The 59143-nt window shown below is 39.5% G+C and overlaps 3 protein-coding genes across 3 annotated transcripts; all 3 read left to right on the top strand.

The window, feature by feature from the left end:
• Positions 1 to 833: 833 nt before the first annotated feature.
• On the top strand, positions 834 to 10694 carry arl6 (ADP-ribosylation factor-like 6). The gene is made up of 8 exons (XM_063474320.1): positions 834 to 995; positions 1902 to 2055; positions 2704 to 2765; positions 2921 to 2989; positions 3068 to 3162; positions 3574 to 3703; positions 5268 to 5323; positions 9537 to 10694. Exons 2-8 carry the CDS (start codon positions 1936 to 1938, stop codon positions 9560 to 9562), a joined length of 558 nt encoding a protein of 185 aa, XP_063330390.1. The 5' UTR covers positions 834 to 995; positions 1902 to 1935; the 3' UTR covers positions 9563 to 10694.
• A 2549-nt stretch (positions 10695 to 13243) lies between these two features.
• Positions 13244 to 20172, top strand: slc5a7a (solute carrier family 5 member 7a). Its single transcript, XM_063491373.1, has 9 exons — positions 13244 to 13798; positions 14572 to 14797; positions 15025 to 15138; positions 15446 to 15601; positions 15736 to 15884; positions 16072 to 16215; positions 16868 to 17021; positions 17897 to 18114; positions 18228 to 20172. Exons 2-9 carry the CDS (start codon positions 14614 to 14616, stop codon positions 18900 to 18902), a joined length of 1794 nt encoding a protein of 597 aa, XP_063347443.1. The 5' UTR covers positions 13244 to 13798; positions 14572 to 14613; the 3' UTR covers positions 18903 to 20172.
• Positions 20173 to 29535: 9363 nt separating this feature from the next.
• On the top strand, positions 29536 to 30595 carry LOC134623841 (SUN domain-containing protein 3-like). The gene is made up of 5 exons (XM_063468881.1): positions 29536 to 29606; positions 29696 to 29820; positions 29934 to 30107; positions 30207 to 30296; positions 30485 to 30595. Exons 1-5 carry the CDS (start codon positions 29579 to 29581, stop codon positions 30593 to 30595), a joined length of 528 nt encoding a protein of 175 aa, XP_063324951.1. The 5' UTR covers positions 29536 to 29578.
• Positions 30596 to 59143: the final 28548 nt, after the last annotated feature.

Below are 59143 nucleotides of genomic sequence, written 5' to 3'. Positions count from 1 at the left end.
ACATAAAAGTAGTTTGGTTCTCAGTATGTTAGCGATGTCTTGCCTATAAGACATCAGTAGATTAATTAAGACAATCAAACAGACTATTGCTTCACTTTTAAAAAAATGTTTCTTGTTTATGATAATTTCAGATTAATTATGATAATTTCAGATTAATTGTTTCATGGTTGTATTTTCTTTAATTGTGTTTTTGGTGTGATTCCTTGCATTCCCTTATTCTAGATAATAGAATAACTTATTTTGGAAAGTGGATACTTTCAGTAAAGATCAGTATGAACATGCCATTGCTTGTGCCATAATGTCACCTAGAGCAGGGGTGACATGTAAAGACAGTCAACTAAACATTTAATCCCTGAAATATTTAAACAGAAGAAAAAGAAGTACATTTCCAGCAGTATTAATTTTCTTTACATGATAAATGTGTAAAAATACAGAAAATGTTCTGGCAGCTCATTCCCCAGACGGTTCTGTATTTACAATAGCCATAATGTATAATATAGTTATAAATAAAGGTATTTTTAAGCATTTGATATTTATTTATTTTTTTGTCTTTTCGGAATTTTATCGATTACTTCACTACTTTAGTGTAGTGTGAATGGCAGTGGGGGAGGTCCATATCAATAGAAAAAGCTGTAAAACATATATACAGTAAAATACAGTTCAAAAATCTTCACATTTTCCAAAGCTTTCCAGTGGGCCTGATTTCAGTCTTTGCCGGGGTGAATCTGCCTTCTAGGCCTTATGTTTGACACACCTTGCGTGTCTAAAACCTGGCTGCTAAAGGTATCAGATTGGAAGTAAGTTTTCTTCTGCCCTGTAGGGGTCAGCCTAGAGTCAATTCGGTGGTCTCCCAGCAACACAGTGTAAATAACTCAGTGGGTTTTTCAGCAGGTCATGGAGCTTAAGTGAATGCAAAAACGATTTAATATTAAGTGAAGTGAAGTAAAGGGAAGGGAAGTGCGACTCGAACGTAGGCACTCAAGCGAAAATTACAGGTAAAGTACATCTTCAGTATACACTTTAGCACAGGATAATACAAGCTAACCATAGCTAAAGCATCACTAGCTGTCGTGGTAACGCTACGATGAATTATATTGCCTTGATGGCTGAGACTGTTCATTTAAATATCGAGTACCGCACAAGGCTTTAAAAGCCTACCGTGTTAAGAAGGCTCGCTGATGTAAAGCTTGTGGAAAGAGGTTGGCTAAGGCTAACTAGCTTCAGTAATAACAAGAGATTAACGAAGTAGCAGTAGCGACTGTTAATTATATTCTAGAGCCCACTAAGCACGTTAGCTGAGGCTAACGATAACAAGGTTAAATGTTGTTGGGTTTGGCGAGACATAAACACGAACGCTATTTCTTGGCGTTATACCGCCCAGCTGTTATTGCAGCTACTTGAGTGTGAATGCTAATTATGCAGCAGAAATGTGAACTTGTTCAGTTTTCGCTGTCCCTTTGGTGATCTCAGAGCTAACGATGAGTACTGTAACTATGCTAGCAATGAAATATAAAACGGTTCCCACACAGGACACGTTCCCATTCCCATAAAGTGTAGATTACCTCATTATTTTTGTAGAAGTGGCTTAATTATATCGAACAACAACAGATAACATTATGTCGCACAGCCCAGTCACCGTGTGATTACATTCGGGGTCACCAGGCTAAAGTATAACATTTAAAAATGTAGTTCCTAGGACTGACTTGTTTGTTTCTGATATCCATTGCATGTGATTAGCAACAGGTGGGTGATCAGTGGGTGACCACAACTTCTTTAGAGTTACAGGTCCTCATGCTGTGAATTTTCCAGGACACGTGAAATACCCTGTATAATCTCCAGCACTTGCTGTAAAGTATTGCTGTATTCTAAATGTTTCTGTGTTTATGTTATGTTACTTGAAGGTCATAAAGACAGCTGATGGTTGCTGAGTAGCCAATGGGGTTGTTTGACAAGTTGGCGGGATGGCTGGGCTTAAAGAAGGAGGTGAACGTGCTGTGTCTCGGTTTGGACAACAGTGGAAAAACCACCATCATCAACAGACTGAAGCCCTCGAATGTAAGTCTTTCTAATACAAGAGATGTTGCATCACTCATCTTTATGTTGATAACGTTGATGAGAAAGGTGAAGGTGGGGTGTAAGGGGTGGAGATGGGTGTAAGAGGTGATTTATGACAGAAGGATACCAGCAATAGTAAAAGGAAAGGTTTAGAAGATGGTAGTCAGACTTGCTATGATGTATGGTTTGGAGACGGGGGCACTGACAAAAAGACAGGAGGCACAGCTAAAGATGGCAGAGTTGAAAATGCTCAGATTTTGTTTGCACTCACCAGAATGGACAAGAATAGAAATGAGTACATCAGAGGGACAGTTCAGGTCAAGCAGTTCGGAGACAAAGTTAGAAAGGCAAGTCTGAGATGCTTTGGACTTGTGCAGAAGAGGGATAGTGGATATACTGGAAAGAGGATGTTGAACGTGGAGTTGCCAGGCAGGAGGAAAAGTGAAAAACCACAGAGAAGATTTGTAGATGTAGTGAAGGGGGGCATGCAGGGGGTTGGTATGACAGAGGAGGATGTCGAGGATAGGGTGAGATGTAGCCAATACAATGAGAAAAAGACACTACTGTAGAGGGAATATTGCTACTACTAAATACTGTGTTTTCCCCACCTGAAGCTGCTAATGAGAACATGGTGCCCTTCTTTTTCAGGCTCAGGTACAAGATATTGTCCCAACAATTGGCTTCAGCATAGAGAAGTTCAAGACATCCAGGTAGCTGCTGTGGTTTAATATTGAATTGAAACCCAGTAATAAAGTATTGTCATCCTTTACATTATTGAACATCTGTTACAGATTAATATATTTTGTTGCTTGTCTCGTTATTTACATAAACTTCATACACATGTGATTTTCTTCTCTTCTTCTAGTCTTTCTTTCACAGTGTTTGACATGTCAGGTCAAGGCAGATACAGAAACCTTTGGGAACATTACTACAAGTGAGTGTGATCCCAAAACAGCCTTTGCAAGATTTTTGTTTTGATATACGTTAATTAATATCTCTCATCTCTTCCCAGGGAAGGCCAGGCTATCATATTTGTCATTGATAGCGCAGACAAACTGAGGATGGTAGTGGCCAAAGAAGAGCTGGACACATTACTAAATCATCCTGGTAAGGGTTTTTTTTTTTAGCCACTTGTTCACATATTTATTTTGTGTAAAATTAAATCAAGTTTAAAGGCTTCTTTTTTAATTGCCTTTTTAAATTTGAGTGTGATCAGTGTGATTGTTTTTAATGTACTCTTAATTTGATCTGTTATTGTATATTTTACACATGTTGGTATGGGATATTGTATTTGTTTTAAATGTTATATACTTATGTGGTATGTGTATTTTTACTTTTGTTGCCATGATGCCAGGTCTCTCTTGAAAATTAGATTTTTAATCTCAATGAGATTTTTTACCTGGATAAATAAAGGACTAATAAAATTTAGTTTCAAAATATTGTTCATTTATTTGAAGCTAATAACATTTCTAATTAACAGCGCAACTCTGAAACTTTAATCTCTCTCTCTCCTTGCAGATATTAAACACCGGAGGATCCCCATTCTGTTCTTTGCTAATAAGATGGATATGAGGGATGCTCTGACTTCAGTTAAGGTCTCACAGCTGCTGTGTTTGGAGAACATCAAAGACAAACCCTGGCACATCTGGTACGAGCTTGTACTTTTATGTCATTGCCATTGAAGCAGTGTAGTTATTATAGACACAACAGCTACACTGCAGTCTGATGTGAGCATACCAGCACCATTCACGGTTTTCCTGATGCATCACATTATACGAAAGTCCATTTCAAGAGCAGAACAAGTTTTATTACACAGCATGCAAGTTTTTGTTTTTTTTTATTGTCTGGTGTACGATCATATTGGACTAAGATGCCCAAACTGTACTGATCACTTCCTCTTGGCAGAAGTCCAGGATATTAATACTGGCACATTGATATTGTATGACTGGAAATAGTTCTGATGAACATCTATTTTTCAGTTCAGTTTTATTTATACAGCACTAAATCACAACAACACTCGCCTCAAGGCGCTTTGTATTGTAAGGTAAAACCTACAATAATACATACAGAGAAAAACCCAACAATCAGATGACCCCCTGTCAGCAAGCACTTTAGCGACAGTGGGAAGGAAAAACTCTCCTTTAACAGGAAGCAACCAGTTGGGATGATGGGAGGAAGACAGGATAATCTGCCATCTGCCACAAGATGTCATATTAACCCAGCAAAAATATTTCTCTCAGGTCACTGTTACACTAGAACATTTACTTCAGTGACCTGAGACTAAATTACCCTATTGATTGACACAAGCTCGTTAACACTTGACAATGAAAATGAATATTTTTTTATCTTTCACCAGAACAAAAAATACACAGAACCTTCTGCGATTTTATTTCTTTTTTTATCCTGGTTGCAGATAAGTTATATATCTTATTATATGTCTTATCTTCATATATTATGAATTATACACTATCACTTGGTGCACATTGTTAAATCTAAACATGGAAGAAAGAAATTAATTCCATGTTCTGTGCATGATTTTTGTGGAAAGGTCATTATATCTTTATTTGGGCAAGTGACACCACACACAACTAAGCGTACTAAGCTCCGGGTGGTTTGCTACGGCGTTGATTAGCCTTCCCTCCATATTGAATGAAGTATGAAGGGCTTTGGCTGGATCTGCCCCTTTGACCTGGTTACAGCCACGTCACCAGGCTCCTGATTGGTTGACGCGGCGCGATTTGACGCTGGAGTTCAAATTTTTCCAACTCGAGCGGTAGAGGCGAAACACGCGTATGCACAAAATGCAACACAAAAACTCACGCGCGTGGTTTTTTTTCGCGAGTCAAACGCGCCAGACGCGGTACACTGACGCGCGTTTCACGAGTTTTGGCGTTTTCGCGACGCAAATATGCTTCCGAATTTTCGCCGGACGCGCAATCGCGTGTCATCGCGCTCTTTCCATTGACTTTACATGTAAACCTGACGCTCTGGCCGCCTCTATCGCGTTCGGTGTGAACACACCGTAAGAGTATCCCATGTTAAATCACAAGACTGACAAAAAATACTAATTAGAGATTTGTTACACGGTGGTTAATGGATTTCTTTCGATTTGCCTTTGCACCCTCAGTGTTAAGGATGTGGATTTGGCAAAGCGGTCACTGGAAGGTTTTTTGCTTTGTGCTTTTATCAGTGTGTATTTTGATATCTTTCAGTGCCACCAATGCTCTGACAGGAGACGGTTTACAGGAGGGAGTCGACTGGTTACAAGGTATAGTAGGAATGAATATACATGAAAATGGGGAATGGGTGTTCATATGACTGTATGCTGTACTGTGAAACTAACAACCGTATTTTTCTGTCTATAAGGCGCACTTAAAATCCTTTAATTTTCTCAAAAATCAACAGTACAGTACAGTACCGAAGTCGGGAGCCTCGCGGAGTAATCTGGGTCCGAACTCCGCTTCAGGTCCCCAAAGTCAAATGATCACTGCGGCATTAAAAACTGTCTAAATTCTTTCATCTTTAATAAAATGATCAGTGTTACTACTTTACCAGGTGTAACAATTAAGTTTAACATCTAGGCATCCATGAAAACAGAATTTATTACATTTTAACGGAGTTGGAAGTTAACAGGAAGTTAGCTTGCTAGTTTCCACCTAAACATGATATAGCATGTTCTGACTGAGAGATTTCTGAAAAAAATTAAAATGTACAGCTCTGTTATCACTTCCAACATAAATGAAGACAGAAAACTAAACAGCAGTGACTTCTGTAGTTGTTACTAAAGTTGAACTAGCTGGTATGTGATGATGTGCTACGTGATCGCTAGCGACACAGCTAGGTTTGCATAACATAAACACAGTGAAGCTGGAGGATGAATGCTAACTTTTTTCCACTCGATAAAAGTTAACAAGAGCGTTCCTGATGGTTAGAGACAAATGCAATTGCATGGCAGGATGCTGTAAACGGACCAAACTTCAGTCAGGAGAACAACTGAGATAATCCATCCACAATATAAAGTTGGTCATTAATATACTGCAACAACATGGGAATAGAGCAGCTGCAAGAGAATTAATTCAACATTAATAAATTACTGGTACGGAAGTGGAAGAAGCAAGAAGAATGAGTTGAGTAAAGTTTGACTTATCAGACTGTTTTGTTTCACTTAATGCACCTTATAATCCGGTGCACCTTATGGTCTGAAAAATATGGTAACCCTATAATTCAGCCACGTGTAGAACTACGCTTAGCAGGAGTAACTTGAAGTAAACCTTTTCTTTATGACTTTATCAGCCTTTCACATGAAGGAGGAAATTCCAGTCCACTTTTAGTTCACTCTTCTTTACAGTGTTGTTTTAGTTCATTGAGGTTTGCTTGCATTTGTTTATGCACAGCTCTCTTAAGGTCCCAATAGATTATTTTCTTTTTTAGCCATTCTGTTGTAGATTTGCTGCTGTGCTTGGGATTATTGTCTTGCTGCATGACGCAATTTCAGCCAAGCTTTAGTTTTTGTACAGATGGTTTCCTCTGTAAACTTTGATATAGAGAGGAGTTCATGGTCAACTCAGTGACTGCCAGGTGCCAAGGTATCGTGGCTGCAAAACCAGCCTAAATCATCATCACCCCACCACAAGTTGGTATGAGGTTTTTGTGCTAATATGCTGTGTTTTGGTTTTCAGCAAACATTGCACTGTGCATTATTGCCAAACACCTCCATTCTGGACTGATATGTCCAATGGACATTGTTCCTGAAGTCTGCAATTTTCTATTTAGACAGAATAGGCTTTTTCCTGGGAACCCTTTTAAGGAATCCATACTTGTTCAGTCTTTTTCAAATTTTACTGTTGAACTTTAACATTTAATATACTAAGGCCTGTAGCATCTGAGATGTAACTCTGACCTTTGTGTGAATTTACTGGGAGATCCACTGCTGTTAACACACAACAACTGGCAAAAACATCTGTGTTTATAGTGGTGCTCGCACTTGCTGATCATCAATTAATCAAGTATATTTGATTAGCAGCACCAGGCTGCCTCTTATCCTCTTAATTCTAACGGAAGCAGTAAGGGTGCACTTAGGCTATGTTCACACTGCAGGGGAAAGCGCATCAAATCTGACTTTTTTGACCCTATGCGACCCATATCCGATCATGGTATGACAGTGTGAACAGCACAAATCCGATATTTTCAAATCCGACCTGGGTCACTTTTGTATGTGGTACTGAATCCGATACATATCTGATGTTTTAGAAAGCGACTGCGTCTTTTATGTCACTGACACAAGACAGACACCCATTATCAGCTCCGGAGAAGCGCCCGAGAAGACATCGTGAATGCTTCCTGGCCATCCAGTGTAGATGTTAGTGAAACTGTTGGGAAGACAACGTTGGAGAAACGTAAACATTTTATTTGTACTGTATAATCTGCAGATTCTTACAGAAATCTGCAACTATCCTTTGAAGCACCGCTCCTCTAAAACAGCAATAAGGATAATTATTAGGCCATATGTAAATAACAAAATAACCTTATAATTTACAGCAAAATTGGGAAACGTAAATTCCGAAACAGTCAAACAATACGGTTTGGTCTGGATCTAAACAGAGCGCGTTTTGTGTGACGTCTTCTTTAGCACATGCGGGCCGCTTTGAGGGTTCACACTAGAGCGCGTTTGCTGTCACATTATATTTGTAGTGTGAACAAGCAGACAAAAAAAAATCTGATTTGATCAAAAAATCGGAATGGAACATTAAGACCTGCAGTGTGAACGTAGCCTTAGTTCTTCACATGACTGCATACAGTCCTACGAAAACTGTCTTTTTCACACGACTAGTTGATAATCTTATTTTTTCATGCCTTTTTTTGGAAAATTTTCAAATATCTTTTTGTTCAGCATATCAGAATGGTCATGTGTTTTATGTCATTGAGCAAAGCACAGTGTGTTCTGCATCGTCATATTATTTTTCTTTTTATAACATTTAATGCTCTCACTAAAATCCTGCCATAGATCAAATTATGCAGTGAGTACTAAATGCTGTGTTGTCTTATTGTTTTCCTGATTAGTAGATTTTATTCAAAATTAGTTCTACCTTACTGGTTTACTGTCAGTGTGCCTTGGTTAGTGGAGAATAGGATTATTCGGGTGTAACAGTGAACCATGCCTAGATGTGTACCCTTTCCTATATCCTTATTAATGATGTCAGATTCATAAAGGAATGCTCTGCTCTGACGGTTATCGCTTAATTATCGAATCGTCAGTTTAACGTGGAGTCAGAACGTTCATAGAATCAATGTGTTATTGCAGCATATGCCAATTTCTCCACAGATGACTTGGTCAGTATTCTGGTTTCCTGCATCATAAGTGATAGCAGTAGGGATGGGTACCGGTGTCAGGTGCGATCATGGCACCGGTTCTGACATAAACGGTAGTAACCAGACCGAAAAGCAGCGCACATTTCGGTGCTTTATTTCGGTGCTTTTTTCTTTTTTTTTTCCTGAGCCAATTCTAGCCAATCATTTTACGTTTCCGAGGATAGTAGGCGGGCCCAGGTACGTACGTTCTTTTAGAGCAGAGCTACAGATTAAAAATGCCCAAGGCCAAGCGGTCAAAAGTCTGGCTGTACTTCGCACCAAAAGATGCAAACTCAGCAGCCTGCAACAAGTGCTTTAAGGTGATACTGTGATACTGTCAAAGAAGGGAACACCTCGAATCTGATGAAACACCTGGCGACGCATAGCGTTTTTTTTAAAGCCGAGAAATGCACCGTATTTGATAGCTTGCTGCGAGACCTCACACCGAGCACATCTACTGCGGGTGTGGTGCCTGTTATCGGACCTGGAGTTAGCAGCATCCCCCAAAAACTCGAAGAGTAGAGTCCTGGCCCCTAGCCCTGTCAGTGTAGCAGAAATGATGACAGATGATGATGGCAGCAGCAGCCGTTCTTCTCTGCGTGAGTAGCTTAATGTTGTTCGTGTGTAATTTACGTTGAGTAGGCTAACCACGTTATTAAATTAATGCATGTAAGGTGAACTAGCAAACACCGTCGTAGTTACATGCGGCTGTCTTCTTGTTTGATGGCAGATACTCCCTTCACCCTGGCCAAAAAGGCTAAAATGACCAAAGAAAAAGTGGAAAACAGTTAAACATGAGAGGTTTTTGGACCAATTTTGTGTTTTTTCCATTGTTTAAGCACTGCTTCCAGCCAAGAGTGATACCATATATGCCCTATAGCTGAAGAAAAGGCTTACATTGTTATCTTTTTACAAAAATACAGCTGAACATGAGAGGTTTTTGGCCCAATTTTGTGTTCTCCATTCTTTAAGCACCGGTTTGAGCACCGTTTAAGCACCGGCACCGTTTCAAAAGTACCGGTTTGGCACCGGTATCGGATAAAACCTAAACGATACCCATCCCTAGATAGCAGTGCATAAATGAAACCTGTGCTGTATATTCTTTCTTAACCATACTTCTCACTTTTTTCCAGATCAAATCAAAACAATGCGAACATGAGGGCGTGAAGGGGCATCGGCCAGAAGTCGCAGTCTAGTCTTTTATTAGTACCAAAATTCAATGTTCATAATGGGTTTTTGTTTTTGTTTTTTTCATTAATGTATTTTTGTCAGTCGAAAAAACTTGGTATCAGTAAAAAAATGTAAAGAATGAATTGACTGTGAGGAAAAGGTCAGTGAGAAATCTGTGACTGAAGACATGACAAAGTGCTCATGTTTAAAATTCCTAATGGACGTTTTGAAAGGAAAAATAATATTTAAAACATTCTCTCACTGAAGAAGTCTGTTTCCATTTATATCATCCCTTATTGTGTCCTTTTCCCCACTGACTCACGATTCATTTCCACTGCGCCATTACAGCAGGAGATAAATGCTGTGCTCTGAAATTTTATGGACGCTTTTTGAGAGCCTCCATATATCACACAAATTTCTAAAAGACAAACAATTTTGGGAAATTAGTGAAAGATTTTTTTCCCACCTCTGACATATGCCAAATGCTCTCTTATTTTCATTTTTTTGTGTTTCTCAGGGCCACTGCGGATACATTTCAATCTATTGCTCTCATATATATCTTCAGCGTAGGCAAATCTTCTGCTGTTTGTGTCGTTAATACCAAATATTTTCACGTATTCCAGTGCGTCGCCTTTTTTCAAGTTTGCATAGAGGGCCATTTCACTGCCGCATTAAAAGAAAACAGCAACAGTTGTTACCTTATTGCAGCTAACATCACATGCAGCTCTGCTTTGTGTTTGATAACCATTGTTCCAGTTGTAGTCGAAGTGACAAAATTGTAAAATAAGTCGTGTGTACTTTTTGTTCATGGGTAACAGTAACTGTAGGGTCTAGAGATCAGTTACCTAGCTGTAAAATGATTTTCATACACGATTGTAATGCTAGCCTGTAATGTTTGTTTGAAAGTATTTTAACGTTTTCCTTTTTTTGCCTTATTTCATTGCTGAAAGGAAAACGTATCAAACATTGTGCTTCTTAGAATTGACTGATGGTACTTGTGATCAGAAGGCAGACCAGCTAAACAAAGCATCTGCTCAGTCTGCACCAAGTCAAGAACACAAGCCTTTTGTCCTGTGCTTTAGCTGACTGAAAGCTTGCATTAAAAACAAGTACAGATCTGACTGTGTGGTTGCATTTTTGGGGGTGTGTGGGTGTGTTTGTCAGGTTCCATCCCCTAATTGAGCTTTTAATTAAAAAAGAATCATTTTTAGTGTTTTGGGTGCTTTCAGGGTACAAATCTCAAATATTGTTTCGTTCACTGCACAGTCTGGAGTTCTGCTTCATACATTTTCCTCTATAAATTGTAATTATACAGGTGTCATGTACTGCAGAAAATATTCTTTGTATTATCCAATGAAAGGAATGAAAGGAATTGTAAGCTTTCTGTGGTTGACAATATCAAACAACTGTGAATGTGAATGCAAATTTAATCCTGTGAGTTGTAAATAAATAACAGAAAACATCACAGACAGATTTGATATGAAGCAAGCAGAACAGACCTCATTTGATCACTTTAGCTTACAGAAAAGGACAACAAGCTGAACACAAGCTTGTTGACGTCAGGAGCTTAATAATCTATGACCAGTGATGTTTTTTACTGCACAGAGTTGGTGTATGTGTAACTTTCAGCCCGCTTAGTCTCCACAGACACTGAGTACTGGTTCAAATTACCTGTAAGGAAATTACTTTGAATTGCTACTTTATAGTGATGGTTAAAAAAAAAAAGTGCACTACCTTCAATTTTAAGGTTTTATGTATCGGCACATAAAATTAAAAATAATCACAATATAATTATTTAAATACAACTGCAGATGACTTATAAAACATTACTTTTTACACCATCTATTTTTTTAATTTGGCAAAAATGAAGCAAAAGCAGCGTGTCAACAACTAAATACACACTGACTCAGCTTGTAGAACCACGTTTAGCAGAATAACTTTATGTTATCGTTTTCTGTGCAACTTTATTGCAACTTTACAGACTGTCAAACCTCTGCTTGCATAGAGGCGCGCACACTTAATAAATAATAATATGTAATATGTCATGTTCATCTCAGGTTGTATTAATCTTGTTTCAAGACCTGGTTAAGGACAGGATTTTGTCAAGTTCTGATAAACCTTAGAAATGGAAGATAGAATACTTACTTTTTACCTTGACTGTTTATTTTTATAAGTTTGGTCAACTCTTCAAATTCTCCAAAGGCCTGCATATTTTCTAAACAAGCAGATGTTCCCTGAGAGATCAAGTTTCTTATTCACCAGACCGTGATTCAAACTCAGACTTTTTAGATCCTCCCAACAAGCTGTGTATCTCACAGAAGCTCTGTTTATTTATTTTTTTTATTAAATTCTATGTGCTAACTTTCAAAGAATGCATTTTGTGGAGAAAAACATTGTTTCATGTTTTGGAAATTGATGGATGTTTCATATGGAAAATCCTCTTTACACGTCTCTGTGAATCTCTGACTTCCTTAGCGCTCGATTTCCCTCTCAGACATCTTGAGCTCTGCCAGCAACAGCTGCTCATTAAACCTCCACTCCTTGGGCCCTGACCAATTTACTTTCTTTAAACATAAACATTCATTCATGACAATTATTAGGCTTGCTCTTATTATGCTGTATATCACACCTGATCTGTTTTAGGTAACAATATTATTAGGAATGTGTATGTAATGAGACTTCAACCATTAAACAAAATGTATAGGCTTAGCTTCAGTGTTTAGCTTGAAAATGTATCGGAGTTGTGTCCCAGCCATCTGTGAAACATGTCGTTAGAAAGCTTTCCAGCTGTCTGCCGGATGTTTTAGCTTTTGGCATCAATATTGATTAGAATCAAGTTAGATGTCAACAAAAAAACCATACTTTTTATTCAGTCATCATACAAGTACTCAGCTTTTCACATGCTCCTGTGATATATTGTCGCCGTAATTTGGCCTTTAAACAAACAGTATTTGATTGTGTTTTGCAGAATTAACCGTATATTGAAAAGACATGTTAGACTCCCTCGTTACTCTTAGACTGGGTAAGTTCCAAAGTCATATTACTAATGTCTAACTCTGTTTTGTTGACCGTATGATTTAATCAAATGAAATAAAAGAGCTCAAAGAGAAATCATGGAATAACAGCTGATATAAATATTAACTTTATGATAATTAAAAGGAAGTAGCAATCATACATATCAGATTCTCACGCAGCCTGAGCAGTTAGAACATTGTCCACTGTCCTTGGTGCTGAAACGAGAATGTTGTCTTTCCCAAAGAGGGCGCTGTACATGGGTAGCAGTTAAAACAAGCTTTTGTCTTGCGTAAAAACCACAGCCCTCTATCAGATATCAGTTGCACGCGCGCGCGTGTGTATGTGTGTGCTCGCCAGTCAGAGCGTATCGTTAAATCTCTCCGCTGCTCTCCAGGATCCATCCTAATTGGATGCCTCAGTTTTGGCAAGAGGTCCAGATTAAACGAGTTCGTGCAGAGGAAGCCATTAAGTGGTCACAGCTCAAGTATATCCTGAAGGGGAAGTGGCAGACACACTTAAACGAGTTCTAATAGGTCCAAGATGGGAGTATCTTCAAGAAGGTTTTAGGAATTAAAAGTTTGAGTGATATATATATATATAATTTTTTTAGTTGCAGATATTTATCTCTTTATATTTTTTCGCCTGCAAGGACATTCGGACAAGCTTTCTACGTCCTCGTGCGCGGAGCAAAGCTGTTTGCGATTGTGAAGATGACGTCGGACAAAAGGCCGTGAAGTGTGGCTGCGTAGTCAAGTGACTATCAATCACTTGAGTTTGGAAGAGCAGGAGCCACTGGAAGCTTGAAACTCCCCCACAAGATTGATTATTTGGTGCGTAAAAACGCCACATTCAAATTCATGTCAGGCTATTCAGCTTCTTTAAAAAGTGAACGATGTCCGTCCATCCTCCTTATGGCGTAAAGGAATCTCTCCCGCCCTCCCACCACTCACATCAGCCATTACACTGTGACGCGTTTCAATACAAGGTGCTCATTAAGAGGGACGTTTGGTTTCTCTGACGTAGGTTTCAGTTCTCTAACGGCACCTGCCCCCTTTTATAAGCCTCAGTAAGTCACCCGGGAGACCTCCACCAACAGTTCAATTTGACTGTTCCTCACTGTGCGGCGGAAGGTCGAGGGTCTTCAGAAAAAGCCTGTTATGCGCTCCGTTACCCTTAAGTGCCCCAGCACATGACTCTAAAAATACTTCAGGTAAGTTCTGCATGTTTTTCAAGTTTTCCTACATTTTTAGAAGCATTTAGCAAATAGCTTTTTGCACAGGACGCTTTCTTGTTTTTTTTTAACGTGTTCAAACTGGGTAATGATTTTTTTTTCATGCGCTATGTGCGTAAATTTAATTTTACGCACATGATTCATTACAGGAGACAGACAAAGAAAAGAACAGACCAAAGTCTATTACCATAGGACCGCTGACCATTTTTATGTTAAAAATGAATTCTGAACAATTTGTTTGATTTATTTTTTATTTAAAGAATCGTTTCTTTGTTTTTTTCCCCAACAAGGCAACATGCATCTAGGGCTGTATCATGTTATTTTGATAAACCGTACCAAGAAAACATGGTATTTATTTTCAATGCATTTTCATCTTACGCGATAACGTGGAGATGATTTTACCCCAAAATAGCCCAAACCATATTTTTATAAAGAGCTTTTTGTGGTTAATCTTTACCTCGATGTTTTTTTCTTTTGTTTGTTTGTTTGTAAAGGTAGAAAAGCACATGAAATTTGCTTCTGTATCGGCAACAGGGAATAAAAAGTAATTTACCATTTTAAAAGTTAAAGTAGCTTTGGTCATTACATCAAATCGAGCAGCAAACAAGAAAGATGTTTATTTTTTATACATTTATTTCAAACCAACCTAACAATTCAACATGTTGCTTCTGTCACTTTCTTGTCCAAAAGTCGGAAATAAAAGCCGAATAATTACTTTTTTATATATATATATATACTTTGACTCCACACAGGTCTTGATGCCTTCCCGTTCCTAGCGAAAGACCGCTGCGACGATGACCATCCATGTAGAGGGGCTTGTGGCTATCGCGGTCTTTTATCTGCTGATCCTGTTCGTCGGCATCTGGGCGGCATGGAAGAACAAGCACTCCGGAGAGGCGGAGGGCACCGACCGCAGCGAAACCATCATGGTCGGAGGGAGAGATATTGGATTATTTGTGGGTGGATTCACCATGACAGGTGAGGTTTTAACTTGTTATACCTAAGTGACACAAAGGAGATTGGTGTCTTTTTTAAAGACACTTTCTTCTTTTAATAAGTGGAATGAGCTTAAATTAATATTTTCTGATTGTTTTAATTAGTTCTGTAAATGTATTTCACTTTGGCCAAGTTTGTGTTGAGATTTTTGCTCGTTATAATTCATATTGAAAGCTTTAATCTGATGCGTGTATGTGCAAAATTTCCAGCGACCTGGGTTGGAGGAGGGTACATCAATGGCACTGCTGAGTATGTGTATCTTCCAGATTATGGCTTGGCTTGGGCTCAAGCCCCATTTGGATATGCACTCAGTCTAGTTCTGGGTGAGTGTTTCTTTGTGTTTAAAATAATGCAAATTGCTGATTTTATATTGCTTCTGAGATATTATATTGCTTGAGAAAGGATTTGGGGCAATTTGGACACAGATCTGATATCTTTCTACCCATTTACATTTAAACAAAGCAGCACTTTAATGCTCTTACTTACTGGGTGCTAATCAGACCTCTACAAGTATTATTCTGCTAAAGAGTCTGAGGGGGACTCTTTAGGTTTGTTTTTTTGTTTGTTTGTTGTTTTTTTTCTGCCAGGGGCTATGGACATAATATGTAATGTGTGCACCCTTTGTACCAGGTGGTCTCTTTTTTGCTAAGCCCATGCGCTCACGAGGTTACGTCACTATGTTGGACCCATTCCAGCAGCTGTACGGGAAACGAATGGGAGGCCTTCTCTTCATACCTGCTCTCATGGGCGAGATTTTCTGGTCTGCCGCCATCTTATCAGCCCTCGGTAAATTTTACTGTTGTAATCAGTACAAGATAAGCGATCGGTGTGGTCAGTGAACTCAGGCTTCATCATTTGACTTCATGATGCTGCAGTGATCATAACATCCTTTCAATCTGTTCATCTCTTCACGATCTCAGGTGCCACTCTGAGTGTCATCGTGGACATCAACATTAAGATGTCCGTGGTCATCTCTGCGCTTATTGCAATCTTTTACACCCTGGTTGGAGGACTTTACTCTGTGGCCTACACAGATGTTGTGCAGCTGTTTTGTATCTTTGTCGGTCTGGTAGGTTCACGCCAATCTGAAAATTAAATCACCCTCATTAATATAAGGTAGTGTAACAAAAAACATGCAAATATATACTGCTTCACCTCTATATTTTTTAAGAACCCTCTTTTATTTGGATTTTCTTGTATGCAGCGTCTCTCTTCTCATCTTCTTTTCCATTGATACTTGTTTTTCTTGTCTGCAGTGGATCAGTGTCCCTTTTGCTTTGATCAACCCTGCGGTGTCAGACATCACTGTTACTGCCGTGAAGCACTTGTACCAGTCACCCTGGATAGGCAGCGTCCAGAAGGGGGACACTTGGGTCTGGATCGACAACTTCTGCCTCCTGGTAATGTAACCACGAGCTGTTGATCTCATGTTTTATCTCACTGCTTTATTACCCTGGAAAAATACTGGCACTAATTAGATGGATAAATTAAATTGTGAGACGATTTGTTGAGCAAATATTCCAAAATGACTGAAATGAGCTGAAAATAGTGAATGCTGCTAATCAGAGGCTTTTAAAATCTGTGAACTATAGTAACCACTGATTTACATTTGTATTAGTTTCTTCTTTTATTTTGGAGACAAATTCTGCCGCTGATTACTCTGATAAATCATCTAAAAGTGAATTTGCCATAGTAATAACTGCTTGTTGCAGCGATAAAATGTATTAGACTCTCAAAATGAATCTTCCGCTTACCGGCAGCTGCTGTGAAGCTGTAGTAGTTGACTGTAATGTGGTTTTACTTTATAGCACAGTTTGGTTTTTTTAAAATGTTTTTATGCAAACACAAATTAAATGCAAATGATTAAAAGTATTTTTCTCCTTCAATCATGACCTCATCTTGTGCTTTTAATAACTTTCTTATCCCCCCCAGTTAAAAATCTTTTTGATTAGAGGTTTTTGCTTGTTGTACAGATTTGTGATGTAGGGGGTTATAATAAATGAGATTATATTGACCGTGAGTGCTATTCACTTGATTTGAACTGTGCTGCAGATGTTAGGAGGAATACCCTGGCAAGTGTATTTCCAGAGAGTCCTGTCAGCCTCTTCAGCTACGTACGCCCAGGTCCTTTCCTTTCTGGCTGCTTTCGGGTGCCTCGTCATGGCTGTGCCCTCCGTTCTCATCGGGGCCATCGGGGCCTCCACAGGTTAGAGACAATAATGTATGGTGTATTTATATATGTATGTATGATGAGGGTCAGCAGCTCTGTCTTATGTCATCATGGTAAAGTGGAAGTGCTGTCCTGAATACTTTGGCAGGTGTTGATACTTCACAATAGTGTCACATCTATACAAGAACCTTCAGATGAAAAAGGAAGGTTGGATTCAACAATGAGTGTAGTTCAGCCAAAGAGTGCCATGGGTTTGCCTCCCAGTACTTAGCCATAGATGCCAAGTACCCGATGCTGCTATCTTATATTCTTTTCATGTCTTTTGTGAAGTATTTCTATGTTGTGTATAAAGCCAGAAGAAGGTGTCATTCTATGTCTGTTTGTGTGTGTGTGTTTGTTTGTTTGGGACTGCTCTGGATGGATCTATGTTGCCCTTAGATCTGAGAGAACCTGGTAAATAGCAGCTGGTTCACCTCATCCATAATGAAACAGCAATCAGTTTAATACCCATGCTGGTTGTGTAAATATTACATTAGAGGGAGGCAAGGGACCAAATTAGTAGTTTGATCTTCAGATTTTTTCTAGCTTCAGATTCCTCAGTGAACAAGTGATGTTGCTCTTTTTTGTCCTGTACTAAAATATCTATTATTTATATCTATTATTTGCAGAAGCAAGAAATTTAAAAGAACAAATGTGATGCTCCAGTGCAAATATATTTAATATTTGACACGTTGTGCATGTCCAGCTATGGCTTTAATGTTTCTCTGTTTATTTGGTTGAATTTTATTGGTGCAGAATTATGAATTTCTCTGCATGAATGTGCTTGTATAGATTTATAGATATTAGTGGGTGTATTTTGTACTTCTGTTCATCACGGATGTCTTTTAAAATGTTTATTTTGCCGTCCTCAGACTGGAACCAGACATCCTACGGTGCCATTCCCCCTAAAAACAAAACTGAAGCAGACATGATATTACCCATTGTCCTCCAACACCTTTGCCCTCCATTTGTCTCCTTTTTTGGCTTGGGAGCAGTTTCTGCAGCCGTCATGTCATCTGCAGACTCCTCCATCCTTTCAGCAAGCTCCATGTTTGCAAGGAACATCTACCAGCTTGCCTTCAGACAGTCAGTAAGTGCATGTCTGGTCCTTGGACGCATGTAATTATGCACTAACAGTTTTCTCTTTCAGTTTAAATCAAATTCATCTTGACGTGTATTTTTCGCTTCTATCTTTCTGCTTAGGCATCTGACCGTGAAATTGTGTGGGTGATGCGTATCACTATCTTTGTATTCGGCGGTCTTGCCACCTTGATGGCACTGGTAACCGGCACGGTTTACGGCCTCTGGTACCTGAGCTCAGATCTGGTTTACGTCATCATCTTCCCCCAGCTGCTCAGTGTGCTCTTTGTCAAAGGAACCAACACTTACGGCTCAGTAGCCGCATATCTGTTCGGTATGGTGCTGCGTATAGGCGGAGGTGAGCCCTACCTGCAGCTTCCTCCCTTCATTTACTACCCCGGCTGGATGACTGAGCAGCGGAAGCACCATATAACCGGAGAACTGGAAGAAATCGTGGTCCAAAAGTTCCCCTTCAAGACCGTATCGATGCTGGCCTCCTTTCTGGGTAACGTTGTCGTCTCATACCTGGCAAAGTACCTGTTTGAGAGTGGCAAGATTTCACACAAATACGACTTTCTTGATGCCGTGGTGTCCAAGCACAGTGGAGAGATCATGGATAAAACTACGCTTGTGACTCGCGGCAACGCCATCGGGCTGTCGGAGATGGCGCCCATGAAACCGCGGCTGAGTGTGACCTTGGCCGCTGCCTTTACACGCCGTGATACGTTGCCAACAGAAACAGTAGAGGAGGAAGAGGAGGAGTCCAGCCCTGACTCCTCCCACCACGAGGAAGAATGACGCAGTAAAATTAAGAAAATTAAATAAACAAAGAGTGAGGAATTGACTGAACTGACAGAGAATCAAAAGACAGCAAAGAAACATCCTCTTACAGGACTACAAAGTACAGCACCCCGCCTGATTGGATAACAGCTACGTGCCAGGATATATAGTGTAGCAGCTTGCTGATTGTCAAGACATGAAGCGGTCTTTCTGTGAAGTAAAGCAAACACACATACATACATACACTCAGAGTATTTATCAATAGCTGTTTCTACTATATATTCATTCTTTTTTTTAACTGGTTTGGAGAAAACTGTGTTTAGAGACTTTTTAATTGATTATTAATTTTCCATCGATAATGAGAAAGGCGCTCACTTGCTGAAAGATGCTGCTGTTCACACAGAGCAAAAGAGGGTGAAATATTCAATCAGAAGTACAACACAGACTGACAGCACAACCATTGTTTAGACTCAATGTACAAATCAGATGAAAGCAATAACACACACACACACACACACACCTTAACAGCTGTACGGAAATGATTACAGAGCTCCGCCTGTGAGAGTGTAACTGAAACAGATCAGCAAAAGGAGATGATGGATATGATTTTCTCTTTTATTAAACTGGGTTTTCATGTATAAATTAGTTCTCACACAATTCCACATAAAGACAGACAGAAAGTCACGTCTCTCATGTTCGTTATAGATCAATGAACCTATACTCATAATTACTGTGAATCAAGAAAGGCATGAATCATGTGCCACGCCGTGTAGAAAATATACAAGCAGTAGTGATGGTAGCCGACTTGAAGCATTAGCTAATATTCTCTTTAATGTCAGGTGTAGACACTGTTTTAAAGTATGTAAACTAGTGTTTAAAATGATCTTGTAATCAGCTGCCTTAATGAAGCTCGGTAAAACAGATGCTCTCGTTTCCACAGCTCTGATGCCCATCAGACTGCAGTGAACTAAGACTTGAATATGAATGTAACCTCTACCAAAAAAGAAAAAAACAGAAAAAAAATCAGATTATATCCGATAGTGTACTTCTAGCTTTTGTTTATGATTTGCAAAGTGTTGCAGAACAATGTGGCGGCAGGTTCAGACGGATCTGCTGTTTGTTTGTTGTCAGCAGTGTACAGATTATTTTCTCTGTGATGTGTATCTTTATGTACATACAAGAGTGGAGAAAAAATCAAGGATGACAAATAATGCTGGTTAAAATTATTCATATACGATAGGAAGGATGTTTATTTATTTTTGATGTCATAAAAAATTGAAACAATAAAAAAAGCAAATTATAAAAATATATAAAAATAATTTTTGTAAGAAGAGAAAATTGTCACTTCACTTCTTTCTTGTCTGTTTTTTTAATGATCTTTAATACTGAAAATTTGAAGCTGTCATATTTCCATTAAGCACATCCATTTCTATATTTCTTTATATATTTATTTTAGCTGCTTTCTCTGTTTTATTCAGTTATGAACGAAACGCACAGAGAACCGTGAGCTTTCAGGGATGAGGTCTTGTTGTGGGGGTTTTATGGTAGTGGTTTCCGACCTTAATGGCATGTGATTGCTGTGACTCATATTGCAGGGGTTCAACCAAAAGGGTTATTCTTCACTCTCACTAAATTAAAAAAAATAACCTGTAATTTACAAAAAGAAGGAACAAAGACTAGAAAAAGCCTCAGATATCTATTTATTCTGTTATTTTAGAGTATTACAGCCAATTTTAATCATTTCCTTATATTCTGGCGGGATGTCGAGCTAACTACTTGCGACCTCCCACTGTCAGTTATTTTGATATGTAGACTTTCTTTCATGCAGGGACAGGCTGAACATGAATTTGCTTCTCCAGATGTGTTCTTGTTTGTTAGGCCCTTCAGCTAGCTGGATGGCAGACTGAGCAAAAAGAAAACGTCCAAAAACGTGACTGAAATTACAATCGCTTGGCTTGCATCTTTGTTCCCCTCCTTGTCCACAGTGAAAGATGGCATCTTAAAATAGCTCTCCTCTCTGGTTATTTACATTACTTTAAGTGCTGGACTCTCTCTCATCTGGACTCAGGGAGGAGCCATCTGAGGGTGGGCAGACTTGCTCGTGATCAGGCGGGGCAGATAAGACTTGGGTGGTGTACCTTAATGGCGTCCGATGCCATAAAATTCACCAGCTCCGGAATAGCGCAGGAATGACGCAGGTGCCCCACCCATCCGCCGCACCGCCTCCCTACATCATCAGTGTCCTTTCTTGACGTCCTTGAGGACTTGGAGCAATCCCATAAAGAGAACAGAGGGTGGAGAAAGAGAGCGAGTTCCATCTCCATTCACAGAAAGTACCTCAGAGAGCACTCATGATAATTAACAATTATAGGGGGGGGGAACTGTCACTTGTCCAAAAGTCAATCCATTTATCCAGGCCTTTACGGGAGGAGGAGATTGTTGGGGGAGGGTTTTCTGCAGAGGACTGTCATCTGGAGAGAATTTGGACACAAACCAAAACAGATTTGTTCATTCATAAGCACTAGATATATTTAGAGTGTCCTGGGATGTCTTTGCAGGCGTCATTGATAGTTTGGTCTTTGTTTCCATCATGAAATTCTAATGTTTTTTTAATTGATTCTTTTCATCTGTTCTTCTACGAAGGGATGTTGTTAAAATATGCACTTAGATCTCAAAAGGAGACCAGCAAACAAAGAATTCCCTAAATGGGATCAATAATTTTTGGGGGAGTAAAAAGGTATTTTCTTTTTTTTTTTAATTAGAGGTTTTCAAATCTCACTGTAGTCTAGTGATGTGACTTGTTATTAAATTTCTCCCAAGTAACACTTACTGTACTGAGACCCCAACATTCTTTATGTTGGGCTTACCAACAGCAGCCGTTTTCTTTTTCTTCGTCTTTTCAGGTGGAAATTTTTTTCATTTATAAAAGTCTTAAGACACTTTTCCTTCACTGCACTTTATCTGCTTCAGCTGTCTTCTCTGATTTCTTTGTGAGCTCATTTTCCCAGACCAACCTGAAGAGATAAGCAGGAATTCTTGGAATCAAGGTCCCGCTTTCCCTGAATGTGGACACAAGGAGATGAGATTACAGACGGCACATTCAGATACACATCTAACGTGCTGCAGTCGGGCATAACTTTAAAGAGCAGACTCGAGGTAAGGTAACTGTTCAGGTATCAAACTGCTTGCTGGAAAATGCCATTTGCTGTGAGGATTGGTTATTATTTATTTTTTTTAAAGCTCTGAAAGAGACTGAGCTTCCAGCAACCAACAACAATACTATGACACCAAAAAAGCTCACAACAAAGCGTACCAACACATGTAAAGCCACGGCGTCACAAGGATAAAGTACAGTAAAAATATAAACATTACAACATTAAACATTATTAAACAAACACTATCTGGCAGAGCATTTCTAACAATAATGCAGCAAATAATGAAGCCACAGGAATTTTCACTTTAAAACATTTATATTTTCAAAACTATGTTATGGCAAAGAAGGAAGTGAATTGCATTTTAGGATGCCCACTTTTGAAGACAAATTCAAATAACCCTGAAGTGATTAAATCACATTTTAAACTATTTTTACAAGTTAATAAAAACTGAATACAAGCTAGCCTCATCATCTGGAGCCGTGGCACTGTGAAGGCAATCTCAAAAGCCCTTTGCTCATTTATTAAGACTCTAATAAGGATAAATTTTATTTTAGTAAAGCTCCAAGCCCCAATCACTTAGCCCTGTCTTGGTGCTGAAACACAGACTAGAAAGCAGCTAAAATGCTTGATACCTCAAAGAAATGTGTTTTTTATTATCTGGTATTATAAAAAACTTTTTTTTTTTGGGGGGGGGGGGGGGGGGGGGGGTGTTCCCTGTGCATCATCCTGCTCAGTGATAGTCAAATACACTGATATACAAAGTGAAGTAATAATATAAAAAGCACACTGTGGAGGAAACCTTTGATGACTTTTAAAAGAAATCTGGACATGCATTCTGTATCTCCTCTACACAAAATGTGACACAAGAAAGCTCATATCTCATCTAAGGCTCATGCACCATTATCATGTCTGCTATTTATGTCCTTCTTAAGTAATGTCCCCTAATTTAATCACAAGGGAGCTAATTGAAACATGGGAGGAGGGGATAAGACAAACAAGCGATGTCCATTTGAGGACAAATGTGGTGCTGTGTGTGTGATGTAGTAATGCAAATTGAAATAAAGAAATAAAAATAATGCTTTTTCTGCTTGTAGGCACAAACATGATGCTTTTTTTCAATGCATGAACAGATGTGTACACACGTACACACCGTACAATAATGCCACGTCTAATTGTTTCCCATATATCTCTCCATCTCCTCCATTAGTCTCTCCAAGCAGCTGAGGAACATCTGTAGCAAAATGAATGCAACGGCTGCTCTAATCGAATCAGCCAGGAGAACTTAATTATACAAGCAGCTTTGTTCCATTCGCGCTGGCCGCAGGTAGACTATCTGGAGCTCACCGCAGGAATGAGACAACTGCTCTGCAATCAGCAAACCTACTAATTCTTAATGAGTCAGAGCCATGAATCAGCTTCAGCAATATGGAATTATAGCTGTGGCTGACAGACTTGCCCAAATCCAGATTTTACAAGTGGGGGAGAGCCATCAGCTCTACTCGATCAATGAGAATCAAATTGTTCCGATGCACTATGGTCAGTGTGTAGAGACAAAAAAAGAAAGAAAGAAAATAAAACAAGTGCAACATGATGATTAGTTTTAAATTTTTGCTTGTTTTGGTTGAATATACTGCTAAGTTTACACATGGTTTGACTACATTTGACAACATTTTGCTGGTGGGTAACCCAAAACTGGCTGAAATATTCCATTTTTCTTCTCTTAATCAAAGACATCTTTGTCGATCCTGGTGGACAGGTGCCTTCAAAATGAACATTTGTGTCAAATTCTTGGCAGTACTTTCAAATTTGCAGTCATATATTTACTTGTTCAGATGTATTGATAACCATGGTACTCATTAACCCAATCACACACATTCAGTTTATTATTGTTTTTTTAATGTCTATACCTAATCGCCTTGTCATGGTTCAGTATCTTCCCCAGGGATACATCAATATGCAGACTGGAGAAGTTGGGGATCGACAGCCACCCCCATATAAAGCATTCAATGTATGTCGTGATATTTTAATATTGTGTCCTGAGAAAAATGTGAGTTTGACCTTTTCCTTTGAGAAAGTCATTTTGGAAAATTGAGCAAGCTGTACAATGCTATTGCGTCTGTAGTATGTTTATTTCTCTACGTGTCTTGTTGATCTCCTGAGGGCTGCTCTGCTTCACAGCATATTCGCCTTCAGCCCATCTCTTTTCTAAAGACAGGAAGGAAGGGGTGTGCTGGCTGGACCGTCATTTTTTCCTCCCATAGAAAGTCAGTGATGAGAATAATGTCATGGCCATACACTCCACACACACACACACATTAAAAAAAACACATTAGCCCCAAGGGACGTGTGCACTCTTTGAATGAAGACGCAGAGGGTGGAAAGGACTGATGTGAACCTTTCATATACACACTTAAACACACAAGAGCCTGAGTGGGGATGGGGGTGGGTGACCCAGGACTAAAGACGCCACATTTTAGATAAAAATTCAGTTCAACTGTCCTGTAATTTTAACTACAGCTATGATTTAGCTGTATTTTAAGTAGCTGAACAAGATAAACTATTGTTTTATTAGATAATTATTGGGATTGTATTTGATTAAATTCAACACAAAACAGTAACACTGTGGTTCAGAAATGGTGCAGCATAGGAGACGAAACAAAGGACAAAGAAAGAAGAAAAATGTAAGAAGGGTCGTCCTACCTCTGAGCTCATCGTGACGTGGATCTGCCCGCAGCTCCGCCCTGGCCTGCGTGTGCTTTATGTGTGCGTATTTGAGTGTCTTTAGTATCACAATCAGTGCTCGAACTGAATCTGAGCCAGAAGATCCATTAGAGCTGATTGAGGAGCATCAGGGTCCAGAAGTAAGCCTGAGAGAAGGTGAGAAGGAGAAAAGACACAACCAACATGAGCACAAGGACAACTGGAGCCACACGTAACTCTACACAAGTAAAGACACACATACATGTACAGTAGTGCAAAAAATATTATGTAAAGCCGCTCGACAATAGTGGAAAGAATACCAATAAAGTGTATCAATATGAGTCAAAGTACGCGTCTGCAGTTCAGCATCAACAAATGAAGTTAACAGGAGTTCATGTGACTAGTTCACATGACATAGAAATCAGCTTTTAAACAGAGTGCAGTTATGGGTTTCTTCAAATATTAACTAGGTGACAATAAATGTCCTAAAACCAAAATTATTTTGCAGGTGACAAACTAACAATTTAAAGACTGAGCAGGCACGCTGAAGCTCCAAAGACACACCCACAGATCCACCAATTAAACTGTAAACAAGACATGATCAGCATTACTTATTCACTGTTTCAAAAGAAAATAAAGTCCTTGTTATAACATGTTAGTGACACAGATGTTTTTGAAACAGTTGTTAAAGTTGTTTAATGCATTAGAAACATTATATGCTAATGAATTAGAAAATCCATTAGTTCAGAAATCAATGAGAAGAGAAGCAGAGGCCTAGACTTCTGAATCAAAACAACAACACATGCAGATGTTTGGCATCAACGCTAACTACAGAAGTGACTTAACAGCAGTGAATTTTTGCACTCTGATGTAGTAAATAACCGGATGCTTGGATGTGATCACTAATCTTACCACACATTTACAGATGATTAAATACACAACTTCCTAACCACAGAAATCTGTGTGAGATGGCATACATGAGATAGTGGCTTCAGTCTTTCCTACTTGCTGTTTTTGTTACAGTGAAGGAGACACAGGAATGATGCCTTTGTTGTTTTGTCATAGATGATGTGAAGGTAATCATTTTCATCAAGGCCTCATTCTTAGAACAGATTATAAATGGTAAAGATGAATTACACTGGACTCACTGTTTCTTATACGAAGTAATTTTGATTATTAATTACATTATTGATTAACAACTGACTGAAAATCAGTATCAGATAATTAAAGGTAATTACAGGTTTATCTGACTTTTATACATCACATATACAGCTTCAGCCAAAGTGCCCACTAGAGGGCACACTTGTTCAAAAGTCTACAAATATTCTAAATCACAAAACCAATGAGTCATAATTCTGGTTTGTTTTTGTCAGATGTCAAACAAATCCAGATGCAGCCTGAGAAGGGAACATGAGAGAGCATGTGCATCAATCATCCAGGTAGGGAAATCTCAGATGGTTGATTCTGTTCATCGTTACATTTATCACTGAGACATAACTTCCAGCATAGTGGTTACTTAACAGCCTTTTGGAAATGATTTTCATACTTTCATGTAACAGTAAAAAAGAAATAATCCCCCTTTTTATTGTAGATGCGTAGTATTAGATGGTGGGCTCAAGCCTGAAGCCATTTTGATCAAATTGAAGAGGTGGAGGTGGAAGGACGTCTGGTTGGTGTATTACAACCCTCCTAGCTGGCTGTGGGTGCTGGGAGGAGAAAGCACTGCCTTAATGAAGCCAAGTCAACCAGCTTCATTATGGTGGTAATAATTGGAGAGTTGTCTGCCTATAAGTCTTTTGTGCAATATGAGGACATCTGAATAAGCAGCGCCCCCTACAGCCTCCTTCCTGTAAGGTATATGCCTTTAAAGGTCATATTGGGAGCTGCTAACCTCTGGATTAGTTTGCATGTCATCGCACTGAAGATCTCAACAACTTTAACGTCATTGTTAATGTTTTCATCCATCATATCCACTAGCAAGCTGACTCTGAGGGAGACCATCAGCCTCAGCAGTGAAGGGGAGAAAGGTGCACGTGGAATACACATTATGGTATTCTACCAATTATGCAAGTGTTAAGAAAAAAAATGATATCTCTATGTTTTGATAATAGTTTTTCAACATCTAATATTTGAGATAATTCTGATCTTTTTGTCATTAATCTCTTGGATCAGCCCCCAACTGTGCATGGCCCCCTGGGCAAGTGTCCAGCATGCCCTTCGGATGATCCAGCCCAGCCTGGATAGCAAAATGACTCTGGACCGGTGTTGTACCAAAAAGTGATTGTGGATTCATATTTATTCTGCTGTAAATGACTTGTTGGCATAGAATATATGAAACATATGTCAAATGTTTCCTCATGAATGATGTCAGCAAACATCACTCCTGTCATAAGGCAGAAGGTGCAATCACTTTTTGGAAAAGTGACTGCTACATATCGTTTATTCATCCATTAAAAAGTGTCATTGACATTAAAAAATGTGTTTTATAAGAGTGATCTGGCTAAGGGGGGGGCGGGGGGTAGCAGAAATTGCAACAAATATAACGATAGAGATATTTTAGTTGGCGTAGAAGGACTAATGTGTTTTACCAAATAAATAAGACATTACAGGCTCTTTAACAGATCCGCGAACCGGGTCCGGATCGGAGTCCACTTGCACAGCGAGTCTGGAACTTGATTTGGATCCGGTCGTTTCCCAGCTCATCTGACCCGGATCCGCTGTTGATTATAAGCTAGAATGATGCCCGCTAATGTTTGGCTCGAGTGTCCTAAAATCACACTTTCCCTCTGAGAAACAGTTTCATTACACTTTAATACCGTATTTAAATGACCGTGGTCTTCCCTCATTCTCATATACGTCGCAGTTTTTCTCACAGCAAAGTCAAACAAATTAGTGACAGTGAATATGGAAAAGTTTTCTTCATTCACTGCAACACACCTTTGCACATGGGCCCGTGAGCGCATGTGTTGTGCTATATGAATTTTGACAATATGATGCGGCGTTTATGAAGGGACTGAGAAGGAAAGGTATTTAATTAAGAGCAAATTTCATTAAAAAAAAACAAAACAAAACAGATCTACACTCACACCTTTGCGCGTGCGCACACGAAATGATGCTGCTCCTATGGAACGCGCGTGCGTCACATTCGATTTGTGCATGTATCTGTTTGTAACGTCACTGAAATAGCTGCGGTTTGAAATTTTTCTTCTGCACCTAAATTTTCTGGTTCAGATGAGTTCAGTGAGAAGCGCTAAACGTCCAAATTTACGGAAAAGCAAACTTAGTGATTCAGTTTCTTCAACTTTCGTTTTAACTGAAGGTAAGTGCAATCTTTAGACTAAGAATCAACAAGTACAAAAACAGAGTATGTTTTAGCTTCACATCTTACATTTAATATTTGTATTTAAATCAAATCTGAACATTAAAAAAATGATATCCAGTTGAATATGTCAGAAAAGCACTTTTTAGTGCATTCTACTGTAAAGGTGATTTTACTGCTTACCTGTTAGACGCAACGTGTCTGATAAATATTGATTTCCTTTTGTATATTAACTATAAAAACAAAGAGTTTTTAATCCTTGAAAACCTTTTTACACGATTTTAGGCCAAATTCATTTAATTGCTTTGAGTCTTTCTTTACTGCTGTGGTGGTTTCCTCTTTTTCTGATTTTAAAAACTACATTGTGAACAAACAAACTGACATTTGAAAGAGAGATTTTTTGCAAGAACAGCAAGAAAATGTTGTGATCTGTTGCTATGATATGAATCATAACAATATGATGCTTTGTTTTTGAAGACACTGGGAAAATAAAGTTATTTATTAAGAGCGGATTTCATATATTGGTGTGATTCAAATATTATTCTGTTCATTAAAAACAAAACAAGCTGGCATCGTAAAGTTTATATATAAGAGAATCTGCACTGATTTGTACAGAGTTGCTTCTGATGGAAACATGCTCAAATCATAGTTATGAAGTCTGATAAGCTTTGTGTTAGAGACTCACTTAACCCCATGTTTCCCTTTCATTTTACAGCCATGTTGAGAAGAAGCCAAAGACTTCAGTCTAACGGCTATTACGGCAGCCAAGGAGAGCCGTTAATCTCCTACAAGGAGACTTTATACAGGTTAGTGCTGGTCTACATGTTCTTTGTTGTCATCCACTGACATAGATGCATGTTTTGTAATCATAATCCATTTGTTCTTCCATGTACATTTTTTCTTACATGATTTTGTTTTTTCTGTGCAGAATTTTCAAAAGGCGACGGCCCCGTCCCCGTCCAGTCCCTGACAATATTGACCAAGTCACAGTTGAATACAACACTGTTGACCGTGACACTGTGGACTACAATAATGATGATTTTGTTGACTACAGTAGTGACAGCAGCAGAGGTCTCTTTAGAGCCATCAAGGCACTGGGACTTTTGGTCCTCATGCTGGCCTTGTGTTTTGGTAAATGATCTCCTTCCACAAACAATTACAGTCTTTCTAGTAGTACTATGTGCTTGTCTTCTGGATTAAGCTTCTCTTCTTATTCTGTGTTTCTCTTCATCCACCAGGATTGATTTTCAGTATTGGAGGGCTGAAAATGGACTTTTCCACCCCGTTCATGAGTGAGGTATGAAAAACATATGAAGCTCATAATATATTCCCTGAAAATTAATCAGATAATGCCGGTTTATTATTATCATAAAGCTGTTACGTATAACATAAATGATTCTTCTCAATTGCAGTACTTAATGAGCAGACATGAACAGGTGGAAAGGCAGGTACAAGAGCTGCAAAGGGAGTTAATGGACTTAGGAAAAAGAATTGACTTCCTTCTTCCAGTTGGGGACAGGATGCCCAACTTTGCTCTGGAGGAACTGGGTAAGACATGAAATCGGATCAGAATTCACGTAAGAATTTCTTTGTTGTTGTTTTGCGATTCCTTTCTCACTCTGTGTTTTTGTCTGCAGGAGCAAAGATTGTTAAAGAACAGTCTTCAGCATCCTACCTTTCAGAACAGGCTGGATTGAAGCTGTGGGGGCTTACATTGATACCCGCAAAACCACCCTGTGTAAGCCCAAGAGTCGTTATTCAGGTATAATCTACTTTCACAAAAAAACAAGATACTATCTCACACATCTGCATGATTTAATAATCAAACACTAGCGGTCCATACTGAACTCTGTTTGTGTTTCTTTTTCTCTGTAGGGTCGAGCACCCATGGTCCCAGGAGTGTGTTGGAGTTTTGCGGGCTCCCAGGGACATTTAACAATTAAGCTGCCACAAAGCATCGCCATCAGTCATGTGACACTGGGTCACATTTCTAAGATGGTGTCACCATATGGAAAGGTCTCCAGTGCTCCCAGGATGTTTTCAGTGTTTGTAAGTCACAGATTTCCACTGCACCACTGTTCAACTGTTGCATTTTACAAATGTGTATATAGAGAACAACTTTATATGTATTTATTTCTGTTTTTTCAGGGAAAGAGAGCATTAGACGACAGTGGTGTCCACCTGGGAACATTCGTCTATGATGAAAATGGAGATCCACTCCAAACATTCAGGATACCCGTGAGTACACTGTGCCATTAGACACATGCACGTAGACTTTTCTATCCAGAGTACTTAGAGGTTAGCTCCCCTTGCTATCTGTATATCCTCCCTCATAATAATCACAGTATTCCTAAATTTACCATCCTTTCAAGAGTCAAGAAAACTATTATGCGACTAACCCATCTTGTTTTTGTTTCGTCTCTCAGGACGACAAAGTAGATGTCATCCGCTACATTACGCTGCATGTGTTGAACAACTGGGGCAATCGCGAGTATTCCTGTCTGTACAAGTTCCGAGTTCATGGAAAGCTGGCATAACTAGCTTCCCATGAACTCCATCTATATAAGAAAAGAGAGGAAAAATGTGAACATGAATCAGACTGCAACACATATTTAAATATTGTATTAGAAAAAAAATTGTCAATTTAACCCATTTTTTTCTCCAGCGAACGTCCATCCTACCAGGTAAGACATGTGTGATTAAGATGTTTGCAGTCTGATTCACCTCACCCCCAACCAGCCGTGGCAGAGGGCTTGCCCCTCCCTGAGCCTGGCTCTGCCAGAGGTTTCTTCCTGTTAAAAGGGAGTTTTTCCTCTCCACTGTTGCCAAGTGCTTGCTCAAAGGGGATCATCTGATTGTTGGGGTTTTCTTCTCTTATATTGTAGGGTTTTTACTCTACATATACAGTGCTTAACAAATTTATTACATCACCTGTCATAACACCCCAAATTTGTTTTACATTAGGTGATGTTCGACTAACTTTGTTAAGCACTGTGTTATTGTGAATTGGAACTCATTTGGACTGAATTAAATTTCTTGTAAAACATAAAAATTCTCTAAATTGTCTCCACTGGAAATTTAGAGATATTTTTAAAACAAGAAGAATAAAATTTTAAGAAGATATTTTTCATGTCTTTTGGTATTCTTAATTGTCAGTGTATATTAAACAAGCGTTATAACACTATGGCTGCAGGATTTAAAATTTGAAAATCAACATTTAAACTCCCAAAAGTAAAATAAAGTAAAGTCCATGTTGCATGTGCTGTGATATGAGAAACCTTCACTGTGATGCAGGCTTTGAGGTTCAGTGAGGTAACTTCAGGTTTAACCATGTGTTTGTAGTTGGGACACCAGATAGACCATTAAGCATATTGCATCTGCATTTTAACTTCATCAATTAGCTGATTTCACTGGAAATTTTTATTTAATAACCCCAAATTTGGACTTATTGATAACAGAAACAAGCTTCTACACTCATTTTATTTAGATCTGTTAATTTCAAAACAAACCTTCTTTTCCTTTTTCTTGACTAATGGTGTCACCTCCTTTAATTTGTCATGACTTTTGAGTCATGATATGTATAAATTCTAAATGAGTGAAAGTCAGGGACTGGGCCAGATTGGACGGTTTGAGGCAGTTTTGTTCTGGTCTCCACCTAGGGTTGCCAACCGTCCCTTGAAAAACGGAATCGTTCCGTATTTAGAAACAAAAGTATTGAGCTGAAAAGGGACGCACTTTGTCAAATGGTGAAAAAAAGAATTTCACACACAAAAAAAAAGAGCTAAAAAATTCCCCACACTGGGAAGGGTGAAGACTATCGGGTCGCCCAGCCCTGGCCATGAGGTGTCCCTTATTTATTTTCCAGGGAGTTGGCAACCCTATCTCCACCTCTGTGTGGAGTTGCTTCCTTGAGTTCATCCACTCACATCTGCAGGTAGTTTGAAATCAAGAGGCTGTGTATTTAGGAGCTGTGGTGCTAGATGTCCACCAGTTTGTATTTCTGCCATGGTAGTAAATGGGCTCTGTCTCTTGTCTTCATTTCTCTGCATTTACTCTTTAGCAACTTTTGAATATCATCTTCTCTGTAGAACTACAGACCTGCTACTATATAACTCATCTGGAAATCTTACCTCTCCCGTCTCGAGGAATTTCCAGTTATCAGCAGCTTCTAGCCATTCTGCTTGCAGCTACACCAGGGGTGTCCAACTCCAGGCCTCGAGGGCCGGTGTCCTGCAGGTTTTAGATCTCAACCTGGGTCAACACACCTGAATGAAATGATTAGTTCATTACCAGGCCTCTGGAGAACTTCAAGACATGTTGAGGAGGTCATTTAGCCATTTAAATCAGGTGTGCTGGATCAAGGACACATCTAAAACCAGCAGGACAGCGGCCCTCGAGGCCTGGAGTTGGACACCCATGAGCTATGCCATGCCTCTCCAAAAAGCCCCCAAATCACTGAAGACTCAGCTCCTCCCCCTCTACACCACTGCCACACACTTAGTTTGAAACCCGGCCAGCCCACTGATAACCACCCTCGCCATCATCACCCAGTGCATGCCAAGTAAGGCAAAGCAGAACAGTTATCCAAGCAGCCATTCTCCATCTTCTCACCTACGAGTACTATCTTTTATGATACCTGATATAGCTCATAGTTTCTGCCCACCCAGCTCCCCCTCTTCCCAGCAGCACTTTGAAAACAAATACTGAAAACACGAATCCCACCATCTGGCTCTGTTTTTGGGGCTCAGTAACAGTCGAATCATGGTACTGAAAATTCTTTTTTAATGGTATCCGTCATATATTTTTTAGGAAGTGGTTGGAGAGCTCAACCTCACAGCTGCGTAAACTTTCATGTGCTCTTCTACTCCAAATACTTAAAGTGCTTTACACAACTTGCCTCATTCACCCAGAAGATCCATTAGAGCTGATTGAGGAGCATCAGGGTCCAGAAGTAAGCCTGAGAGAAGGTGAGAAGGAGAAAAGACACAACCAACACGAGCACAAGGACAAACTGGGGCCACACACAACTTTATACAAGTAAAGACACACATACATGTACAGTAGTGCAAAGAATAGTATGTAAAGCCGCTCGACAATAGTGGAAAGAATACCAATAAAGTGTATCAATATGAGTCAAAGTACGCGTCTGCAGTTCAGCATCAACAAATGAAGTTAACAGGAGTTCATGTGACTAGTTCACATGACATAGAAATCAGCTTTTAAACAGAGTGCAGTTATGGGTTTCTTCAAATATTAACTAGGTGACAATAAATGTCCTAAAACCAAAATTATTTTGCAGGTGACAAACTAACAATTTAAAGACTGAGCAGGCACGCTGAAGCTCCAAAGACACACCCACAGATCCACCAATTAAACTGTAAACAAGACATGATCAGCATTACTTATTCACTGTTTCAAAAGAAAATAAAGTCCTTGTTATAACATGTTAGTGACACAGATGTTTTTGAAACAGTTGTCAAAGTTGTTTAATGCATTAGAAACATTATATGCTAATGAATTAGAAAATGCATTAGTTCAGAAATCAATGAGAAGAGAAGCAGAGGCCTAGACTTCTGAATCAAAACAACAACACATGCAGATGTTTGGCATCAACGCTAACTACAGAAGTGACTTAACAGCAGTGAATTTTTGCACTCTGATGTAGTAAATAACCGGATGCTTGGATGTGATCACTAATCTTACCACACATTTACAGATGATTAAATACACAACTTCCTAACCACAGAAATCTGTGTGAGATGGCATACATGAGATAGTGGCTTCAGTCTTTCCTACTTGCTGTTTTTGTTACAGTGAAGGAGACACAGGAATGATGCCTTTGTTGTTTTGTCATAGATGATGTGAAGGTAATCATTTTCATCAAGGCCTCATTCTTAGAACAGATTATAAATGGTAAAGATGAATTACACTGGACTCACTGTTTCTTATACGAAGTAATTTTGATTATTAATTACACTATTGATTAACAACTGACTGAAAATCAGTATCAGATAATTAAAGGTAATTACAGGTTTATCTGACTTTTATACATCACATATACAGCTTCAGCCAAAGTGCCCACTAGAGGGCACACTTGTTCAAAAGTCTACAAATATTCTAAATCACAAAACCAATGAGTCATAATTCTGGTTTGTTTTTGTCAGATGTCAAACAAATCCAGATGCAGCCTGAGAAGGGAACATGAGAGAGCATGTGCATCAATCATCCAGGTAGGGAAATCTCAGATGGTTGATTCTGTTCATCGTTACATTTATCACTGAGACATAACTTCCAGCATAGTGGTTACTTAACAGCCTTTTGGAAATGATTTTCATACTTTCATGTAACAGTAAAAAAGAAATAATCCCCCTTTTTATTGTAGATGCGTAGTATTAGATGGTGGGCTCAAGCCTGAAGCCATTTTGATCAAATTGAAGAGGTGGAGGTGGAAGGACGTCTGGTTGGTGTATTACAACCCTCCTAGCTGGCTGTGGGTGCTGGGAGGAGACAGCACTGCCTTAATGAAGCCAAGTCAACCAGCAGCACACACACACTTATTGCCATGGTGGTAATAATTGGAGAGTTGTCTGCCTATAAGTCTTTTGTGCAATATGAGGACATCTGAATAAGCAGCGCCCCCTACAGCCTCCTTCCTGTAAGGTATATGCCTTTAAAGGTCATATTGTGAGCTGCTAACCTCTGGATTAGTTTGCATGTCATCGCACTGAAGATCTCAACAACTTTAACGTCATTGTTAATGTTTTCATCCATCATATCCACTAGCAAGCTGACTCTGAGGGAGACCATCAGCCTCAGCAGTGAAGGGGAGAAAGGTGCACGTGGAATACACATTATGGTATTCTACCAATTATGCAAGTGTTAAGAAAAAAAATGATATCTCTATGTTTTGATAATAGTTTTTCAACATCTAATATTTGAGATAATTCTGATCTTTTTGTCATTAATCTCTTGGATCAGCCCCCAACTGTGCATGGCCCCCTGGGCAAGTGTCCAGCATGCCCTTCGGATGATCCAGCCCAGCCTGGATAGCAAAATGACTCTGGACCGGTGTTGTACCAAAAAGTGATTGTGGATTCATATTTATTCTGCTGTAAATGACTTGTTGGCATAGAATATATGAAACATATGTCAAATGTTTCCTCATGAATGATGTCAGCAAACATCACTCCTGTCATAAGGCAGAAGGTGCAATCACTTTTTGGAAAAGTGACTGCTACATATCGTTTATTCATCCATTAAAAAGTGTCATTGACATTAAAAAATGTGTTTTATAAGAGTGATCTGGCTAAGGGGGGGGGGGGGGGGGGTAGCAGAAATTGCAACAAATATAACGATAGAGATATTTTAGTTGGCGTAGAAGGACGAATGTGTTTTACCAAATAAATAAGACATTACAGGCTCTTTAACAGATCCGCGAACCGGGTCCGGATCGGAGTCTACTTGCACAGCGAGTCTGGAACTTGATTTGGATCCGGTCGTTTCCCAGCTCATCCGACCCGGATCCGCTTTGGATCCGCTGTTGATTATAAGCTAGAATGATGCCCGCTAATGTTTGGCTCGAGTGTCCTAAAATCACACTTTCCCTCTGAGAAACAGTTTCATTACACTTTAATACCGTATTTAAATGACCGTGGTCTTCCCTCATTCTCATATACGTCGCAATTTTCTCACAGCAAAGTCAAACAAATTAGTGACAGTGAATATGGAAAAGGTTTCTTCATTCACTGCAACACACCTTTGCACATGGGCCCGTGAGCGCATGTGTTGTGCTATATGAATTTTGACAATATGATGCGGCGTTTATGAAGGGACTGAGAAGGAAAGGTATTTAATTAAGAGCAAATTTCATTAAAAAAACAAAAGATCTACACTCACACCTTTGCGCGTGCGCACACGAAATGATGCTGCTCCTATGGAACGCGCGTGCGTCACATTCGATTTGTGCATGTATCTGTTTGTAACGTCACTGAAATAGCTGCGGTTTGAAATTTTTCTTCTGCACCTAAATTTTCTGGTTCAGATGAGTTCAGTGAGAAGCGCTAAACGTCCAAATTTACGGAAAAGCAAACTTAGTGATTCAGTTTCTTCAACTTTCGTTTTAACTGAAGGTAAGTGCAATCTTTAGACTAAGAATCAACAAGTACAAAAACAGAGTATGTTTTAGCTTCACATCTTACATTTAATATTTGTATTTAAATCAAATCTGAACATTAAAAAAATGATATCCAGTTGAATATGTCAGAAAAGCACTTTTTAGTGCATTCTACTGTAAAGGTGATTTTACTGCTTACCTGTTAGACGCAACGTGTCTGATAAATATTGATTTCCTTTTGTATATTAACTATAAAAACAAAGAGTTTTTAATCCTTGAAAACCTTTTTACACGATTTTAGGCCAAATTCATTTAATTGCTTTGAGTCTTTCTTTACCGCTGTGGTGATTTCCTCTTTTTCTGATTTTAAAAACTACATTGTGAACAAACAAACTGACATTTGAAAGAGAGATTTTTTGCAAGAACAGCAGGAAAATGTTGTGATCTGTTGCTATGATATGAATCATAACAATATGATGCTTTGTTTTTGAAGACACTGGGAAAATAAAGTTATTTATTAAGAGCGGATTTCATATATGGGTGTGATTCAAATATTATTCTGTTCATTAAAAACAAAACAAGCTGGCACCGTAAAGTTTATATATAAGAGAATCTGCACTGATTTGTACAGAGTTGCTTCTGATGGAAACATGCTCAAATCATAGTTATGAAGTCTGATAAGCTTTGTGTTAGAGACTCACTTAACCCCATGTTTCCCTTTCATTTTACAGCCATGTTGAGAAGAAGCCAAAGACTTCAGTCTAACGGCTATTACGGCAGCCAAGGAGAGCCGTTAATCTCCTACAAGGAGACTTTATACAGGTTAGTGCTGGTCTACATGTTCTTTGTTGTCATCCACTGACATAGATGCATGTTTTGTAATCATAATCCATTTGTTCTTCCATGTACATTTTTTCTTACATGATTTTGTTTTTTCTGTGCAGAATTTTCAAAAGGCGACGGCCCCGTCCCCGTCCAGTCCCTGACAATATTGACCAAGTCACAGTTGAATACAACACTGTTGACCGTGACACTGTGGACTACACCACTGATGATTTTGTTGACTACAGTAGTGACAGCAGCAGAGGTCTCTTTAGAGCCATCAAGGCACTGGGACTTTTGGTCCTCATGCTGGCCTTGTGTTTTGGTAAATGATCTCCTTCCACAAACAATTACAGTCTTTCTAGTAGTACTATGTGCTTGTCTTCTGGATTAAGCTTCTCTTCTTATTCTGTGTTTCTCTTCATCCACCAGGATTGATTTTCAGTATTGGAGGGCTGAAAATGGACTTTTCCACCCCGTTCATGAGTGAGGTATGAAAAACATATGAAGCTCATAATATTATCCCTGAAAACTAATCAGATAATGCAGGTTTATTATTATCATAAAGCTGTTACGTATAACATAAATGATTCTTCTCAATTGCAGTACTTAATGAGCAGACATGAACAGGTGGAAAGGCAGGTACAAGAGCTGCAAAGGGAGTTAATGGACTTAGGAAAAAGAATTGACTTCCTTCTTCCAGTTGGGGACAGGATGCCCAACTTTGCTCTGGAGGAACTGGGTAAGACATGAAATCGGATCAGAATTCACGTAAGAATTTCTTTGTTGTTGTTTTGCGATTCCTTTCTCACTCTGTGTTTTTGTCTGCAGGAGCAAAGATTGTTAAAGAACAGTCTTCAGCATCCTACCTTTCAGAACAGGCTGGATTGAAGCTGTGGGGGCTTACATTGATACCCGCAAAACCACCCTGTGTAAGCCCAAGAGTCGTTATTCAGGTATAATCTACTTTCACAAAAAAACAAGATACTATCTCACACATCTGCATGATTTAATAATCAAACACTAGCGGTCCATACTGAACTCTGTTTGTGTTTCTTTTTCTCTGTAGGGTCGAGCACCCATGGTCCCAGGAGTGTGTTGGAGTTTTGCGGGCTCCCAGGGACATTTAACAATTAAGCTGCCACAAAGCATCGCCATCAGTCATGTGACACTGGGTCACATTTCTAAGATGGTGTCACCATATGGAAAGGTCTCCAGTGCTCCCAGGATGTTTTCAGTGTTTGTAAGTCACAGATTTCCACTGCACCACTGTTCAACTGTTGCATTTTACAAATGTGTATATAGAGAACAACTTTATATGTATTTATTTCTGTTTTTTCAGGGAAAGAGAGCATTAGAAGACAGTGGTGTCCACCTGGGAACATTCGTCTATGATGAAAATGGAGATCCACTCCAAACATTCAGGATACCCGTGAGTACACTGTGCCATTAGACACATGCACGTAGACTTTTCTATCCAGAGTACTTAGAGGTTAGCTCCCCTTGCTATCTGTATATCCTCCCTCATAATAATCACAGTATTCCTAAATTTACCATCCTTTCAAGAGTCAAGAAAACTATTATGCGACTAACCCGTCTTGTTTTTGTTTCGTCTCTCAGGACGACAAAGTAGATGTCATCCGCTACATTACGCTGCATGTGTTGAACAACTGGGGCAATCGCGAGTATTCCTGTCTGTACAAGTTCCGAGTTCATGGAAAGCTGGCATAACTAGCTTCCCATGAACTCCATCTATATAAGAAAAGAGAGGAAAAATGTGAACATGAATCAGACTGCAACACATATTTAAATATTGTATTAGAAAAAAAATTGTCAATTTAACCCATTTTTTTCTCCAGCGAACGTCCATCCTACCAGGTAAGACATGTGTGATTAAGATGTTTGCAGTCTGATTCACCTCACCCCCAACCAGCCGTGGCAGAGGGCTTGCCCCTCCCTGAGCCTGGCTCTGCCAGAGGTTTCTTCCTGTTAAAAGGGAGTTTTTCCTCTCCACTGTTGCCAAGTGCTTGCTCAAAGGGGATCATCTGATTGTTGGGGTTTTCTTCTCTTATATTGTAGGGTTTTTACTCTACATATACAGTGCTTAACAAATTTATTACATCACCTGTCATAACACCCCAAATTTGTTTTACATTAGGTGATGTTCGACTAACTTTGTTAAGCACTGTGTTATTGTGAATTGGAACTCATTTGGACTGAATTAAATTTCTTGTAAAACATAAAAATTCTCTAAATTGTCTCCACTGGAAATTTAGAGATATTTTTAAAACAAGAAGAATAAAATTTTAAGAAGATATTTTTCATGTCTTTTGGTATTCTTAATTGTCAGTGTATATTAAACAAGCGTTATAACACTATGGCTGCAGGATTTAAAATTTGAAAATCAACATTTAAACTCCCAAAAGTAAAATAAAGTAAAGTCCATGTTGCATGTGCTGTGATATGAGAAACCTTCACTGTGATGCAGGCTTTGAGGTTCAGTGAGGTAACTTCAGGTTTAACCATGTGTTTGTAGTTGGGACACCAGATAGACCATTAAGCATATTGCATCTGCATTTTAACTTCATCAATTAGCTGATTTCACTGGAAATTTTTATTTAATAACCCCAAATTTGGACTTATTGATAACAGAAACAAGCTTCTACACTCATTTTATTTAGATCTGTTAATTTCAAAACAAACCTTCTTTTCCTTTTTCTTGACTAATGGTGTCACCTCCTTTAATTTGTCATGACTTTTGAGTCATGATATGTATAAATTCTAAATGAGTGAAAGTCAGGGACTGGGCCAGATTGGACGGTTTGAGGCAGTTTTGTTCTGGTCTCCACCTAGGGTTGCCAACCGTCCCTTGAAAAACGGAATCGTTCCGTATTTAGAAACAAAAGTATTGAGCTGAAAAGGGACGCACTTTGTCAAATGGTGAAAAAAAGAATTTCACACACAAAAAAAAAGAGCTAAAAAATTCCCCACACTGGGAAGGGTGAAGACTATCGGGTCGCCCAGCCCTGGCCATGAGGTGTCCCTTATTTATTTTCCAGGGAGTTGGCAACCCTATCTCCACCTCTGTGTGGAGTTGCTTCCTTGAGTTCATCCACTCACATCTGCAGGTAGTTTGAAATCAAGAGGCTGTGTATTTAGGAGCTGTGGTGCTAGATGTCCACCAGTTTGTATTTCTGCCATGGTAGTAAATGGGCTCTGTCTCTTGTCTTCATTTCTCTGCATTTACTCTTTAGCAACTTTTGAATATCATCTTCTCTGTAGAACTACAGACCTGCTACTATATAACTCATCTGGAAATCTTACCTCTCCCGTCTCGAGGAATTTCCAGTTATCAGCAGCTTCTAGCCATTCTGCTTGCAGCTACACCAGGGTTGTCCAACTCCAGGCCTCGAGGGCCGGTGTCCTGCAGGTTTTAGATCTCAACCTGGGTCAACACACCTGAATGAAATGATTAGTTCATTACCAGGCCTCTGGAGAACTTCAAGACATGTTGAGGAGGTCATTTAGCCATTTAAATCAGGTGTGCTGGATCAAGGACACATCTAAAACCAGCAGGACAGCGGCCCTCGAGGCCTGGAGTTGGACACCCATGAGCTATGCCATGCCTCTCCAAAAAGCCCCCAAATCACTGAAGACTCAGCTCCTCCCCCTCTACACCACTGCCACACACTTAGTTTGAAACCCGGCCAGCCCACTGATAACCACCCTCGCCATCATCACCCAGTGCATGCCAAGTAAGGCAAAGCAGAACAGTTATCCAAGCAGCCATTCTCCATCTTCTCACCTACGAGTACTATCTTTTATGATACCTGATATAGCTCATAGTTTCTGCCCACCCAGCTCCCCCTCTTCCCAGCAGCACTTTGAAAACAAATACTGAAAACACGAATCCCACCATCTGGCTCTGTTTTTGGGGCTCAGTAACAGTCGAATCATGGTACTGAAAATTCTTTTTTAATGGTATCCATCATATATTTTTTAGGAAGTGGTTGGAGAGCTCAACCTCACAGCTGCGTAAACTTTCATGTGCTCTTCTACTCCAAACACTTAAAGTGCTTTACACAACTTGCCTCATTCACCCAGAAGATCCATTAGAGCTGATTGAGGAGCATCAGGGTCCAGAAGTAAGCCTGAGAGAAGGTGAGAAGGAGAAAAGACACAACCAACACGAGCACAAGGACAAACTGGGGCCACACACAACTTTATACAAGTAAAGACACACATACATGTACAGTAGTGCAAAGAATAGTATGTAAAGCCGCTCGACAATAGTGGAAAGAATACCAATAAAGTGTATCAATATGAGTCAAAGTACGCGTCTGCAGTTCAGCATCAACAAATGAAGTTAACAGGAGTTCATGTGACTAGTTCACATGACATAGAAATCAGCTTTTAAACAGAGTGCAGTTATGGGTTTCTTCAAATATTAACTAGGTGACAATAAATGTCCTAAAACCAAAATTATTTTGCAGGTGACAAACTAACAATTTAAAGACTGAGCAGGCACGCTGAAGCTCCAAAGACACACCCACAGATCCACCAATTAAACTGTAAACAAGACATGATCAGCATTACTTATTCACTGTTTCAAAAGAAAATAAAGTCCTTGTTATAACATGTTAGTGACACAGATGTTTTTGAAACAGTTGTCAAAGTTGTTTAATGCATTAGAAACATTATATGCTAATGAATTAGAAAATGCATTAGTTCAGAAATCAATGAGAAGAGAAGCAGAGGCCTAGACTTCTGAATCAAAACAGCAACACATGCAGATGTTTGGCATCAACGCTAACTACAGAAGTGACTTAACAGCAGTGAATTTTTGCACTCTGATGTAGTAAATAACCGGATGCTTGGATGTGATCACTAATCTTACCACACATTTACAGATGATTAAATACACAACTTCCTAACCACAGAAATTTGTGTGAGATGGCATACATGAGATAGTGGCTTCAGTCTTTCCTACTTGCTGTTTTTGTTACAGTGAAGGAGACACAGGAATGATGCCTTTGTTGTTTTGTCATAGATGATGTGAAGGTAATCATTTTCATCAAGGCCTCATTCTTAGAACAGATTATAAATGGTAAAGATGAATTACACTGGACTCACTGTTTCTTATACGAAGTAATTTTGATTATTAATTACATTATTGATTAACAACTGACTGAAAATCAGTATCAGATAATTAAAGGTAATTACAGGTTTATCTGACTTTTATACATCACATATACAGCTTCAGCCAAAGTGCCCACTAGAGGGCACACTTGTTCAAAAGTCTACAAATATTCTAAATCACAAAACCAATGAGTCATAATTCTGGTTTGTTTTTGTCAGATGTCAAACAAATCCAGATGCAGCCTGAGAAGGGAACATGAGAGAGCATGTGCATCAATCATCCAGGTAGGGAAATCTCAGATGGTTGATTCTGTTCATCGTTACATTTATCACTGAGACATAACTTCCAGCATAGTGGTTACTTAACAGCCTTTTGGAAATGATTTTCATACTTTCATGTAACAGTAAAAAAGAAATAATCCCCCTTTTTATTGTAGATGCGTAGTATTAGATGGTGGGCTCAAGCCTGAAGCCATTTTGATCAAATTGAAGAGGTGGAGGTGGAAGGACGTCTGGTTGGTGTATTACAACCCTCCTAGCTGGCTGTGGGTGCTGGGAGGAGACAGCACTGCCTTAATGAAGCCAAGTCAACCAGCAGCACACACACACTTATTGCCATGGTGGTAATAATTGGAGAGTTGTCTGCCTATAAGTCTTTTGTGCAATATGAGGACATCTGAATAAGCAGCGCCCCCTACAGCCTCCTTCCTGTAAGGTATACGCCTTTAAAGGTCATATTGGGAGCTGCTAACCTCTGGATTAGTTTGCATGTCATCGCACTGAAGATCTCAACAACTTTAACGTCATTGTTAATGTTTTCATCCATCATATCCACTAGCAAGCTGACTCTGAGGGAGACCATCAGCCTCAGCAGTGAAGGGGAGAAAGGTGCACGTGGAATACACATTATGGTATTCTACCAATTATGCAAGTGTTAAGAAAAAAAATGATATCTCTATGTTTTGATAATAGTTTTTCAACATCTAATATTTGAGATAATTCTGATCTTTTTGTCATTAATCTCTTGGATCAGCCCCCAACTGTGCGTGGCCCCCTGGGCAAGTGTCCAGCATGCCCTTCGGATGATCCAGCCCAGCCTGGATAGCAAAATGACTCTGGACCGGTGTTGTACCAAAAAGTGATTGTGGATTCATATTTATTCTGCTGTAAATGACTTGTTGGCATAGAATATATGAAACATATGTCAAATGTTTCCTCATGAATGATGTCAGCAAACATCACTCCTGTCATAAGGCAGAAGGTGCAATCACTTTTTGGAAAAGTGACTGCTACATATCGTTTATTCATCCATTAAAAAGTGTCATTGACATTAAAAAATGTGTTTTATAAGAGTGATCTGGCTAAGGGGGGGCGGGGGGTAGCAGAAATTGCAACAAATATAACGATAGAGATATTTTAGTTGGCGTAGAAGGACGAATGTGTTTTACCAAATAAATAAGACATTACAGGCTCTTTAACAGATCCGCGAACCGGGTCCGGATCGGAGTCCACTTGCACAGCGAGTCTGGAACTTGATTTGGATCCGGTCGTTTCCCAGCTCATCCGACCCGGATCCGCTTTGGATCCGCTGTTGATTATAAGCTAGAATGATGCCCGCTAATGTTTGGCTCGAGTGTCCTAAAATCACACTTTCCCTCTGAGAAACAGTTTCATTACACTTTAATACCGTATTTAAATGACCGTGGTCTTCCCTCATTCTCATATACGTCGCAGTTTTTCTCACAGCAAAGTCAAACAAATTAGTGACAGTGAATATGGAAAAGTTTTCTTCATTCACTGCAACACACCTTTGCACATGGGCCCGTGAGCGCATGTGTTGTGCTATATGAATTTTGACAATATGATGCGGCGTTTATGAAGGGACTGAGAAGGAAAGGTATTTAATTAAGAGCAAATTTCATTAAAAAAAAACAAAACAAAACAGATCTACACTCACACCTTTGCGCGTGCGCACACGAAATGATGCTGCTCCTATGGAACGCGCGTGCGTCACATTCGATTTGTGCATGTATCTGTTTGTAACGTCACTGAAATAGCTGCGGTTTGAAATTTTTCTTCTGCACCTAAATTTTCTGGTTCAGATGAGTTCAGTGAGAAGCGCTAAACGTCCAAATTTACGGAAAAGCAAACTTAGTGATTCAGTTTCTTCAACTTTCGTTTTAACTGAAGGTAAGTGCAATCTTTAGACTAAGAATCAACAAGTACAAAAACAGAGTATGTTTTAGCTTCACATCTTACATTTAATATTTGTATTTAAATCAAATCTGAACATTAAAAAAATGATATCCAGTTGAATATGTCAGAAAAGCACTTTTTAGTGCATTCTACTGTAAAGGTGATTTTACTGCTTACCTGTTAGACGCAACGTGTCTGATAAATATTGATTTCCTTTTGTATATTAACTATAAAAACAAAGAGTTTTTAATCCTTGAAAACCTTTTTACACGATTTTAGGCCAAATTCATTTAATTGCTTTGAGTCTTTCTTTACTGCTGTGGTGGTTTCCTCTTTTTCTGATTTTAAAAACTACATTGTGAACAAACAAACTGACATTTGAAAGAGAGATTTTTTGCAAGAACAGCAAGAAAATGTTGTGATCTGTTGCTATGATATGAATCATAACAATATGATGCTTTGTTTTTGAAGACACTGGGAAAATAAAGTTATTTATTAAGAGCGGATTTCATATATGGGTGTGATTCAAATATTATTCTGTTCATTAAAAACAAAACAAGCTGGCACCATAAAGTTTATATATAAGAGAATCTGCACTGATTTGTACAGAGTTGCTTCTGATGGAAACATGCTCAAATCATAGTTATGAAGTCTGATAAGCTTTGTGTTAGAGACTCACTTAACCCCATGTTTCCCTTTCATTTTACAGCCATGTTGAGAAGAAGCCAAAGACTTCAGTCTAACGGCTATTACGGCAGCCAAGGAGAGCCGTTAATCTCCTACAAGGAGACTTTATACAGGTTAGTGCTGGTCTACATGTTCTTTGTTGTCATCCACTGACATAGATGCATGTTTTGTAATCATAATCCATTTGTTCTTCCATGTACATTTTTTCTTACATGATTTTGTTTTTTCTGTGCAGAATTTTCAAAAGGCGACGGCCCCGTCCCCGTCCAGTCCCTGACAATATTGACCAAGTCACAGTTGAATACAACACTGTTGACCGTGACACTGTGGACTACAATAATGATGATTTTGTTGACTACAGTAGTGACAGCAGCAGAGGTCTCTTTAGAGCCATCAAGGCACTGGGACTTTTGGTCCTCATGCTGGCCTTGTGTTTTGGTAAATGATCTCCGTCCACAAACAATTACAGTCTTTCTAGTAGTACTATGTGCTTGTCTTCTGGATTAAGCTTCTCTTCTTATTCTGTGTTTCTCTTCATCCACCAGGATTGATTTTCAGTATTGGAGGGCTGAAAATGGACTTTTCCACCCCGTTCATGAGTGAGGTATGAAAAACATATGAAGCTCATAATATTATCCCTGAAAATTAATCAGATAATGCAGGTTTATTATTATCATAAAGCTGTTACGTATAACATAAATGATTCTTCTCAATTGCAGTACTTAATGAGCAGACATGAACAGGTGGAAAGGCAGGTACAAGAGCTGCAAAGGGAGTTAATGGACTTAGGAAAAAGAATTGACTTCCTTCTTCCAGTTGGGGACAGGATGCCCAACTTTGCTCTGGAGGAACTGGGTAAGACATGAAATCGGATCAGAATTCACGTAAGAATTTCTTTGTTGTTGTTTTGCGATTCCTTTCTCACTCTGTGTTTTTGTCTGCAGGAGCAAAGATTGTTAAAGAACAGTCTTCAGCATCCTACCTTTCAGAACAGGTTGGATTGAAGCTGTGGGGGCTTACATTGATACCCGCAAAACCACCCTGTGTAAGCCCAAGAGTCGTTATTCAGGTATAATCTACTTTCACAAAAAAACAAGATACTATCTCACACATCTGCATGATTTAATAATCAAACACTAGTGGTCCATACTGAACTCTGTTTGTGTTTCTTTTTCTCTGTAGGGTCGAGGACCCATGGTCCCAGGAGTGTGTTGGAGTTTTGCGGGCTCCCAGGGACATTTAACAATTAAGCTGCCACAAAGCATCGCCATCAGTCATGTGACACTGGGTCACATTTCTAAGATGGTGTCACCATATGGAAAGGTCTCCAGTGCTCCCAGGATGTTTTCAGTGTTTGTAAGTCACAGATTTCCACTGCACCACTGTTCAACTGTTGCATTTTACAAATGTGTATATAGAGAACAACTTTATATGTATTTATTTCTGTTTTTTCAGGGAAAGAGAGCATTAGAAGACAGTGGTGTCCACCTGGGAACATTCGTCTATGATGAAAATGGAGATCCACTCCAAACATTCAGGATACCCGTGAGTACACTGTGCCATTAGACACATGCACGTAGACTTTTCTATCCAGAGTACTTAGAGGTTAGCTCCCCTTGCTATCTGTATATCCTCCCTCATAATAATCACAGTATTCCTAAATTTACCATCCTTTCAAGAGTCAAGAAAACTATTATGCGACTAACCCGTCTTGTTTTTGTTTCGTCTCTCAGGACGACAAAGTAGATGTCATCCGCTACATTACGCTGCATGTGTTGAACAACTGGGGCAATCGCGAGTATTCCTGTCTGTACAAGTTCCGAGTTCATGGAAAGCTGGCATAACTAGCTTCCCATGAACTCCATCTATATAAGAAAAGAGAGGAAAAATGTGAACATGAATCAGACTGCAACACATATTTAAATATTGTATTAGAAAAAAAATTGTCAATTTAACCCATTTTTTTCTCCAGCGAACGTCCATCCTACCAGGTAAGACATGTGTGATTAAGATGTTTGCAGTCTGATTCACCTCACCCCCAACCAGCCGTGGCAGAGGGCTTGCCCCTCCCTGAGCCTGGCTCTGCCAGAGGTTTCTTCCTGTTAAAAGGGAGTTTTTCCTCTCCACTGTTGCCAAGTGCTTGCTCAAAAGGGATCATCTGATTGTTGGGGTTTTCTTCTCTTATATTGTAGGGTTTTTACTCTACATATACAGTGCTTAACAAATTTATTACATCACCTGTCATAACACCCCAAATTTGTTTTACATTAGGTGATGTTCGACTAACTTTGTTAAGCACTGTGTTATTGTGAATTGGAACTCATTTGGACTGAATTAAATTTCTTGTAAAACATAAAAATTCTCTAAATTGTCTCCACTGGAAATTTAGAGATATTTTTAAAACAAGAAGAATAAAATTTTAAGAAGATATTTTTCATGTCTTTTGGTATTCTTAATTGTCAGTGTATATTAAACAAGCGTTATAACACTATGGCTGCAGGATTTAAAATTTGAAAATCAACATTTAAACTCCCAAAAGTAAAATAAAGTAAAGTCCATGTTGCATGTGCTGTGATATGAGAAACCTTCACTGTGATGCAGGCTTTGAGGTTCAGTGAGGTAACTTCAGGTTTAACCATGTGTTTGTAGTTGGGACACCAGATAGACCATTAAGCATATTGCATCTGCATTTTAACTTCATCAATTAGCAGATTTCACTGGAAATTTTTATTTAATAACCCCAAATTTGGACTTATTGATAACAGAAACAAGCTTCTACACTCATTTGATTTAGATCTGTTAATTTCAAAACAAACCTTCTTTTCCTTTTTCTTGACTAATGGTGTCACCTCCTGTAATTTGTCATGACTTTTGAGTCATGATATGTATAAATTCTAAATGAGTGAAAGTCAGGGACTGGGCCAGAGTGGACGGTTTGAGGCAGTTTTGTTCTGGTCTCCACCTAGGGTTGCCAACCGTCCCTTGAAAAACGGAATCGTTCCGTATTTAGAAACAAAAGTATTGAGCTGAAAAGGGACGCACTTTGTCAAATGGTGAAAAAAAGAATTTCACACACAAAAAAAAAGAGCTAAAAAATTCCCCACACTGGGAAGGGTGAAGACTATCGGGTCGCCCAGCCCTGGCCATGAGGTGTCCCTTATTTATTTTCCAGGGAGTTGGCAACCCTATCTCCACCTCTGTGTGGAGTTGCTTCCTTGAGCTCATCCACTCACATCTGCAGGTAGTTTGAAATCAAGAGGCTGTGTATTTAGGAGCTGTGGTGCTAGATGTCCACCAGTTTGTATTTCTGCCATGGTAGTAAATGGGCTCTGTCTCTTGTCTTCATTTCTCTGCATTTACTCTTTAGCAATATCATCTTCTCTGTAGAACTACAGACCTGCTACTATATAACTCATCTGGAAATCTTACCTCTCCCGTCTTGAGGAATTTCCAGTTATCAGCAGGTTCTAGCCATTCTGCTTGCAGCTACACCAGGGGTGTCCAACTCCAGGCCTCGAGGGTCGGTGTCCTGCAGGTTTTAGATCTCAACCTGGGTCAACACACCTGAATGAAATGATTAGTTCATTACCAGGCCTCTGGAGAACTTCAAGACATGTTGAGGAGGTCATTTAGCCATTTAAATCAGGTGTGCTGGATCAAGGACACATCTAAAACCAGCAGGACAGCGGCCCTCGAGGCCTGGAGTTGGACACCCATGAGCTATGCCATGCCTCTCCAAAAAGCCCCCAAATCACTGAAGACTCAGCTCCTCCCCCTCTACACCACTGCCACACACTTAGTTTGAAACCCGGCCAGCCCACTGATAACCACCCTCGCCATCATCACCCAGTGCATGCCAAGTAAGGCAAAGCAGAACAGTTATCCAAGCAGCCATTCTCCATCTTCTCACCTACGAGTACTATCTTTTATGATACCTGATATAGCTCATAGTTTCTGCCCACCCAGCTCCCCCTCTTCCCAGCAGCACTTTGAAAACAAATACTGAAAACACGAATCCCACCATCTGGCTCTGTTTTTGGGGCTCAGTAACAGTCGAATCATGGTACTGAAAATTCTTTTTTAATGGTATCCATCATATATTTTTTAGGAAGTGGTTGGAGAGCTCAACCTCACAGCTGCGTAAACTTTCATGTGCTCTTCTACTCCAAACACTTAAAGTGCTTTACACAACTTGCCTCATTCACCCAGAAGATCCATTAGAGCTGATTGAGGAGCATCAGGGTCCAGAAGTAAGCCTGAGAGAAGGTGAGAAGGAGAAAAGACACAACCAACACGAGCACAAGGACAAACTGGGGCCACACACAACTTTATACAAGTAAAGACACACATGCATGTACAGTAGTGCAAAGAATAGTATGTAAAGCCGCTCGACAATAGTGGAAAGAATACCAATAAAGTGTATCAATATGAGTCAAAGTACGTGTCTGCAGTTCAGCATCAACAAATGAAGTTAACAGGAGTTCATGTGACTAGTTCACATGACATAGAAATCAGCTTTTAAACAGAGTGCAGTTATGGGTTTCTTCAAATATTAACTAGGTGACAATAAATGTCCTAAAACCAAAATTATTTTGCAGGTGACAAACTAACAATTTAAAGACTGAGCAGGCACGCTGAAGCTCCAAAGACACACCCACAGATCCACCAATTAAACTGTAAACAAGACATGATCAGCATTACTTATTCACTGTTTCAAAAGAAAATAAAGTCCTTGTTATAACATGTCAGTGACACAGATGTTTTTGAAACAGTTGTCAAAGTTGTTTAATGCATTAGAAACATTATATGCTAATGAATTAGAAAATGCATTAGTTCAGAAATCAATGAGAAGAGAAGCAGAGGCCTAGACTTCTGAATCAAAACAACAACACATGCAGATGTTTGGCATCAACGCTAACTACAGAAGTGACTTAACAGCAGTGAATTTTTGCACTCTGATGTAGTAAATAACCGGATGCTTGGATGTGATCACTAATCTTACCACACATTTACAGATGATTAAATACACAACTTCCTAACCACAGAAATCTGTGTGAGATGGCATACATGAGATAGTGGCTTCAGTCTTTCCTACTTGCTGTTTTTGTTACAGTGAAGGAGACACAGGGATGATGCCTTTGTTGTTTTGTCATAGATGATGTGAAGGTAATCATTTTCATCAAGGCCTCATTCTTAGAACAGATTATAAATGGTAAAGATGAATTACACTGGACTCACTGTTTCTTATACGAAGTACTTTTGATTATTAATTACATTATTGATTAACAACTGACTGAAAATCAGTATCAGATAATTAAAGGTAATTACAGGTTTATCTGACTTTTATACATCACATATACAGCTTCAGCCAAAGTGCCCACTAGAGGGCACACTTGTTCAAAAGTCTACAAATATTCTAAATCACAAAACCAATGAGTCATAATTCTGGTTTGTTTTTGTCAGATGTCAAACAAATCCAGATGCAGCCTGAGAAGGGAACATGAGAGAGCATGTGCATCAATCATCCAGGTAGGGAAATCTCAGATGGTTGATTCTGTTCATCGTTACATTTATCACTGAGACATAACTTCCAGCATAGTGGTTACTTAACAGCCTTTTGGAAATGATTTTCATACTTTCATGTAACAGTAAAAAAGAAATAATCCCCCTTTTTATTGTAGATGCGTAGTATTAGATGGTGGGCTCAAGCCTGAAGCCATTTTGATCAAACTGAAGAGGTGGAGGTGGAAGGACGTCTGGTTGGTGTATTACAACCCTCCTAGCTGGCTGTGGGTGCTGGGAGGAGACAGCACTGCCTTAATGAAGCCAAGTCAACCAGCAGCACACACACACTTATTGCCATGGTGGTAATAATTGGAGAGTTGTCTGCCTATAAGTCTTTTGTGCAATATGAGGACATCTGAATAAGCAGCGCCCCCTACAGCCTCCTTCCTGTAAGGTATATGCCTTTAAAGGTCATATTGTGAGCTGCTAACCTCTGGATTAGTTTGCATGTCATCTCACTGAAGATCTCAACAACTTTAACGTCATTGTTAATGTTTTCATCCATCATATCCACTAGCAAGCTGACTCTGAGGGAGACCATCAGCCTCAGCAGTGAAGGGGAGAAAGGTGCACGTGGAATACACATTATGGTATTCTACCAATTATGCAAGTGTTAAGAAAAAAAATGATATCTCTATGTTTTGATAATAGTTTTTCAACATCTAATATTTGAGATAATTCTGATCTTTTTGTCATTAATCTCTTGGATCAGACCCCAACTGTGCATGGCCCCCTGGGCAAGTGTCCAGCATGCCCTTTGGGTGATCCAGCCCAGCCTGGATAGCAAAATGACTCTGGACCGGTGTTGGACCAAAAAGTGATTGTGGATTCATATTTATTCTGCTGTAAATGACTTGTTGGCATAGAATATATGAAACATATGTCAAATGTTTCCTCATGAATGATGTCAGCAAACATCACTCCTGTCATAAGGCAGAAGGTGCAATCACTTTTTGGAAAAGTGACTGCTACATATCGTTTATTCATCCATTAAAAAGTGTCATTGACATTAAAAAATGTGTTTTATAAGAGTGATCTGGCTAAGGGGGGGCGGGCGGGGGGTAGCAGAAATTGCAACAAATATAACAATAGAGATATTTTAGTTGGCGTAGAAGGACTAATGTGTTTTACCAAATAAATAAGAGAAGAATATATATGGCACCTTTTTGGGGGAGGAGGGGGGGGGGGGGGGGGTGAGGGGTGGGGTGGGGTGGGGGGTGAGGGGTCAGAGGTCAGGGGAGGGGTGGGGGTTTTTGCCTGGGGGGATTGCCCCCCACACCCCCTTTGCCGAGCTTAAAAACTGGCATCTTGTGCACGTACGAGCACGCGCGCATGCACTCTCATGTACGCGCTTTCACTCTTCCGAAAAGGGGCACTTCCTGCGGTCCCACTGCGCATGCTCTGTTTCCTCCTAGCAGGGTGTTTTTTTTAATTAAGGTTCATCATCCGCTGCAGGCATCTCGGGCTTTTCATGGTAAATTTATACAAACAGGAATGACTTTGTCTTTTATTCTATAGAAAGAGTTTTGTTGTCAGAAAATCAAGCTGAAACAGCAGTGTGCTTTATAAGCAGATTTTCTACGGTTAGTTAAGCGACTCCCCAACCTTGCATTGTTTCTATCAACTCATTGTTGGCTGTTTCAGACTTTAAGACGCCGTTTATCTCAAGAAATAGCGAATAAGGATGTGGAGAGACACCAAACTTTTATCCCTTTCATTAAATAATTTTCTTTTTGAAAGGTTTTTTTTCTTTAAATTTGGCACGGCCTCTCTTCATTTTGCTCCCGTCTGCTCTGTGCGATGTTTATTGGATGTGGAACAAAACCGCATTAAACATATGCATGTCTTTAAAATATTTAAAACAAAAATAGGTGAGGGCTTTCCCAGATATTCTTTAAACACAGATGTGCAACGCATTATTTAATTAGTGGTTATTATGCTCTGTGTATTGTGGTTTATCACATGGTAGTTATCTTTTTCTTTCATTCTAAAACCGGGGGAAAGACTTACTTTTTTTCTTTCTTTTTTTAAATGAGTTACTTCACAATTCATGCTATCTGACACAGGAGAAACTTTTTAACATAGTTTCATCCCATCTGTTCTACACTGCAACTTTATTGGCTGAACTCTGCACAGATTTTCTACAGTTAGTAGTTAGTTGGCTGTTTCAGACTTTAAAACGCCGTTTATCTCAAGAAATAACGAATAAGGGTGTGGAGAGACACCAAACTTTTATCCCTTTCATTAAATATATATATATTTTTTTAATTCGGTACGGTCTCTCTTCATTTTGCTCCCTTCTGCTCTGTGCGATGTTTATTGGAGGTGGGAACAAAACCGGATTAAACATATGCATGTCTTTAAAATAATTAAAACAAAAATACGCGATGGCTTTCCAGACATTCTTTAAAACACAAATGCGCAACGCATTATTTAATTAGTGGTTATTATGCTCTGTGTATTTTGGTTTATCAGTTGGTAGTTATCTTTTTTCTTTTCTTTTTTTAAATTAGTTAATTCGCAATTCAAGCTATCTGGCACAGGAGAAACTTTTTAACATAGTTTCATCCCATCTGTTCTACACTGCAACTTTATTGGCTGGGTTCTGCTTACGTTTTTTTTTTTTTTTTCTTGCGCATCCCCGCCCCAAAACTGACTTTTTAAAAACCCGGGGTAGCCTAGCGGGAATTTCTCTTACTTTCAACACCAGCAACGGACTCTTTTGCAAACCAACAAATCGCTGCAAAAGACATCACACATGGACCCCAGTAAGCATTGCATTTTTGTTTGTTTGTTTGCACGCTTAGTTTTCCCATATTATTATTACTATTATTATTATTATTATTATTATTATTATTCAAAAAAAGCGTTTTTTTTCTTTTTGTAAACCAAAAGTTTGATTGTAGGTGGTGTTTGGATTAACTCCCCCGATACACTGCCTCCAGCCCAAAACCAGGAGAGGCCTCTTGATAATTCCCATACGTCAGAGTACGAGAACATCTGGTAAATATAAAAAGCCTAACAATACACATAATTTAAAATAACTATCAATTTATAATTCGGGTGTATAATATATATATATATATATTTTAATCCTTTTCTCCAGGTTTAGCAGCCAACCGCCTTTCTCGGATGACCTAGCGAATATCCACTGGTCAGAGGACTGGGACACAGCCACTCCTTACTCAGCAAATCATGGATCCAACCAGCCGATTTTCTCAAGAAATGCAGGCATCAACAAGTTCAGCGCAAGGGTAGACGGAGACACACACAACCTGCTTTTTAATGCGGTGTTGGGAAGGGGGCATACAAGTACCCCCACCGGTGAGACATCTTCTTCTTCTTCTTCAAATGAGGTTCTGCCTACTATTCCTACATGTCTCAGACAGGCTACAAATCCGGGTGTAGAAATAACTCATGCAGAAATCTCAGATACTGACATGCTTGAAGCCTATAATGCTTGTATGAATTCATTTGCCATCGGTGATCGTGTGTTTATTCACCATCAGCTCGAACAACAAAAATACTTTGAACAATTTCTCAATCAGCAGAAAGAAACAGATCAAAAGTTAGATCGACTCCAAACCTTTTTCCAGGAACATCACCAAAAAACACAGCAAAAATTAGACCGACTCCAAACCTTTTTCCAGGAACATCACCAAAAAATAGATCAAAAGTTAGACCGACTCCAAACCTTTTTCCAGGAACATCAGCAAAAATTAGACCAGTTCCATTCCCTTCTTCATCAAGACAGGCAAAAACTGGATCTAATCCTGAGCAAAATACAAGAAATTGAGGGGATTGTTTTTAGGGTAAAAGAAATTGACATAAGCATTGCAGAGCTCTTATTACAGGTATCAGAATCAACAATCACCTTAGCAACTGCAAATTAAGAGAAAAAAAAATGTCTTCAGAACCACCCAATAAAATATTCAAGAACAGTGATGGATGCGCTCAGTCTGATGGTAGTCCTTCAGAGAGCGGTCTAAGGAATAGCGATCAATTTGACATTAGCAGTTTTAGAATCAGGTGTGCTGAGCTGGCAGACAGATTAAAAGACCTTTGTAGGATCTCTGCACCCACAACTAACTCTGTTGTCTCTGCCGCTGCTGTTGTCATTAGAAGCATTGCGTCTGGTAATATTCCTTCAGAGAGCAGTCTAAGGAATAGTGACCAATTTGACGTTAGCAGTTTTAGAACCAGATGTGCCGATCTGACTACTAGATTAAAAGCACTTTGTCAGACACATGAATCCCGAACTAACTCTGCTGTTTCTGCTTCTGTTTGCACTACATCTTTACCTGCTAGTTCTCATGTTGCCAGTGCTAATAATGCGGGTGATGACGGTGGTGAATGCAATCACACACAATCCTCTACAGAATGGTTTGATGAAATTGGTGATATTGATGCTACACCTTCTGCAGGGCATTTTGACATTGATGAGCTTCTTTCACAATCTGTACTTTGGTATCAAGCAATTGACAGTGTTGATGATGACCTTCCATTGTCACCTACTGCGCATTCTGATGCATGTGAAAGTCTTATTGCTCAGCCCTCCGTTGGTCAAATTGAAACGTTGACATTTGATGATCTCATATCGCCTCTTACTGCGCATTCTGATGCAATTGGTAGTCTTGATGCTGTGCCCTCTGTTGACCATTTTGACACTCATGAGCATCCGCCTTCTCCTAGTGATGATTTTGATGCAGCTGTTGATGTATTAGATAATACGCATGAAAGTGGCACTGTGCAGATTGGCGGTGGCGGTGGTGATGCTAGCGATGGGGTTAGGAGTAGGGACATGCCTCATTTTAATTCCAGAGAACTGCGTCAGCGTCTTGATTTTAGAGAGATCGGTTTAGATAATCTGCAACAGGTTCCCGGCAGGGTGCGAGAGAGTTTAGGTAATTTAATTGACCATGCCCTACAAGATGCCCCATCAGGCAGCATGTTGAATGTTGTGTTACGAGGACCATCCCTAGCCAGTGATGTGCAGTGTGTGTTACAATCGGATGATGATTATAATACAGATTTATTCCTTGAGGAAATCATGCAGGTGCTTCAAAGCAATGACGAGTCTATAGCATCAGACGAACTTGAATTTATCGCCACAGTTGCTCATAACAGGAGCGGCGGTGTTCGTTTGAGATTAGGGAAAGTGACTTATGACGACATCTTGCTAAAAAAAGGGAGACATTTGTATAATCCTCAAAATAGCAATAACAACCTGTGTTTTTGTCTGTGCTTGGCACATGCTCTCAACGCTGAGGTGTCTGAGGATGAGAAACTACTCTGTGCAAAGCAGATACACATTGATGCAGGGCTCGACCCCAGGCAACAGGTTTCTTTCGCCAATGTCAGCAGTTTTGAAAAACAGCTAAATGTTAAAATCGTTATATTCCACCATACTGCAGGGCGAAAACAGCTACAGTGTTTCAAAACACATGACACACCACACCCTCAAACCATATATATGTATTTACACGACGGTCATTATTATGTCATTGAAAGCACAACAGGGTTTTTTGGGGCTAGCTATTTTTGTAATTATTGTTATAGCACATACCAAACTCCACTGCGCCACGCATGTAAATTCAGATGCAATGTATGTTTTACACTGTGTCAAAACTACCCGTCACAGACTGTGAAATGTGCAGACTGTAAACGTATCTGCAAGTCACAGCATTGCTACCAACAGCACAAACTAGTAGAACCGGTGCATAAACTAATACCGTGTGATCATATGAAATACTGTGAAACATGCGGTACAGTATACAGGAAGTCAGACAAATCAGAACACAAATGCGTCCCAAGTGCATGTACACTCTGTGGAGAACGCATGGTAGCCAGCAGCATGAATCACGAGTGTTTTATTCAGCCTACTGAAATGAAAAAACCTGATGAAAAATACATAATATATGATTTTGAGACCCGATATCATGACGGAAAGCATGAGGCCATTTTTGTGTGTGCAATGGATATGCATGGGAAAAAATTCTGTTTCAACACATTAAATTGTGTGGCTGCATTCGTTGAGCACTACAGAAGGCCTAAATTCCGCGGATATACATTTATAGCTCACAACTCTTCTGGTTTTGACAGTTATATTCTCCTAGAATACCTCGTTAAGCAAGGTATTGCTCCGGGTGTAACAATGAGAGGGAGTCGAGTCGTTCTAATGTATGACAAATCCTATGATCAGAGATGGATTGACTCATTTAGCTTTCTGCCCATGCGTTTGTCCAAAACACCTTCTGCCTTAGGATTCGAGGACCTTGAAAAAGGCTTCTTCCCACACACATTTAACACAAGGGCAAACGAATTCTATGTAGGTCCTTATCCTGCCCCGTCTTTTTACGGGTATGAAAAAATGTCTGAATGTGAAAAGGAGAAATTTATGACATGGTACAACTCTGTCTGCGAGAAACCATTTGACTTGCAGGTTGAAATGCGAAAGTACTGTATTAATGATGTCGAAGTGTTGAGAATGGCTTGTAAAATATACCGCGAGACCTTGATGGAGTGCACGCAGATTGATCCATTTTCACACGCCACACTGGCATCATACTGCATGGGGATTTTCAAAACCTTGTTTCTTCCAAAAGACACCCTGGCATTGACTCATCATGGTGCCTATGTTGATCAGAATAAGACATTTTCAGACGTGTCTCTTGAATGGCTTCAATATGAAGCTTGCAGACAAAACATTGTTATCAAGCATGCTCTTAGAGGCGGCGAACAAAAAGTTGGGCCTTATTTTTTGGATGGATTTGATGCTTCCAGCAAAACTGCATATGAATTCTTTGGGTGCTTCTATCACGGCTGTCTCCGCTGTTACCCAGAGAGTGATGTTAACCCAGCAGCCAAACTGTCATATGGCGAGTTGTATCATGCAAGTTGTGAGAAGGTGAATGCTCTAAGAATGCATTACGGTCTTAATGTTGTGGTCATGTGGGGGTGTGATTGGTCATCATTAAAGTCGACTGATCAGGCAGTCAAGGACTTTATGTGCAAATACAAAAAGCCTGAGCCTCTGGACCCAAGAGATGCATTGTTTGGGGGTAGGACTAATGCGATGAAACTGTACCACAAGGTCGATGATGGTGGAGATGAAAAGATCAGATACTATGATTTTACAAGTCTTTACCCCACTGTTCAGTGCACAAAAGATTATCCAGTAGGGCACCCTCAGATCATATACAATAATTTTGACAGAGTCGAAAATTATTTCGGGTTTGTTAAGTGCACAGTGCTTCCTCCAAGGGGTCTATTTCATCCTGTTCTGCCCTACAAGTGCCACAATAAGCTGATGTTTCCTCTCTGTAGAACATGTGCTGAAGAGCAGCGCCAACACAGTGATTGTGTGCATGCTGAGAGTGAGAGACAGCTGTCAGGTACTTGGGTTTCCTTCGAGCTCGAAAAGGCTATTGAAAAAGGGTATCAGATTGTGTGCATCACTGAAGTTTGGCACTTCCCTAATAAGACTGACATACTGTTTAAACCGTATGTCAAAACATTTTTGAAATTCAAGCAGCAGGCATCTGGATACCCGAAAAATGTCAAAACTGCTGAGGAGCAGCAGAAGTTTGTTCAAGACTATTATGAGAGAGAAGGCATCAGACTAGACCCTGCTAAGATTTGTGTAAACAAAGCAATCAGAAGTTGCAATAAATTGCTTCTGAACTCTCTGTGGGGGCGATTCTGCATGCGAACAAATATGCCCTCTTGCGAGCTAATTACAGACCCTGCCAGATTCACACAGCTGATGTTCAGTGACCATTATGACGTACGACAGTTTTGTTTCATCTCTGATGATGTTGCAATGGTTCAGTGGTGTCATGCTGATGGTAGAGGGTCGCGGGTGAAGGATGTGAATGTCTTTGTCGGTGCTATGACTACGGCCTATGCGAGGCTCACTCTGTATGACTTGTTAGACAAGCTGCAGGAACGCATTCTTTACTGTGACACAGATTCAGTTATCTTCACCTCTCATCCCGGGGAGTGGGTACCCCCTTTAGGACCATACCTCGGTGAGCTGACTGATGAGCTCAATGATGGCGGATCTGGAGAGGATGATCACATTACTGAGTTTGTCTCTGGAGGTCCAAAATGCTATGCTTATTACACAAAACAGGGCAAGACTCAGGTTAAGTGTAAAGGTGTAACACTAAATGATGTTAATTCTAAAGTTGTTACCCATGAATCATTGAAAGGCTTAGTCAAGGCGTTTGTGTCCGACAGGGATGCGCATTTAGTTGCAGAGTCTGGCACCATCAAACGCAATAAGAAGAGGTTTCATCTCAGGAATGAAACAGTTGTAAAAAAGGTTCAGGTGGTCTATAACAAGAGAAGGGTGTTGTCTGACTATACAACACTCCCTTATGGATACTGATCAGGATCACCCCTTTGATGGGAGGCTACAGCACCCTTTTAGTTTAGTTATTAGCGGACCGAGTAATTGTGGAAAGACTTTCTTTGTCAAAAGCATCATTGAAAAAGCATCTACTATTATTTCAACCAAAATTGACAATATTGTTTACATCTACTCCTGCTGGCAGCCTTT

The sequence above is a fragment of the Pelmatolapia mariae genome, linkage group LG1 (genome assembly GCF_036321145.2).
Source record: "Pelmatolapia mariae isolate MD_Pm_ZW linkage group LG1, Pm_UMD_F_2, whole genome shotgun sequence".
Taxonomy (NCBI): Eukaryota; Metazoa; Chordata; class Actinopteri; order Cichliformes; family Cichlidae; genus Pelmatolapia; species Pelmatolapia mariae.
This window is presented reverse-complemented; position numbering and strand designations above follow the sequence as displayed.

What these genes read in the sequence shown, in the direction of transcription:
- arl6 (XM_063474320.1), top strand. Translation starts at nt 1,936, where the DNA reads ATGGGGTTGTTTGACAAGTTGGCGGGATGGCTGGGCTTAAAGAAGGAG. An exon ending in ACAGACTGAAGCCCTCGAAT is followed by an intron (nt 2,056 to 2,703) that starts GTAAGTCTTTCT and finishes CTTCTTTTTCAG; the next exon opens with GCTCAGGTACAAGATATTGT. An exon ending in CACATTACTAAATCATCCTG is followed by an intron (nt 3,163 to 3,573) that starts GTAAGGGTTTTT and finishes CTCTCCTTGCAG; the next exon opens with ATATTAAACACCGGAGGATC.
- slc5a7a (XM_063491373.1), top strand. Translation starts at nt 14,614, where the DNA reads ATGACCATCCATGTAGAGGGGCTTGTGGCTATCGCGGTCTTTTATCTG. An exon ending in TTTGTATCTTTGTCGGTCTG is followed by an intron (nt 15,885 to 16,071) that starts GTAGGTTCACGC and finishes TCTTGTCTGCAG; the next exon opens with TGGATCAGTGTCCCTTTTGC. An exon ending in AGCTTGCCTTCAGACAGTCA is followed by an intron (nt 18,115 to 18,227) that starts GTAAGTGCATGT and finishes CTTTCTGCTTAG; the next exon opens with GCATCTGACCGTGAAATTGT.
- LOC134623841 (XM_063468881.1), top strand. Translation starts at nt 29,579, where the DNA reads ATGCCCAACTTTGCTCTGGAGGAACTGG. An exon ending in CCAGGATGTTTTCAGTGTTT is followed by an intron (nt 30,108 to 30,206) that starts GTAAGTCACAGA and finishes CTGTTTTTTCAG; the next exon opens with GGAAAGAGAGCATTAGACGA. An exon ending in TCCAAACATTCAGGATACCC is followed by an intron (nt 30,297 to 30,484) that starts GTGAGTACACTG and finishes TTCGTCTCTCAG; the next exon opens with GACGACAAAGTAGATGTCAT.